Genomic DNA, 72,089 nt, shown 5'->3' with positions numbered 1-72,089 from the left:
CCTTGTGGAGCTTAGCTAGATGTGAGGAAACGGAAGTCAGGTAAATTAATTCAAGGGATTTACTATTACAGTAAAACACACGTTACAGAAGGACGTTCCATAGAACAGGAGACCCTAGTGGTTTAGAATAGCTGGGGAAGACTTCTCACCATTCCTTTGAAGTGAAAGAGTTCTGCCTAACTGTAGTAGAGGAGAGCCTGCCAGGAACCAGACCTGGGCAGGACAGGACCATTCAAAAGCTGCCCTGCAGAGGAGCCAGGATCGTTTCTGTAGGTGTGCCTGGTTCCCTGCTGTACCCACGTTTTCACCCTGTCTGTTGGTTGCTAGGATTTATGTGCGTGTTTGTGTGACAACGACAGACTGAGACAGAAAGAGAAAGAAAAGGGTTACTTCTGATCCCACTGTTTTTTGTTTGTTTGTTTGTTTGTTTGTTTGTTTTTGTCTAGTTTTGTGGGAAGCTGTATCTGTTTTCATTTGAGATACTTTTCACAAACAATCATGGCATTTGAGGCAGCACATTGGCAGACAATCGTTAGTGGTATGCAAGAACTTTTAAACTCCCTTTTTGTGTGGCCCATCAAGATCAGAAAGGCACAATAAAATCTAATGACGTCTTCTGATGTTCTAACAGGGAAAACTGAGTGTGTGGGTGGCAGTCCACACTGACTGCACTGTTTATAGTGGTAAATATAAATAAAATATAAGGGGTCACCATGCCATGTTACCACTGGCTACTCTCTTGGCCCCAGCGGTCTCTCTGCCTCTACGGCTAGCCCCATGGTGACTCGTTGCCATGCTAGCGCCGAGTAACAACCGTGCATCTCGAAGTTCTCTTGCTGCAGACTCTGCTCAGTCCCAATTCCCAGGAACCCGGAAACATCAAAACTCTAGAAGCTTGTAATTTATCAGTTTTATACCGGCAAATTCTCACCCCACAAAACCTCCACACAATAAACTCAGAGCTGATTGATACTGATATAAACTGCCCACCTAGATAAGACAAATGGTCATGCAATAATCCACATCTTATAAGATATTTATAGCTACCTGTGGCTATTTAAAACCACACAGATCTGGATCGTTCTTCTCTTCCTCCATCTTGTGTTTCTTCTCCTCTCTTCTCCTATCTCTCCAGCCTCTCAAAAACTCTGCGCCCACCTTTCTTTTTCACTGCCCAATCACAGCCTTGCCTTATCTTGTGCCTGTCCTCCCCGAATATAGACATCAACCCACAGTTGGCAGTCTACATTGACTGCACTGTTTAATCACTGTTCACAAGCTGACTCAGACTTTAAGGAAAAGAAAGGGAAACAGCAGGATGATTGATCTGAAGACCCACAGTCTTTTAGAAAAGGAGTCAGGCCTGGGCTGGACTCTGGTTTTATGGGAGTTAAGTAAATTTTATGGTAGAGATGGAAGAGGACAGAAAAATTAATTTGAAAAATTTCCACACCAACTAGGCATTGTGTGCCAAGGTGTGCCAACCTCAGGAGTTGGCTCCTTTCCAGGAGCCAAGAGGAAGTCTCTAAAAACTAGCAGGAGAAGGTGTTTTTCTTTCCACTGAGCCAGCTCTGGTGACATTTTGTGAGTATCATCTGTTCCTCCCTCCATAAAAGAACGAAGCGCTCTGTGGGCTGACAAGATACGTAACAAAGTAAAGCAAAATAATGGAAATTTGCAAAACTCGATTAAAAATATTATCAAACTGTTCAGTCCCCTGGAGCATAGCTGCAGAAGAGGCACACACTCTCCTTGGCATCTTTGGCTTTCTTTGCCTGGTCTGTTTTGACATCCCTGTTGCCTACAGGGTTACCCAAATCCTTGCCAACATCAACTTTGCCTTTTGCCCAGTGGATACTCTCTCCTTTCTTTGCAGGGCCTTCTATAGGCTTAGGAGAAGACTGGTTAGCAGACAACCTCGCTCGTACTGTACCTCGTTCTTCTCTTATGCTCTACTGCCTTTAGCATGCCCTTCAGACTTCCTCCTGGGCACGGCAGCAGAACGGGGAGGGAGAGTGGGAACAGGCGCACAGAACCATTCAATTCATTTTGATTCTCACTTGTTTTTGTTATTTTTGTTTCTTATTTTGTTACAACCTTTAAACCTAGAATCCAAACCTACTACATGGGAGGTAAAGGCAGGAGGATCACTGAGTTGAGGCGGGCGGAGACACTTAGCATTCCCAGGTTGGCTTGGGCTATGGAATGAGACACTGTATCAAAACTGCACAGGGATCTGAATTCTCCAGACACGCACTAATCTTTCTTTTGTGCTCACCTGTTTCTTGTTGGTCCCTGAGTCTGCTCAGTGTTTGAAGACTGAGGACACAAACTCCGAGGTAAATGTATTAGTCAAGGTTGTTTAAAGAAACAGGACACTGACAGACATAGATATATTTATGTGTATAGCTATAGGTATAGATATATGTATATATCAATGTACCATCAGGCTCTGCTTTCCCTGAGGAAGTGTGAGTCAGGATACCCATGGTCAAAAGAGACCTTAGGCAGCTGTGAGAACAGACTCTCAGGAGACAGCTTCAGTGAGTCAGCTGGTTTAATGAGGGAGGGACAAAGCTACTTAAAGCTTTGGAGGGTGAGTAGGGGCTTTTGGGGTAAGTGTACATCACTAACCAGGGTGATCAGGATGCCTCATTTGCATCAGGAGAAATTCCAGCTGCTGCTGGACATGACCTTATAAAGGGAGAAGAAGTTTAACGTGGCTACCGGGCTATGTGATCTCCTCTGACCGGCAAAAGTGAAAAGTTTTCCAGGGTTTGGACATGCCTCGACCCCACTATTGTTCCGGCCTGTCCTTGTCCCCAGTCCCATAGCTCCCTGGATATCACATATATATATATATGTATATATATATATATATATATATATATATATATATGTATATATATTCACACACACATACATATACACACACTCACCCATATACACATATATGTAACACATATATAACATATACATAACATATATATCACATATATTATATGGGTGTGTGTGTGTGTTGGGGAGTTAGCTGTTGGTTTACAGGATGCAGTCTGGGTATCTCACACTGGAGAGACTGAAATTCCAATGCTCAGTCTAAGAGGCTGATTTCTTAGCAGTCCCAATCTGGCCCAGGGGGACTGAGGACTTCTGGAGAGCTGCTGCTCTTCAGTCTTGGTTGGAAAGAAGTAGGTGCCAGGACTTCTGGAGAGCTGCTGCTCTTCAGTCTTCGTTGGAAAGAAGTATCTGTGAAGGAATGGCTCAGCATCAGGCTGGATGGTCCTGCCAGTGAGAGAGAGGACAAGCAGGCACAAAGCATTTTCCTTTCTCTGTGATCTCTCATCTGCGTTGTTACCAGAAGGGGTGGCCCACATTCAGGATGGCTCTTCCTGCTTCAAACAGTCGGAAGAGGACAGTCCCTCAGGAGTGTCCTGAAGCTTGTGTTTTAGATGGAGTCAAGTTGACAACCACGATTGTCCACCACAGTCACCTAATCCTAGATTCCATTCCTACCATCCCTAATTATGATCTGTGTGTGACTTTAGGTAAATTCCCTGATGTTTTTCTTAGCTTCACTTTTCCAGTTATAAGATGGAGGCTGATAACGGGACTTGCCACTTCCGGCGTTTGTGAGGCTAAAGCGAGATGTGCCGCTATAAATGGAAGCTCCGATGATTAGCTACTCTTCCCCCTTTCACACTGTGCACCTGACAAGAAAATCTCACTCCGAATTTAACACCCATCATACACTGTCCCGCAGAGTAGTGACTCTCAGGTCGCTCACGGCCGCGGCATCCACACTCACACTGTCTGTGATGATCACCAACGTTCATCCACCCGTGATCTCCTCTCATCCGCTTCTTTATCCCTCTCCCTCTCTTTCTATAAATAGCTCCTAAAAGGAATTAAACGTTTTTTGTAGACTTTTTTTTTTTTTTTTTTTGTATTTTTTGGAACAAGTTTATATGACTGCTTTAGAACTTCAGTTATATGAATGTAACACTGCACATTTCTGTCTCTGGAAGGAATACAGAGAAAGATAGCAAGTTGCTTTGTAATTTTTTTTTTTTTTTTTTTTTATGGTTTGGTGACCTAGATGTGAAATGTTTTACTTGCTTAGAATAACATGTCTTTTGAGGTTCTTCCAGAGATACAAAAAACAAGCTTACTGACAAAATAGTGACTTGTAATCTCACAAGATTTGCCAGTTACCTTTACAGGTTCTGTTGATAGTTTCCAGATGGGAGCCCAAGGCTGATGGTCAACAAAAATGGGCACAATGGTCTCTATTTCTGTGTTCTGATTTTTAGAGTTTATTTGTACTAGGTTTTCTTTTAATTTTTAATCTTTTTAAAACTTAGCTTCTGGATCCAAAAATAAGGCTCTTAATTAGACATAATATTTTATTGGGACACTGAAGGCATTTTATTTTAGTTGCTTCGTCTTCTTCTTATTTTGAGACAAGGTCTTACTATATATCCATGGTTGGCATGGGGCTTGTTTTCTAGACCAGTTTGGCCTCAGACTCTTTGGCTTTGTCTCCCAAATGCTGGAACTGCAGATGTATGCCATTACACTCAGCCTTCTGATGGCATTTTAACACAACATCTTTATAACTTGATTTTGAAACTATTTTTAGATATGCAGACAAATTGCAAAGGCATTACAGAGATGTCTTACACCCTTCACCTGGCTTCTGGTGATGTTAATGGTACCAGAAGTTGACATTTGCACCTGGCTGTTAACTAAAACATACACTATTCAAATTTTTCATTTTTCCACTTGCATTTTTTCTTTTGACTCCAGGACTCAGAGGAATACTATATCCATCCGGTCCTCATGATGACATATTCTCCTCCAAACTGCAACTATTTCTCAGGCTCATTTGTCTTTTCATTAACTTAACACTGCTAAAAAGGCATTAATCAGAGGTTTCATAGGAAAATCTCTCAGTTTGTGTTTACATGATATTTTCTTGTGATTTAACTGGAGTTAGGGGATTTTTCAGAATGGCACAGAGGGGAAGAACCCTTTTCATTGTAAGGTGATACATGATAACAATTTGTAGCCATCAAGTTATTTCCAGAAATAACATCTTGATCACTTGGTTAAAGTGGTGGCTGCCAGATACCTCAGCAGCAAAATGAGTACATTGTCTTTTTTCCTACTTTGTATTCATTAGAAATGAGTTACTAAGTTTAGTTAACATTCCAGCTCTGGGTTGTGTTTTCTGTATGAAAGTATCACACAGAAAAACCTAATGTTGAAACTTGGTTCTCAGGTAGTGGTACCCTTAAGAGGTGACTAGATAAGGGTGGTACATTCATTAGAAGGTTAATCCATCGATGAATTCACAGCTGAAGGAACTCTAAGAGGGAGGGCTGACTCAGGGGAAGTCTGAGTCTGAAGGAGACATTTTTGTCCCCAGACCCTTTCTTTTTGGCTACTTCTTTGCTTTCCATGAAGTGATCAACTTTCTCAGCATGCCTTTCATCCAGGTTAGGAGCCAGATAACCATGGATCACAACCTGTGAGCCAAAGTAAATCTTGCATCCTGGACTGTTGTTTGAAAATTTCTCTCAGAGTGACAAAATGTGATGAACAGAAACTGTTTTACCACCTGATGGGAAGGTATCAAAGAGTGTGTGGACCTGTGTTAAAATAAGCAAAACTTTTAATATAAACTTTGAGATGACCTATGCAACTATTTAATTCCATGCTAACGTTTGACTCACTAATTTTAGCATTTATTCTTGTCTTGTCCTTAATAATTAATAAGCACCAATATGTTCCAATGCTGGTTTTCTATTGCTCTAGTTAGTTAACTCTAAATTTATCAGCTGATGCTCTTGAACTTTTCTGTGACAATGAATTTCCCTTTGTCTCTATTTGTTTGTTCCATCATGCTACTGTTACTTATGTGTATGTTCATAACAGTGTGGGTCGATGGATATTTACTTTATTCCTTGTGTTTAATCCAATTCTAAGCTTGCTAATTTTGTTGCAGGTTGGGTAATGAAGGCACATTTAATTTCTGTATTGTCTATCAGTTAATACAGACTCCATTGACTCAGTTCTAGCCCTGCAGGGCTCTTTTACCTTCTTGCTGACTGATAACTCATTTTCTCTAACAATGAGAAACCTGACTTCTATGACGGTTTTTTTTTTTAAATGTGTTCAGTCCTAACACATTTGTAGAAACACATTGACATTTAATTGCCAACTGTATTCATATGTGAAACTCAAGTAGGATACAAATATTTTCTACAGTTCTTTTTTCTTTAGCCTTTAAATTAAAAAAAAATAGGCAAAACCACACCCTTTTTAAGAATTATGTGTCAGGTTTTCTCTTACCCTAAGACGTTGTCTGTCCTGTTAGGATTTATTTATATAGTTTATTCCATCCTGAGAGTTTTAACAGCCTGCTTTACTTTTTAAATTTGTTCATGGTAAATTTTACTGCATGTGGTAAAACAATCAGTACATTCTTTTAATGTTTCATATTTTGGACCATGACTTTTCTTTCTTTCTATTCATTCATTCATTCATTTATTATTGATTATTTTATTTATTTACATTTCAAATGTTTTTCCTCTGCGAACTCCCTATCCCATCATCTTCCCCTCTGCTTCTATGAGGATGCTCCTCCACTCACTCCCCCACTTCCACCTCACTGCCCTAACATTCCCCTACACTAGGGCATTGAGTCTCCCTACGACCAAGGGCTTCTTCTCCCATTGATGACAGATAAAGCAATTTTCTGCTACACATGCAGCTGGAACTATGCACCCCACCATGTGTACTCTTTGGATGGTGGTTTAGTCCCTGGAAGAATTGAACCAAGGTATATAGCAGTGGGAAATGAGGAACTGGGGATAGCCACTAGAAAATTCCAGATGCCAGGAAAGCAAGAGGCTTCCAGGATTCTCTTGAAATACCCAACAGAGAGGAGAGAGAACCTGTATAGATCTTATCCAAAAGTTAGTCATGGCCCCTGGTTGAGGAATGGGGCTACCCACCCTTCTCAAAAATAGTACATTTTAAAAATGAAGGATAACAATCATTCTTTCACCGCTGTAATACCAAACAGAGCAGTACCATCTTCCTATGGTTCCTAGTCACCTTGTTTTATTACTGTGAAGAGATACCATAACCACTGCAACTCTTATAAAGCAAAGCATTTAACTGGGACTTGCTTGCAGTTTCATAGGTTTAGATCATTATCATCTTGGCAGGAAACATGATGGCATGAAAGCAGAGATGGTGCTGGAGAAGGAACTAGGAGTTTCACATCTAGATTGATCAGTTACAGAGAAGGGAGGAGGTACACAGGTTTGACTTGAACACTTAAAACCCTAAAACTCACTCTTAGTGACACACTTCATCAAATAAAGTCACACCTTCTCCAGCAAAGTCACACCTCCTAATCCTTCTCAAGTAGTGCCACCTACTGATGACCAAGAATTCAAATATATGAGCCTATGGGGGCCATTCTTATTTTCACAACCGCACCAGTGCAGCTCCTTTGGAGTGAATTCTTTCCGTTAACCCCAAAGTTTATGAGAACAATTTCAAGCAATAAAGAACATTAGGAATCAACTTATCTAGCATGCTCATGTTTTATAATTTTTAAAATCGCATATAAGTAGTGCACACTTTTTGTTTAATGGCAGGGAAATGTATGGTGTGGAATATGAACCTTCCTAGGTGGTATTTGCATATGAATATGTGAGCACTTATCTATTTTGATACACTGGTAGATTATTGTGCCTACTCTTGGGCACATGAGATTTTTTACAGTAACCAAAGATTCTAAGGCTAACTCTGTGAAGTGACCAAAAATGAGTACTTTCGATCATACATCGAGTACGTTCTGACCTGGTACTGCTCAGAGCCAAAAAGTAAGATCATACACTTTCCCGAAAAGCTGGATGTGGAACTCAGGATTTTCCAGGCACTTGATTCTTCCTACTTTGATGATGTAGGGCCTGCATTCAGCTCAATCTGCAGGGAAGCTATGGGTGGGTATGGAACCTACAGAACACCTCTGAGCTGGTGTCTTATTTAGGGTTTTTATTGCTGTGACAAAACACCATGATCCAAAAGCAAATTGGTGAGAAAAAGAGTTTATTTGGCTTACACTTTCAGATAATAATCCATCATTGGGAGAAGTCAGGACAGGAACTCAAGCAGGGATCAAACCTGGAGGCAGGAGCTGAAGCAGAGACCATGGAGGTGTGCTTCCCCTGGCTTGCTCAGTCTATCTTGTTATAGAACCCAGGACTTTCAGCCTAGGAATGGCACCACTCACAGTGGGCTGGGCTCTCCCCCATTGATCACTATTGAGAAAATGCTCCACAGCTGGATTTCATGCTTGTGTTGAGTTGATATACAAAACCAGTCAGTACAGTTGTTAATTGCCATAGGGTTATCTCAGCTGCTATAGCTACAGAAGAGCACTTATGTGTTGGGCGGAGATCTCAATCCAGATGTTTTTACTGCCCATGTTATATCACAGAAAGCTTTAAAACCAATGAGCAAGAAAGCACATAAACAAAACAAAAGTCCCAAACAAAGACAACCCCAAGTCCTGATACAAATAAACAAACAAAACCCCTTTCTAGTTGGGCTGCAGTAGAAATTTAGTATGGGCTAACAAGGATCCTAGCAGTCAGAAGGCTACAGCAAAGATTTTCTTATGAAATTTCTAGATTTTCTTATGAAATTCACAGCTTTACAAAGATTTGAGCACTAGTTAAACAAACAAACATCCCAAACAAACAAACAACCAAAAAAAAAAAAAAGCAAACAAAAACCAAAAACCATCATTCTAAAACCATAAATGAAAGATGAGGGTTTGGAGAGAAAACTCGGAGGCAGAGTGCACTGGCTGCTCTTGCGGCAGAGGTTCAAGCCCCAGCGCCCTGTATCTCCAGCTCCAGGGGATCTGACTCCCTTTCTGGCCTCTGAAGGCACTAGGTGCCTTTACATGCAGGAAAAATATGTATACACATAAAAGTAAATGTGATTGATAAGAAGACTGGCCATAGGGAGGAACTCCTGGACTTGTTTAGTAATTGTGACAACAAAAGGTGGAACTCCCACTGCATTAGGCAAGATAGCAACCAGGTCCTGTCAGTTTTCAGCTTCTCAGCATCAAGGGGTGGGCCTACTACTATCTATCAAGTTAGCCTATGGAGATGACCAAGGGTACTTTGAAATATAGCATAGATAATTTTTCTTAAAAGATTGTTGTCAACCATCATGTGGGTGTTGGGAACTGAACCTAGGCCCTCTAAAAGACCACAGACCTGTTAAGTTCCTAGTCATTTCTCAAGCCACAACAGCCCAGACTGTAAACACACTCTGTCACTATGCAGTTTTGTTTCTCTAAGTAAACCTTTTATTGTTCAAGCAGAACAAACTCATTTCTGTACTGTTAAGGAGCCATACTTGAATGGAGTGGAACTTGCTAACATGTATAGTCAGAGCCCTGATGTCCATCGTGGGCTGGCTCAGACAGCACGCTCAGCACACTGTGGTGCCCAAACAGGCCCCAGTTTTCACTCCTTATGCATAAAGCAAAAACCCTGATTGTAGGCATCTTTTTGGATTTGAAGTGTTTTAACATTAACCATACACCCCACAGGGCATTCTTAACTATTGTTAAGGTTGCTCTAAGTACATTAGAGGTAGATTGCTTTTCGTCTCATGTTTTCTTAAGATAATCATTTCTCTTCCGTAGTTGTAAAAGTGTTGTGTTTTATAATAATAAAGAGAGAGAGAAGGAATATGTTTGGTGGTTGTGTAGTCAGGTGTGGGGGAAGGAGGTACGGCTGAGGCATCCCTTCCCCCTGAGGGACCAGCCACAGGATGGGGTAATATAGGATAGTTTATTCAGGGCATAGGGAAGGTAGTTGAGAAGGCAGTAGAGTCAGAGAAAGATGTGTGTGTGTGTGTGTGTGTGTGTGTGTGTGTGAGAGAGAGAGGGGGGGGGAGGGAGAAGAGGAGTAGAGGCCAGTTATGAGCACGTGGAGAGATGGAGAGGGGAATGGGGAGAGGGGGGAGCAGGACAAGAGCACAGAGCAAGAGTCAGAAAGCAAGAGAGAGGGGGGCGGGGAGCAGCCCCTCTTACAGTGAGTCAGGAACGCCTGAGTGTTTCCAGGCAACTGTAGGGCGGAGCCTAGACAAAAGGCTGACAGCAAATCCTCCAGGTGTTTCACAGAGCATGAACATATCAGCAGATGGGCACAGATTTTACGGGTGTTTAAATGGATACAATGTGCTGTGTATTCTTTATTTACTCTAAGCTTTTCTTCTTTTAGAAAACATGACTAGTAAGCTGGAGATCAAGTTTCATGGTAGGTCACTTAGCTAACATGTTTGAGGCCTTAGCTTCAATCCCCAGCATTTTAATAGATTGATAGATAAGCTATGAATTATTAGCAAAAAGAATGGCTTGGGGTTGGGGGAGACCATAGTCAACTTGATTATTCATTTATTACTTAGATAAAATTAGAGTTTATGTACCATAAAAGACAGATCTTAGGTGCTCAATTTGATGATTTTGGGCATTTATAAGAAACTATCCTCCCCATGTAAAAAATACTAGAAAACATTACCATCACTCCAGAAAGTTCTGCCATGCTGCTTCTCAGAGGACCTTACCCATTGCCCACAGAAAGCACTTTCTGACTTATACCATGCACTGGTTTTGGGAGGTCTTGCTGTTCATAGTCACTGAGTTGTTCTGTAATTGTATAAACGTACTGTAAAGTCCTTGCTCCCTTTATAATGGACCCCGGGAATGTTTGTCATTTTACACTGTTTTAAATAAAACTGCTGTGAGGGCTAATCCTAGTTGTCAAGTTGACTGGATCTGGGATTAATTAAGAGGTACACCTTCACTGGATGAGTCCATGATGGTTTCCTTGGAAGGACTGGCCAAAGAGGAAGATCCACCTTCAGAGTATGCGGCACCTTCCACAGGCAATGCAGATCCAAAGAGGTCTGTTGGAAAAACAATACTGATGTTTCTTGAGATTGTATTAGAGAGTGGTTGGCTACCATCAAGGTGTGAATGTGCGAGTATGCATGCTTGCACTACTTCCTAACCCCTAGGGTTATTGTGCCTTGCTTGTGGTTAATGTGGTTTATAGGTGTCATAGCTGAGTAGGACTGCTGGTGTGTCCCTCCTTTGGAAGCTTGAATGGCTCCTTGTGACATCATGAAAGCTAGTCCTCAGAGAGGGGAAACCCAGGTCAGTTCCAGCTCAGGGGTCTATGGACCCTGTTTCTGAGGTGTATGGTGTCAATCAGTAATAGGAACTTACTTTTCACCTCTGGGAGAGGGGAACCAAGGGCAACCTCAATATAAACTTCCTGCTTTTGCTTCTTGCTGGTAAGTGTATCTACTTTGTTACTATCATTTGTAACACTGGACCCAGTTCCTTAAGATGTTCAGTGTGGACTGATGACCTCTGGCTTTTGGGCCTACTACAGGCCTTTGGTGCCAGGTAGACACTGCGAGGCCTCCAGACTTCTGGACTTTGTAGTTGCTGAGTTCTGAGCTTCCTCAGTGGGTAGACTCTATATACATACATACATACATACATACATACATACATACACACATACATACATTTCATTCAGCGGGTTCTGTTTCTCTAGAGAACTCTGATTCATACAGCTGCTAAGGATATTCATCAATAACTCAAATACCTCTCTCTTTAACAAAATCTTTCTATTTTGAAATTATTTATGATTTGCTGAATTCCAAAGAAACTAAAATAGCATGAAACATATACTCTTGGTTAAATGATAGCATTGCTTTGTCGTGTGTGTGTGTGTCTTCTTTTTATACGTGTGTGTTCGTGTTCCCTGAACTATTTGAGTACCTTTACTCTTAAATTATGGCCCCTTTATACTTGGATAGTTCAGTGTATGTTTAATTAAAATATGAATATCTTAAAATACAATTAAAGTATATACCAATTTTAGTAAATTTAATGCAGACATAATACTCTGATCTACCAGTAGTATTTCAATTTTGTTGTCATTGATGTCAATAACGTCCCCATGATCATGTCAAATCAAACTCTAGTATCAAGTCAACTATTACTTGGACTGTCACCTCTCTTTGGTTCATCTTAACCTGAAACACTTCCATAGCGTTTCTCTGTCTTTTATGATATTGGCAGTTTTAACACACACAGCATCCTCTCCTCTTTCAACTGCGTATTCCTCATTTTTAGTTATCTTTACTTACTGTCAGAATAAATAGTTCAGGAAACACAAGCACACGTGTATAAAAAGAAGACATACACACAAACAACAAAGCAATGCCATCGGTTACCCAAGAGTATATGTCTCAGGTCAGGGCCCAAGAGAGCCCTACACAGGCGATGCTCATTTGATGATGTTTAAGTGTAATGGCTAATATGTTTTTGAATTTTTGCCAATGTTGTGTGTACAAAATGAAGTGCAGTATAGGTTGGCTTTATTTTTTTTTACATATTTTGTGTAGTTTACAGTTCTTTATCACGAGTGAAGTTGAATATCTTTCAGCATGTATAAAGATCATTTTAATACTTTTGGGTTTTTTTTTTTTTGTAAATTGTTCTTGTTATTTGACCCGTTTTTTCTGTAAAAAAAATTGTCTTTTTACTTAAGTTTAAAGTTCTTTTAAAATCAGAGATGTTAAGGGCTGGAGAGATGGCTCAGTGGTTAAGAGCGCCGGCTGCTCTTCCAGAGACCCAGCACCCACATCGCAGCTCACAATTGTCTGTAACTCATGTTCTAGGACATCTGACCCCCTCACACCGACATACATGCGGTTAAATTACCAATGTATATAAAATAAGAATAAGTTATAATAAAAATTAGGGACGTTAGCCTTTTATCTACAATGTAGTAAGGAATAGATTTTTTTTCTTTTCAAATGGTTACTCAGTTGTGTCAAAGACAACAAACAGGCAATTATCTTTGCTTAAATTATAAGTCATATGCACAACTTAACATACATTAAATATTTGTATGCATTTTACTGCATTTTCAGTTTTTCTATTCTAGGCCACTGGGCAGCTGTCTATTCTTATTCCAGAACAAAGTTCTTCACTGTGTTTTACTGCGAGAACTAATTCTTCCCTTTATAAGTATTCTGGAATGTTCTTTTCCTATGTGGGCCTCATGCTCTACTTTTTTTTTTTCACGTACATTAAATTGAGGTGTGTGTGTGTGTGTGTGTGTGTTGGAACTGAGTCAGGGTCTTGGGTAGCTCAATCTGGCCTCAAACTAATTTGGTAGTGAAGGGATAGACTTGGACTTTTGACACTCTTGCTTAGAAATTCTCATATTCTAAGATTCAAGATATGTGCCACCACATTCGGCAGCTTACTGAATTTCTTCCAAAAATCACTTTAACTTTATAAATTAACATTGGAAGCATAATACTGAAATATCCCAGCTAGGGACAAAAACAGCTTGCTTTTGTGTCTTTTTGAACATTTGTTTTCAGTTTTTGAAAAAACTTGTTATTGAAAATGGAGATTTGCTATCTGTTAGACTTTTAATATATATATTATAATATATATTTAATATATGTGTATATATCTTTTTTTGCACATTCATTTTATATTCTACTAGTTTTCATAACTCTTTGGTTAGTTTAGGTGATGTTATCATTGATTTTTTTAGGGCAGAGGTTAGCAAATGTTTTATATAAAGGGTTTATAATAAGTCAGCATTTCCCAGACAAACAAAACCAGGAAAATATAAATCTGAAACTATGCATATGTAACATGTGTCAATCTCTCTCTTAAACACTTTACAAATATTAACTCATTCAGTTCCCAAGGCATGAGCAGATGAACACATTTGAAGCAGTAGGAAGAGAAAGCATGCCAATAAGAAAGCCAGTGAGAGGTTCGTGGCACCAGACTAGGAAAGCCCTTGAGGGCTTAGTAAGGAGCTGAACTTTAGTCTAATTCAGGGTGGTGGTTTGAAATGCTTGGCCCAGGGTGTGACACTATTAGGAGGTGTGGCCTTGTTGGAGTAGGTGTGGCCTTGTTGGAAGAAGTGTATCACTGTGTGGGTGGGCTTTAAGACCTTCCTTCTAGCTGCCTGGAAGACAGTAGTCTTCTCCTAGCTGCCTTCTGATCAAGATGTAGAATTCTCAGCTCCTTCTCCTGTACCATGCCTCCCTGGATACTGCCATGCTTCCCACCTTGATGATACTGGACTGAACATCTAAAGCTATAAGCCATCCTCAATTAAATGTTGTCCTTTATAAGAGTTACCTTGCTCATGGTGTCTCTTTATAGCAATGGAAACCCTAACTAAGACAACCATAGAAAGGGTTTGAGTAGAAAATATATGATCTGATTCATGCTTTGTGAATCTCACTCTTCTGATAGTAAGATTTAGACAGCAGATCTGAGAGAAAGACCTTGCAGGCGTGGCTAGTCACATGAGTAAAGACATAAAATGGTGTGGACTATTTGAAGTATGAGTCTGTTTGAAACAGAAAGTACCCAGTGAGATGTACTTTCTGAGGGGCAGGAAGGGTGGCCAGGTTAGATCAGTGGGCTGGAAAGATGGGAATCCAGGATAACATTGCAAACAATATAAGGAAATGAAAGAAGCTAGTATTTTGAAAATTAGTATAAAATCGGGTTGCATTAAAGATTAGTTATTTTTCATGACTCTAAATGTATTCTTATTTGGTTCTTACTCATCTTACATAGTTTTAAGTGTGTTTTTAAAATTTTTTTATTTTTGCCTGCATGTTTGTATGTGCACCACCTGTGTGTAGTGCCAATAGAGGCCAGAAGAGGGCATCAGATTCCTGGAATTGGAGTTGCAGCTGGTCTGGGAAGTGAATTTGGTCCTTTGTATAAACAGCAAGTGCTTTTTAACCACTAAGCCACCTCTCCAGCCATCCCTCATTCTTTTTGCCTTCAGTTATCTTTTGTGTGTGTGTGTGTGTGTGTGTGTGTTTTCTCTTAAGCAATTGCTTATTGGACAATTCCTCTCAACACTTTATGATATATAGGAGTACACTGAGTTACTAACCTGGGGCAAGGAATTATCAAAGCATTAATGACAACTGCTGTAATTTATAGGGTTTCTGTGTGCTATTCACTGTTCACCTGTCATACAGACTAAAACATTTAATCCTGGAAACAACCCTCTGAAGTGGGCAGTAATTTGCTGATGAGGAAACAAGCAGAGAGTTATCTAGTCTGTAAAAGTAACTCATAGCGAAGCTGAAAACTAAAGAAATCTAGGTCAATGGTTGCTCCTGACAGCCAGTTCCTTCCTATTCAGTTCATTCATGTCCCTAATGAAACAGCAAATTACTGCTGTTCGGCCAAATCTGGCCTCACTTCCTGTGTTTACACAGCCTGTAAGCTAAGAATCATTTTGCAGTTTTTCCTCCTCCCTCCTCCCCTCCCATTTCTGAGAAAGGGTCTCGTATTCCAAGTGGGTTTTGAACTAGCTATGGCCTTGAATGTATTATTGTTGTATATGTAGCTAAGGCTGGCCATGAACTCTTGACCCTCCTGCCACCACCTCCTGAGGGGACCACCATATCCTGCTCGTACTTTTTGCATAACAGCAGCAATTGGAAAACAGTCTTTCATCATACATGAAAACTGTCATTGAGTTCAAAGTTTTCTTGTTATCGAATTGCCTGCTAACACAGCCTGTTCGAGTATGTCATTGCCCATGCTTACTTTCATTGTTCACTGAAAGAGCTGAGAAGCTGACACCCTGGTGTATAATCAACTACTCGTCCCTCTGTAGGAAAAAAAAAAAGAACTTGCAGCCCATTTCCTAAAGGAATTCACTATTTGAAGGAGACAAAGGTCAAGGAAATATGTGAGTACTGTACGAATACTTAGTGCTCATAGTCATACAAGAGCTATCTATAATGGCTTTGTAGAGGAGTTATCCACCTTGGATATCCACCTTGATTTGAGGATAGGAAAAGACAGAGAAAACACCCAGAACATGGAAAGACAAACAGTATTGGGATGGGACAGAAGATTAAGTTTGAAGCTTTTGGGTCAGAATTCAAAGGCTGGCAGAGCATGGGCTCCTGAGTAAGAAACCAGCGTGGCTGGAAAGAAGGAGGAGGTCAATGGTTAGATTAAACAAATATTTGTACGGGCTGGGCTTGTTGCTCAGTGGCTAAGACGTTTGCATTTTCTTCTTTCTGTTTGTTTTTGTTTTTCGATGAAAGTCACACTGTTTTGCCTGGGCTGGCCAGATTCCTGGGCTCAGGCCATTCTATTGCCTCATCCCACTGAGTAGCTAGACACAGGCCTGAACCACCTTACCTGGGTGTATTTCTTCTTCCTTTTAAAAATCTTTATGTGTGTGTATGTGTGAGAGAATATTTGCTTGCCATGGCATGCATGTGGAGGTTAGAGGTATTGGGTATTGGTCCCTGCCTTCTACCTAGTGTGAGGCAGGCTATGTACATGTATGTGTATATATATGTATATGATGTATGTATAATAATAATTATTATTTCCCCCCTTTTCTGTTCCTACTGTCTGTCAGGCTAGCTGGCGTGTGGGCTTCTGGATTTCTCCCGTCTCTGTCTTCCATCCTGAAGCAGGAGTGCCAGGGTTACAGGCTTGCTACTGTGAGCTGCTTTACATGGGTCTGGGCGTTCAAACTCAGATCTTCATACTTGTACAGCAAGCATGTTACACACTGAGCCATCTTCCCAGCCTTGCATCTTCATCTCCTCTTCCTCTTCCTCCTTCTCCTCCTTCCTTCTTCTCTTATGAACATGAGTGATCTGCTTTCACATATACCTAGAAGAGGGCATCAGATCCTATTTTAGATAGTTACGAGGTAAAGTGATTTCTTTTCTTGTTTTTAATTGTAGAATTTTTTTTTTAGATTTTTATTGGATATTTTCTGCATTTACATTTCAGATGTTATCCCCTTTCCCACAACCCCACCTCTCCTCCCCCTCCCATTGCCTCCATGAAGGTGCTCCTTCTCCCAACTACCCTTTCCCACCTCAGAGCCTAGGCATTCCCCTACACTGGGAAAACGAGCCTTTGCCAGGACCAAAGGCCTCTCCTCCTATTGATACAGAAAATGCTATCCTCTGCTGCATATGCACCTGGGGCCATGGGTCTCTCCATGCAAACTCATTGGTTGGTGTTTTAGTCCCTGGGAGCTGTGGTGGGTTTGGTTAGTTGATAATTTTGTTCTTCCCATGAGGTTGCAGACCCTTTCAGCTCCTTTAGTCCTTTCTCTAGCTCCTTCATTGGGGTCCTCGTATTCAGTTTGGTTAGCTGCAAGCATCCTCCTCTGTATCAGTATGGCTCTGGTAGAACCTCTAAGGAGGCATCCATATCATGTTCCTGCCAGTAAGTGCTACTTGGCATCTGCAATAGTGCTTGGGTTTAGTGTCTGCATATGGGGTGGATCCCCAGGTGAGGAAGTTTCTGGATGATCTTTTCTCCAATCCCTGCTCCTTTATTTGTCTCTTTATTTCCTCCCATGAGCATTTTGTTCTCCCTTCTAAGAAGGACTGAAGCATCCACCATCTGGCATTCCTTTTCTTTGAGCTTCTGTATGACAAGAACTTCAAGTCTCTGAAGAAGGAAATTGAAGAAGACCTGAGAAGGTGGAAAGATCTCCCATGCTCATGGATTGGAAGGATCTACATAGTAAAAATGACCATCTTGCCTAAGGCAATCTACAGATTCAATGCAATCTCCATCAAAATTCCAACTCAATTCTTCATAGAGTTAGAAAGAGCAATTTGCAAATTTATTTGGAATAATAAAAAACCCAGGATAACAAAAGCTATTCTCAACAATAAAAAAACTTCTGGGGGAATCACCATCCCTGACCTCAAGCTGTATTACAGATCAACTGTGACAAAACTGCATGGTATTGGTACAGAGACAGGCAGGTAAATCATTGGACTAGAATTGAAGACCCAGAAATGAACCCTCACACCTATGGTCATTTGATCTTTGATAAAGGAGCTAAAAACATTGAATGGAAAAAGGACAGCCTCTTCAACAAATGGTGCTGGTTCAACTGGCAGTGATTTCTTCCCAAATCAGAATATAACAAGACTCCGAGATTGCCTGCTACTATGCTCATCCTCAGATGTTCTATGCCCTCTTCACCTGCTGAGTTCTGTCTTTTCTCCTAACGACAGTAACCACTAATAGGCCTTTAACACATTTTATGACCTACACAAAGCGGATAGTTCAGTATGAGTTAATGTACTGGCAGGAACATGTCATCTTTATATGTTTATCTCAGAATGTATCACTATGAAATGAAGTTATATTAGCAAAACTGTGGTTTTGTAGCTTTAAAAATAATATAAAGTGAAAATAATAAAGAGTTCATTGAACATTGTATAAATTTCACTTTAAAACCACCTGACAGCCCCCCTCCGCATCCCCGAGGCTGGAGATATAGCTCAGGGCATGCCTCTGGTTTAATCCTCAGCACTACATTAGCTGAGCTTGGTGGTGCAAGCCTGTGTTCCAGTACTTAGAAGCAGGAGGATCAGAGGGTGAAGGTCCTCTCCAGCTACACAGTAAGTTAAAGGCCCGCCTGGCATATATGAGGCTATTTTTAATTATGCAGTTTCCATGCTGGTGGGTGGTGGTGGAGAATGTGGGAGCCAGATAGTGGACCTGTGTCTTACAAAGAGTGTGGAGCAGGACTTCAGCCTGAGGAGGGTACTGTGTGAAGTTCCGTGTCTAGGAAGGAGCTCTAACATAGCTCAGTGAAGAATCCAATCACAGGTGGTTCGCTGCAGCAGTTGGGTCCCTCAAAAGATAACCCTGATACTGAACTGAACAACTAGTCAAGCAGAACATCACTGAGGTTTTGAAGGAGTATTTGGTTGGATCTCACAGAGAGATTACTGGGCATTGAGTTGCTGATGTCATTTTGATCAAGACTGATGTCATTTTGCTCTGTACCTGACTGAGCTCACAAACAAAAACAACTATGCACGCAAGAGCAGGCATGGCGAAGTGAAATCAATGGGAAGATTACAGTAACCATCTGGCAGCATACACTGCTTTCCTGGCAAGCCCCTAGCTCTGATTAGTTTTTCCTTCTTGCAGATTCATATATAATTTTGACTATATTCCCAGCACAGCTTTTATGGCATTTCCCTTTTCATTGTCTTTGTTCACGTTGCTAATCACAAGAGAGCAGGGCTGTTTTATTTACATGTAGGTGTGTTTTCAATGGGTGGCTTCTTGAGATATCAATTAGACATTTTCTTCTTCCTTTTTCTTCTATGTGGAGAACAGGTTGCATACATCGCTGCCTTCACTGGGGGAGGGCTTCACAGCCTTTGTCAAAACTCAAAGTTTGAGATGACATAAAGGATCCTACCGCAGTCTGGAAACGAGAGCTGTATCTTGTAGAGTGTGCACTGAGTTAGAAACAGGAATGCTAGGGTAGAGAGTGCCTGGTAATCTGAGGCAGAAAGAAGGATACATTCCAGGGAGGAAAGACTGGAGTGTCCCCTTAGTTCCTGGGGTGGGAGGTTTGGAAAGGCAGTCAGGGCTGCTGTCGAAACCAGGCTTCTTGTGGATGTGGAGAATCCTGGAGTTTATCTTAATGCTGAGAAAACGGTAAGGGATTTGCTCATTTGCATCTCATTATCCTTCATAACAACTATGCACCACGTCTGTGTCATAGGCTTTGGGTAAATATTATTATCCTCTCAGACAGCCAGGATAAGGCACAGTCAATTTAAGTTTTCTTCCTACTAATTAACAATATCACCTACCCCCTATACTAATTAAATCCACTCTTGCTTGGTGCTTGGTATTTGCTTGATGCTGCCTCGTCTCCATTCTATTACCTTTTACCTAGATATTTCACACAAGTGTGTAAAGTGGATAAAGTCAGCTTTGTATTCCTTCCTTCTGTCTACCCTTCCTGTTCCCTAAGCATGTTCTACCCTAAATCAAAGCTTATGCATGACGCAGCTAATACTTATCCTTGCATGCAGAATAAATCACACCTTGTTAACTTGGTGCTTTCTGCCTTCCATAAGTTGATACATGTGTTAGTTAGGGTTTTTGTTGCTGTCAAGAGACACCATGACCAAGGCAACTCCTATAAAATACAACATTTAATTGGGGTTCAGTGCACTATCATCACGGTGGGAAGCATAGCAGTGCCCAGGCAGGCAAAGCCTGGGGAAGCTGAATTCCACATCTTGTTCCAATGGCAAACAGGAGAAGACTGTCTCCCATATGGCTAGGAGAAGGGTCTCAAAGCCCACCCCCACAGAGATACACTTCCTCCAACAAGGCCATGCCTCCTAATAGTGCCCCTCCCTGGACCAAGCGAATTCAAACCACCACATACCACCACATTTCAACATTCTTTCTCATTCCAACTCCTCTAACCTCAGCCTTAGCCACCTTCGTCAATCTAATTTATTTTGTTTCCCACCATTTCCTCTAAATCTCCTATGTCCCAATTTTTTCTTTTTAATAGGGTTGACCTACATCAAGAAATTGCAAAAAGATCACACTCCAAATTTAGTGTCTTAACACAGTAACCATGTATTATTTCCATACCACCTGTGAGTCAGGAGTTTCAGAGCATCTCAGTTGAGTTGTATGGGATCATTCATGAGATTGTAGTCTTTTGAAGGTGTCAACACAGAGAGAAGTCTGTTTCTCAAGTGACTGCCAGTCTGGTGTCTGCATCTCTGGGGCTTCCAGAACATTCTCCATGATAACTGGCTTTCTTTAATAGAAAGCAGTCCAGGGGGTCATGGCCAATGTCATACTATTAGGGTCTCAGTCAAGAGTCACATATTATCAGATTACTTTTTGTACCAGCTCTGAAATAAAGGAGAGAGACAAAGACAGGCACAGCAGGAGGCAAAGCTCAGGAGAATAATCATGAGAGTTGGCTGCCACATTTTTTCCTGATTCTTTCTTCAATCTCCAACTCCATATGTCCCCTAATTCCCCTGTTCTCAGTAGCTCAGATTTTTTAAATGTCCAACAGCCTGAATGACATAGAGCTGAAGAACTTTTGTCCCTTCGAAAATCCTAAACCTTATTGCTCTGAGATTGTATCATGAAGAAGAGATGATCCCCTTCTTGTTTGGAGGATTTGGACATCCTGAGTTTGACTTAGAGAAGTGGCCTTGAGCTGGATAGTTTTATGTCAGTTTGACACAAGCTAGAGTCATCTGAGAGGAGGGAATCTCAATCAAATGCTCCCATAAGATCCTTAAGTCCAGGCCTATGGGGCATTTTCTTAATTAGTGGTTTAGGGGAGGGCGCAGCCCACTGTGGATAGGGTTATTTCTGGGCTGGTGGTCCTGGGTTCTACAAGAAAGCAGGCTGAGAGCCAGTAAGCAGCCCTTCTCCATGGTTTCTGCATCAGCTCCCAATTCCAGGTTCCTTTTCTGTTTGAGTGTCTGTCCTGGCTTCCTTCAGTGATGAACAGTTGATGTGGAAGTATAACCAAATAAACTCTTTCTTCCCCAGCTTGCCTTTCAGTCATGGTGTTCCTCCACAGGAACTGAAACTCTAACTACCACGGGCCTCAATTTAGAGACCGGGCTTTATAGACACAAATTTCTGCACTGATTTAAGTTTATGTTTCCAAAGAAATAGAACCTGGAGTCTATTTTTCAACTCAGGGTTAATATCAGAAGTAGATCTGATTTGCTTTGAGTCTCTCAAGCACTACTTCATTTAGGTTTTATACTTCTTCATCCTTTCTTGGTGATGAGGGCCCCAGTCCTTCTGTGTGCTGTCCCTTTATGTATCAGCTTGCTAAAGCTAATGTTAGACTAATCCTTAGTGGTTTTTATCAGATAGGCATATCTACAACTAGAAAACATTGCAGCTTGTATAATCTACCTACCTACCTTCCTTCCTTCCTCTTCTGCCCCTTAGAATCTTCTATACTTCTTGAGTAAGGGTATTTTGTAGAATAATGTGTTAGTGAATTATTTCTTGCCTTTCCCCCCTCTGAATGTTTTGAAATCTATTTTCTTATATATTTCTATATTTCTATGTTTTCAATCAGTTTTAGAAACTTTTCTTTCATTATTACAAACTCCTCTCCTCCAAGTTTCCAACACTTTTATACTATTCTGCAATTCACTATTGAACTAGTGCCCACTCAACTCCTCTCTACAAGGAGACTCCTTTGGCCTGAGGGTATATAGCTTTGGAAGCATCCTATTTGTAATATGCTAATGACAAGTTCTAGCAAAAGTCTAAATTCTCTTATTGGTATTCTCATAGCACCTACTTCATTTCTCTAAGCGGATACTTAACTCATCCATATTTTCCTTCATGTTTTTCTTCTGTACCAGCCTCTGGAGAATAAGAGATTGTTCATTCTTGTATTCTCCGTGCCAGGCATACCTAATTACCTAAATGATTCCCAGGGGAATGGGAAGATACACGAATGGCATATGGAGGACTTGGTACAGGCTCTACTTTTTCATAATCCAGACTTCTGACTGATTGTTGAGCACCTGTGCACAGCACACACCACAGAGTCTGGTCTTTGCCATTCTCTCAACCGTTTAACCATTCACACAGAGAAAACACCTAGGGCACCACTGTTTCATTGGTTACATTTATGGGTAAGTAACGTTTATGCATCGCGTGAGGTTTTATAAGCTTCCTTCCTGACACTTGCTTCTCTACAGTTTCTTAAACTGAAAACTCCCATTAAGTTATTGTGCATGGGCTAGACTAAATGCTAGGGATAACAATTTCTGCATGATAGGGGTGGGACAGGAGAAGAATGCTGTAATCTGTAAAGCCCGTCTGCTTCTGGGAGTAAGGCCAGCATTAATACAACGCACGATTGTTATTTCTGAATGTCCCTTTGCAAAGAACAGCGTTTCTCAAACTTTCTTTGACTAGACCTAACATAAAGAAATACATTTTTTATCACCATCCCTGTACATAGCTACAAAAAGAATAAGTTTTTCTTAAAACTCTTTTTTTTGGTCACGCACTCTGAGCTTTTTCCCATTACATTATTCTTAGTAAAAAAAAAATTAATAGTGGTGGACTAGTCCTCCCAAACCGAGTTTACACAACTCCTAGAGATCAAAATCCACAGCGATTGAAATAAAGATTGCAGTATTTCTTTTCCTGGTCTCCCTTCACTCTAAGTTGCAAATGTTGACCTTACTAGTACTCTGTGATGGGCCCGTACCCCTCCTCCCCCGGGCTTCTTTAAGAGGGTGGTACTCCATTCAGGGGATGGCGGAGGGGCAGGGCCCACGGAGTCCGCCGCGCAGGCCTAGCCCGCTCTTCCAGTTCTTGTGAAAGCTAGGGTGTGTGCAAGCGGAGCCCACAAGGCCAAAGCGGGGGCAGCTCCGGACCGGCGCCGAGGACGCGCACTGTCCGCCCGCCGCGTTTCCGGCGAATCCGCGGGGGTCCGCGCGTGCGCAGAGCGTACCCCCCGGGGAGGAACCTTTGGATCGCCCCGCGCCCGCGCGCGCGCCCGGGAAGCCAAAGTCCACGGTGGGCTCGGCGCGTCGGCGCGCGCCAGGGGGCGTTCCCGCGCGGCCGGCCCCGCCCTCTCTCGGCGCCAGGCTATCCTCCCAGTTTCCCCCGCGGTTCCTGCACTGAGGTTGTCGCCGGCGCGTCCCCTATCCCGCGGCTCGCTCGCCCTGCCGGTGCCATGGCGGCCTTCAGCAAGTACTTGACTGCGCGGAACTCCTCGCTGGCGGGGGCCGCGTTCCTGCTGCTCTGCCTGCTCCACAAGCGGCGTCGCGCCCTCGGCCTGCACGGGTGAGGCTCGCGGCCGCGCTGCCTTCCCGGGCCCGAGCGGGGTGCCCCGGGCGCGCGCCTTGCCCTTCTCTCCTGGTCCCGAGCTGCGCGGGTGCCCGCGGAACCGGGCCAGCGGTCCCGGAGCCCCGCGGCCCTCGGCCTGGCGGCCACCGCGCTATCCCCAGACTGCGGGAGGGAGGAGGGCGCGCCGCGTCCCTGCGCCCCCTCACCACCTCCCCCTGTATGTCAACTTTATGGGTGCGTTCTGTTTTGCCATCTCATGGCCACTGAGCACTAGGGTTTGCGTTCGGGATGGGCATTTTACTCGCCAGCTTGACTCCAGGAGTAGTGGCGGTGGGTAGTGGCCAGGGGCGTTCCTGGGGGGTGGGGGTTTCTGGGTCCAGTGGGCAGGATTTTCTTCTAAAGCGGAAGAAATTCTTTTCCGGAATTGGCCAGCTAATGCCCTGACATCTCATTTGGAAAGGTTGAATTGGCTCAGTGGTGTGTGGAGGACAAAGTTTCCTGCGTCGGCTTTATAGGTGAAAGGTGAAAGTGTGTTTTAGGTGAAGATCACTTGTTAACTGCACCTTACAGCTTCCTGCCCAGAGAGCATGTTAAAGTTAACTTTAAACTTTTGGGGAGATTAGGAAAGAAGAGAGAGTTGAGTTCTGGTCTTGGAATTACAGGCACGATTTTATTTCTTGTCGCACATTTGATTTCAGCGAGCGAAAGAGAAAAGGTTACTTCCTAAGTATTCTTGCTAGTCTTTGGATACTTAATATTCAGTCTTAAAAATGATGCTTCCATGCCTTTTATTTCATCAACCCTCTGGACAGGTACTATTGTCTCCTGCTTTTGATTTGCCTGACCTGTCTTATTAGAATTTGGCCTAAATTACTAGCAGAGAGCTCCAAGTACCCTTTCACAAAGTATTTTGTCCTATCGACTGCAGCATTGGCCCTTTTCTTCCTAAGTCAACTTTACAAAATAATGATATGTATCACCTTCACACACTAACTGTCTTTTCAAAAAAAGAGTTCTTGTGGCAGGGGCGCTATTAATTCTAAATATTTTTCTGTTAGATCGAGTCCTTTCTAAACTCTCATTTGGAATTAGAAGTTGTCAGTTATTTGGAATATGCCGATAGAACATATTAAATCCTTTATCTTGAATTACTGTCTTTGTAGGGAAGCGTTTCAGTGCATAGAATAGGCATTTTAACAGGGAGGGAACTTGACTGCTAACAGCTCTGACTGATGTAAAAACAGTTTTCCTTACTAGAATACAGTATACATACAGAAAACAATACACAGCATAAATCTCAGGCACAAGAGATTTTTGCAAGTAAAGGACACCCGTGTAATCAGTGCTCAGATCAAGAAGCAGAATATCAGCACCGAGAAACCCCCTTCTGTCCCTTTCCAGTCACAGTCGAAGCCAAGGGCTCCACTGTGTCATATAGTACAGCAGATGATTGAGTATAGGGAGTTCTAAACGTAATCTACTGGGAAATAATAGCAATAGAGGCGACATAGTATAATGTAATTTATCTTCCCAAATAATTGAAGTTGTTTATCCACCATTCCAAACATCTTTTTGGGAAACTTTGTGAACTTTCTGAATATAGAATTATGCAACAGGTAGTTTATGAACAAAGTAGAGTTGCTAATCTTTCATATTGGGATGAGTAGCAAAATCTTTTAGGCGTTTAATATTTTGAGGGGTGAGGATGCAAATTATGAGCAGATAAATGTGACATAAATTACTGATATAAAATGATTGAATCTACATAATCACTGATATAACTATATATAATATAGGCATATATTTAATAATATTCAAATATATATTCTATATAAATATATAGAATATAGAATGAATATATATATGTATATATATATATATATATATATATATATATATATATATATATATATACACACACACACACACACACACATACTATGTTCATGGTCTTTCAATCCTTGTCTTTGGTCTCACAGTCTGGAGGTTATAAAATTCGACCTTTTATTTTACTGGCCCTTGGGTATGTTTGGTAACAGGGCTAATTAATTTTAATGTCTGATACTTAACTAAGGGATAAGTGGTTGCTTGTCTTCTGTTCATCTTGTGAACAGTAAGTTTGTCTTAGAATATATACTCTCTTGGAATTGGATAGCTAACAACTAGTAAAAGCACTTTGTAAGTTATGTTGCAACATTACTCTAAATATTAGAGTGGATAAAATTCTGTTACTTTAAAATTTTATTAGTGTAATTTTTATCACTCTATTAAATCACACACACACACTTATTATGGAATATTTTACATATATATGAAATAAGTAGAATAATAATTTCCTATTCACTTTATCTGTATTGTTTTCATCCATCTGTTTGATTCCCTCCTCCTTTTTTACAGGTAAAACTTATATTTATTGAAATGTGCAGTTTTTAGTTACACTTGTCAAACAAATCTACACAGTTGTATTAGATCCCTGTCTTATAAATCTTGACATTTTCGTCTCCCCAGAAAGTTTCTTTGTATTTCTTTCTAATCATTTTCTACCACTGTTGTGCTGAGTTTTCCCACTTTATTCTCCTTAAGCGATGGACTCTTAATTCATGGGCAAAAGTCACTTAATCACTAAAAGAAATTGTTTGTTTAGGATATGCTATTTCTGTGCTGTATTCTGTAGGAGACAGATGCATGTGACATTTAAAAAATAAGCCATCTTAAAGAGCTTGTGAGGGAAAGAGACTTAAACATGAAATGTTAAAAGTGAAGCTGGTGCAGTGGAGTGTACAGACACTTTAATACTAGCTTACCTGTGTTAGTGGTTTGGGCCTTGCTTGAGTTTTGTACTTCTTCAGCCATGTGTGGTTAACTTGCAGTCTGTTGAGTGCACTAGGCTGGCTGGCTTTCTTTGGGGTCTGATTTCGTTTTGTGCCAGCTCAACCCCTTCTCCCCACTGTTATTTTTTTCTTTGAGACTTAGCTCAGCAAGAGCTTTCTGATATGTGTTTTCCACTGTTTCTAACTCCAGACTGATGTATCTCCCTTTGCTTTTCTGACACTTAGATTCCTCTTCTCTAGCACTCACTACTTAGTTTTGTACAGGTTTCTTTTCTTGGCTTCTCCTTACACCAGAATCTAAATTTCTTGAGGCTTTGGTCTGAGTCATGCTTATTTTTCCAGTTTACTTAACTTTTATTTTTTGCTGTACTGGGATCATACCTACTAGGCCTTGTCCATGCTAGACAAGTAATTTACCACTGAGTTAGGGAGCCCTCCAGTGATACTTGAACCCCTCAGTTGGATATGTCCCAGGGTAGAGGACAAATGTCACAGAGGAGATAAGTGATGCAGAGCTGTGGAAGAACTTTTTAAAGAACAGTTGGCAGAAGCTGAAGAAGCAGAAAGAGGCTTGTCTTCATAGAAGTCATGAGTGTACCCAAGAGTCTGTAATATGATCTGAAGAATGGGAAATCAGTAAGGCTAGCCAGAATACAAGGGAAGGAACCAGTCTACATTGCTACAGAATTTTACTATGCTAAATAAGTAAGCCATGAAAGACTGAAGACCGAAGAAAGCAGTTTCCCTTCCCATCAGTGCTTCTGAAACAAAGTTCAGATTTCTCACCTAGGTTTCAGAGCTCTCCTCCATCTGGGCTCGTCTTACCTGGCTAATCTTACTGTGGTCTTGCCTGCCAGTTGGCACTGTGTTCTAAATAGTCCAGTTTCTACACTGTTCTCTGAGCGGGCGATCCTCATTCCTGGCTTTGGAGCTTTATCCATGTGATCAGCCTTATCTGTAATTTCTGTCTCCTTTGTTCTCCAGTTCTTTAACATTCTTAAAGGGCCATTGAAGGTCCACCCTGCCATGAAGTATTTAGCTGCTCTTGATGATCTAAGGGATGATCACGATGCTTTTAGCACGAGTGCTTTGCCTGCTGTACTCTGCTTCCCTGGCTACCATCTAGCTGGGTGTGTCAAGTACACCTTCATCTTTTGTCCCTTTAAAGCCTTAGTCTGTAAATGGTGGGGCACAGTTTCCTCCCCACATATTTCTGCAGTTTCAGAAATTTATTACTCACATCTTTGCTCCTGATTTATTTTAGGTCCCACTCACTTCTTGTCTTTTGAGCCTGTCTCATATCTGTGTTGCTTTTTCTGCATCTAAGCATGATACCCAAAATAGATATTATAGAAAAGTTCTGTTAGAAAATTAGTAGAATTAGTAGCAAATATCTCAGCTTAGAAAATACTTTAATATTCTTTTACTTGGACATTTCTTATATATTCCCACTACTGAAAACTTCTTTGCCATTTCCCCAACATGATTTAGGGGCCTGTTGCTAGGCTCTGCTTTAGTGTCTGCATGTCCTCCAGTCTAGCAGTTACTTCTTGCATCTGCTTCCCACTAACACTTGGTAACTTCCCTGCAAACTAAAATTTCCTTTCCTTATTTCAGTGGGGGCTGGCTTCACCTTTCTTCTGTAGGTTCACTGAGGGTTTTGTGTAAGTATAAACCCTGTGAGGGACTGGGTCTGAATGACACCCTTAGAATGAACAGTGGAGTAGAGTAATGGCTGTCATTACTTGGGTTTCTAGAATAAAAGGAGATGCTTATGGGACGCATACATTAAAAAAGCATTAAAGAGTGTGTCAGCAGCAGTGGTGGTGGCAGTGTTGTGTAGATCAGGTGAGGGTCATGAGAAGTGTGTCTGGTGAAAGAGGTCCAGTTAGTTACGATTCTCAGGTTTTGGTACATTAGCCTCTGTGGGTGGCCCCTCTGTTTCAGTGCATTTGTATGTGCCATTCCCTCTTGGAATGTTGTTTCCATGGCTGTCACATTGCTTACTCCTCCCCTCTTTCAGTCATTAATCAGATAGATCACAATTAGACCTGTTGCCATTCAGTTTAAATAACGTTCTTTGTGTCTCTTCCTGGCTATACTTTTCTCCTTAGCACTATTACCAAGTGTGCTGTTCGTTGGAAGTATATATCTTGTTTACTGCATGTCTGTGCTGCTGGGATGTAATTAAGCTCCACAAAGGAAGACATTTTTGTCTGCTTATTTCATTGGTAGAGCCCTAGTGTGTGGAATTGGGTTTGGCAAGTTGTATTCAGAAAATCCTGTTCAGTGATTGTACCAGTGAGATGCTGATCTCTTAGGGCATGGTTACTATAATTTAAACAGCAGCTTTCTTGTTATAACTCTAATCCTAGCGCCCATCCTAGCCTTCTGGGTCTAGACCTCTTACGTCTTCTATTTGTTAAGTTCAGAAACAATATAAATGATAGCATTAATGTATGATTTTTAAAAAATAAACTTTTGACAGTTAAGCAGTAGGAATTAATATTAAAAATAAATAAACTAAAAATTACTGCTATGACCACAGCTATAATAAATGTGGCTTTATTTTTGCTTCCTCTGTATTTATATGCCCTTCACAGTTATAACTGCATGCTTGCTGTTTTCATTTAAGGCGTAAATTGTGTTTTTCTTTATGGCCTTTATGATTATAGTTTTATGGCTTTATCATATTTTACCCTTTCTTGTTGCGTATTTTCACGTTTTTCTTTGTAGTGCTGGAAATGGACAGGTGCTAACGGGTTTCTACAACTGATCCGTACAACATGGATATGCCTGTGAATTTTTACAGCTAGTACTGCATATTTTTGTTTCTTTGGACTAACTTGTGGACATAGGATTAATAAATGCAAGTCTGTGGACATTCTAAATTGTACAAATTGACGTGACTTTTTAAAATGAGTCATGCAAAATGGTAATGCTATGAATGGGTATTAGTATAATTTGCCATTATTAAGAGTTCTTTTTCTCTTTTAGAGGAACAAAACAATATTTAAAAGTTAGTTTACATGTGTTTTATAGATGAGCAAGGATGAGGTTTTGTTTATGTTCATTCAGCATCAGCACCTTGATCATGAAGTCACTTGGCAAAAAAGAACGTAGTCTTTGAGGTTGGGTAAGGGTTCAGAGGTTTAGTTAGCTATACTGTAGATCTATGACTTCTCATCAGTTTCCACGTCTTCTCTGAGCCTCAGAGGAATAGGGATAATAGTATTTATTTAAGCTATCAGTTATGTGAAGATTGAATAAGAAAATACCTTAATCCAGTGCTCAACTCAGAAGTCATCGTTATTCCTACCAAAAGAAAACTAAAAAGACAACAAAATACCCCTTTGTTATCTTCTCAGAAATTATTGAGGCTTCCTAAAAATTCTTCTCAAATGTATCAATGAAAATGTCCTTAAATAGTTTTAAAGTTGGTAAATCCATTTACTTTTAGGGCATTACACCGGTTTTAGAGACATAGTTTCAGGCCTTACATGTTTCCAAATGGCACCTGGTAAATAGGATACTCTGTATCTCCTACCTTATGAAGAGGTGGTCTAAACTCATAGTATTCAAAGTGTGGCCTTGTGATGCAAAATACAATCGTGACCTACTTTGTAGACTATACACTTTTGTTAAAATAGCATGAAGTTGCATTCATTTTTATGACAACCAAATACTTTTCACTGACTTCCCTTTTCAAATTGTTCCTTTGTTGTCATTGCTGTTTTTGAAACCCTTAATATTGGTTGGTGATGCATATCCTCTTTGGTGTATCACATCATCTAAAATTTCTTATCCTTTAATTAGCATTTTTTCTGTATATTTTCCTCATAAATTAAAAATATCAGATTAGAGTAAGTATAGGTAAGGTATAACCTTTTTGCTAATAGATATCCTTTGAGAATTGTTTTGGATCTTACCTGTGGCTTACCAGCACTTTCTGGTGACAGACCTGTTATTTCCTTCTCTTTCTTACTGGGCAGAGTCTCTTTTAGAATAATTCTATTAGAACTGGAGGGAAGGGTCTTTCTATTTGGGCTATGGAGCTGTTAGGATGAGGCCATAGAGCCATAGGTTTCTTTTACTTAGAAACAGGAAAAAACTCCTTGTCTAGTCTAACATTTAGTGCTTAGAGTTGCCACCATCTCTTTAGAGACGAGATTGATTTTAGTCTGACAGGTAAACTCATGTTTAATGCTAACATTTACTATAATAAGTTCTCAGGCCATACTATATCTTTAGAGAAATACAACTATGACCTACTTTGCAATACTTTCTCAGGATCCACTCATCTAGGACCTGACAAGTATTTTCCACCTCTAATCTTTTGGAGTAGAATGCATACTATAGTCATGTGGAAGAAAAAAAATTACATTTTTTTGAGTTATATATAGCAAATTAAATTCAAATTTATGCAAAATGTTATTTCTGTATTCCTTTTGCAAAGTTTTAAGGAATGTTAGAAGTTGTTTAGAATGGAATTTGTAATATGTACCAGGGCATTGGGCCCTTGATTAAGAAAAATCAAGACATTCTTACTGGAGTCACTTTGGTTGTAGTCATCTGTGTCAGTAGTTAAGCATAAGGACACAGCATTGGACTGCTGGCTGTGTTCTTCAGTGGAAACTCTAACACATATGGTATTTGGTTAGGAACAACTAGGCATGGTGTTTTGTTTGTTTGTTTTGTTTTGTTTTGCTAACTTTTTGAGACAGGGTCTCATGTAGCCCAAGTTGGCTTTGAACTCTAGGTAGCTGAGAATGACCTTGAACTTCTGAGCCTCTTGTCTGTCTCCTAAATTTTGGCATAACTGGCATATGTTACTAAGGTTTTATATTTTTTTAAATAATGTTTCTTATCCTTTTTCTAGTATAGCAAATCAGTGAATTCTACTGAATACATATAAATGGGCAGCAGCTCATCAGAGCACCATCAGCTAGCATGGCGCCTTTAAATAGGTACACAGCCTCAGCACAGTGCTGCTAGCACAGGGCAGACATCAAAGTGGATGATTGATGACATCCTCATTTCATTTTTAAGCCATGCATAATGCTTTTTTTCAGACCACAATTTAATATACTTATTTACTATTTATTCACACATTTTGAGACAAAATCTTAGGGAACCCAGATTTGCTTAGAATTCAGCTGTGCATCTAAAGATGACCTTAATTCTTGAGCCTTCTGCCTCCCCATGTCTCAGGTGTTGAGATTGCAGGCATGACTATCACAGTATGTCATACCTGTTGGCATTAACGAATTAATGTGGAAAGGAGCCGCTCCTTCGGCATGTGATATTGTAGCTACTGTCTTGTGTTTATATGCCACCCATTGTATGTTCTCAGTTTAAAATATTTATGACACTTAAGCCCGTGAATTAAAGGAAGTGATTATTTTAATGTAGTACATAAATAGCACTAGACTAGACCTAAGAAATATTTTTTAAATTATTCTTTTAATGCTTCATTATAGTAATCATTTTATTAAAACTAAAAGTTTTAATACACCTTAAGTTTGAACACTAAAGGAAAAAACACATCATTTATCTGTTAGGTTATATTTCATTGATCCTAAGACTACTTTGTTTTTCACATTATAGCAAAAGTACTGTGTATCAGCTGGTATGGGGGACTCTACATTCAGTGTTACTACTGTTCTCCACTAAGCTTAGGACAACTAGAACTTGTAAGAGAATCTTGCATTTTCATCATTCCAGACCAAGGGTTGGAGGAAGTAGACTGACCTGTGATCAGTAGGTGATCCAGAGAGCCTCTTCTGAGAATTGAGAGCTATGGGCCTACTCTGAACCTCAACGTAGGAGAATACAGTGATCAAGGAGGACACTGACACTAATCCCGGCTCTCACATGCACCAGCATACCACTGCACCCGCACACTAACACCCATGTAAATGTATCACACATGTACACATGCAAAAGAAAAAATACCTTTGAAAAAAGCCATGCAATATAACATTTCAATACCACGTTTCTAGTTCAATCTCAAGCACTCCTACTAAAAGTCCTCCGCTAGTAGTACGATATTTAGAATGCCATTCTCTGTTTACCTGTGTACAGAATTATAATGCATTAAGAAATAGATTTAAGGTATTTTCAGTTGTAGGATTCCTTTGACCTTTTTCTACCAGTTGTGCCCAAGATAGGCAGGCTGTTTAAAGAGAGAGATCAAGGTGGGAGAAGCCAGTGTAGGATAAATGTAGCATCCAGTTTTGTATTTGGCATGGGTTCAACAAAAATAGCTATCTCCCTTGGAGAAAGTGGGATCAGTCTGGGGTAAGATGTAAAACTTACCCAGTGCATTTGGTTGAGTGTTGTTTCTTAATAGGCTAGACAGTGAGCTTGGCACTTTGAACGATTATTTCTAAGACGAATCTTGTGGAAGTACAAATAATAGAAAATTCATATAACCTAAGAATTCCAGATCTGTGTTAGGAATCTAGTCTTTTGGGAGAGAACATGAGTTAGGAAGATTTAATTAATATACTTGTTAATATGGGTAGATTTTACCTTTGAGCCCAATCTTAATTTCTTTTACTTGACGGGTCAAAGGTATTCCATGGACGGAGAACAGCTTGAACAAAGACAATGAGAAGAGTAAGCAGAGGCATGAAAATTGGAGATCGTACTATAAACTGTTTAATGGATTTCTAATTTTATATTTTAGATATATTTTACATTTATTGTTTACATCAGTTGTTTGGGATAGTTTTATTATTTATCCTTTGTGAGCAAGGAATCAAAGAGGTTTTAAAACATTAGGTGTGCGGGTCCTTAAGTTTGAATTGGTCAGGGGTAGAGATCTGGCTGAGCATTAAGAGCTTCTATTGCTCTTGCAGAGGACCACCCACACGGTGACTCCCAGCCATCTCTAGCTCCAGTTCCAAGACATCTGCTACCTTCTGACCTCAGTGGGCACCAGCCACTTAAGCGGTCCAAGATGTGCAGGCAGAACTCTCATATACATATAAAACCTTAATTCTACAAACAATTAAGATTGAATTAATCATGTAGATTGTAAGGAATAAATATTTTTACTCAATTTTTTTAAATGAACTTTGATTCAGAAGAATGGTGAAGACTTATTCATAGGCTAAAAAAAGATTTTATATTAAACACAAAACAAAGTTACATTTATTATTAAAATGTAATTTTGAATTACTTAACTCTCTCTCTGTGTGTGTGTGTGTGTGTGTGTCTGTGTGTCTGTGTGGGTTTGTGAACATGAGTGTGGGTGCCTGTGGAGGCCAAAGATGTCTGATGCTCTGTAGTTGGAATTACAGGGAGTTGTGAACCAAGTGATCTGAGTGGTCCAAACTTGCCTCTTCTGGTATGTGCTCTTAACTGCAGAACATTTCTTTGGTTCTGCTTTGTAAATTTTTCTTCAACTGTGTGACAAGTGTTAATCCTATTGATGAATATTTTTTGTTGTACATTTTATTTCCTTAATTTTTATTTAGTTCTTTCAGGTCAGGTACTACTTTCATATTTTTTTCTTAGTGGAAAACATTGTATTTAGAAAAGGTATGGGACTGGAGAGATGGATCTACAGTTACGAGCACTTGCTGCCCTTCCAGAGGACCAGAGTTTGGTCCCAGTACCCACATGGCTGCTCACAGTCATTATAGTTCCAGGGGATCAATACCTTTTTCTGGCCTACAGGTACCAGGTACCCATGTGCTTCACAGACATGGATTCAGGGAAGACACATAAATAAAAGTGCATTTACAGAGTCTTTAAAAATAATACTCTGTATATTGCTTTAAAGCCATTTCTGGAAACGTAAACATTTGAAATCTGTGGTCTGTGTTGTCTGTAATGTCTGTTGGTCTTGGTTAGTGTGTAGTTGTGCTTGATCATCGTGCTTTCGTCTTGACATTTGATCTAAAATTAACTTTCAGAATTATTTTGGAGCTTGTAGCCAATGTCATTTTTTTAAAGAGCACTTGACTTTAGATTACCTAGGTGGAATGTCAGTTTACATCTTAATAAACAAAAACAGGATTCATATTTCAGAATTCATGCTTTAGTTATATCATTGTAATAGTAAATCTCTGTCATGTTGAATTAACGTCTCCACTTATGAACTTTGAATCTAAACATTCCTTTGTCTTTTGAATGGTTTCCATATAGTTCTCTTCTTGGAATATAGACACAAAACGATGATTGCTTTACAGAATTCTTTCTTTACTATTATTCTTTATTATGGCTAAGGACTTGCTGCCCTCCACTCTTCCCAGGGGCACTCTGGGAAAGGAAAATGTTTCCTTTTGCTGGGCATTAGTTTGGAACTGATGGTCTCTAATACTTCCTTGCCTTTACATATTTTTGAGTGTGTGCCCCTTTCTCCCTCTCTTTCCCCTGTTTGAGTTCATTCTCAACCCTAATATGTTCCAGCTATCATTTCTAATAATTTCCTTGGCTGTTCTTCCTACTTGTGTAGCTACTGTCTTTGTTAGGTGTTTATTAGTCCGGACACAGGATAATTTATAGACACTAGTATGTTCTTACTGAGGGCAGAAATTTTCTCAAGTATCATCCCCACTTCTAAGTATAACTACCAGCTTTTTATAACTACATAGCTCTAATATCTGAATTTTCACAATGTGTTAGGGTCTATCATAAACACAGTGTGTATCTTAGCTGATGGAAACTGCAGAGATATTGTAACTGGTGGTGGTATTATTTCCATTTTGTAGATAGGAAAACAAGGTTCAGAGCAATTATATAAGTTGCCAAAGTCAAACAGTTAGCACACAGTGTCATTAGAATGTTAATCCAGAATTCCCTCTAGTGCTCTAACTGTGATTATAGCTAGAACAGTAATTTGTCTTTGTCTTTAAGATAAATGTATTTTGTTGTTATTTCACCAGAAAGAGCTGCTTCCTTTCTTTGGTGTATCCTACCCCCTTATAAATTGTTTCGCTTACGGTGTTCATGATACTATCCACATTCACACTTAATCTGTTAAGTTTTAAGTCTCAGTTTAGGTTTTACATGAGTAAAGGCTTAGGTTAACCTTAGCTCAACTTTTCTTTGCGTTTCAAAGCACTTTGCTTAGATCTAGCACATATCTGATTTTATAGTTCTATCTGTATTTACTCTAGCTAGATTGTAACCTCTTTGAAGGCAAGACATCCTGTTAACCTACGAGCCTGTAGTATGGTGTAGTTTTATTATTACGTAGTTCTATTGCTCAAAGCTTATAAAATGTTTGTTTTCAATTTTAATTGCTTATCATATATTTCCTTAATTTTAAATTTGTATTTCTTTTAGAAATAATTTTGTTTTATTTATGTATGTTGTGGATACACTCATGTGCCATGTGTGGAGTTCAGAGGACATCTTTTGGGAATCGGTTCTCTTTCCACTGTAGATTCTAAGGATTGAACTTAAGTACTTTTACCCACTAAGCTGACCCTAAATTGGTAGTTCTTCAATTTAAAAACTTACTCTTCCGTATGAAAGTGTAACGGCCTCTTTGTATATGTCTGCCCATTGCTGAGCTTTCTCATTCCCACTCTCCTCTCCGTGGTCTGTTGCTTTCCTTTCTTTTCTCCAGCCTTTCACAAAATTTTAAGAACAGATTTTGAGACCAGTGGATTCAAAGTCAATGTTTTACAGTAATTTACAGTCTCCTAATCTTATGGCATGGTTTTAATTCCCTTTAGATCTTAGAAAACAGGAATCATGCCTCCAAGATGACAGAATTGCCTCTCTTAGTATTGGAAGAATAGAATGCAATTTGTGAATTCCATAAGGAAAAGCATGTTTTTGTGTTAGATTCTTTCTCGTAAATAAATGAGTCTTCAAGTCTCTATTTACTGACTTAAATATGGGTGTGTACTGTTTGCTTTATAGGAATAATATATTATTAGAAAATTTGGTGTCAGTGTTATGAAATGTAGCTATTGTTGGTAGCGTTCAGCTTTTTAGGTTTTATGTTTTTGGCCTCAGTTGTTTTCTAGATCTTAGAAGTCAGACAATGTTAATGAAGAGAAAAGCTTGAGAATTTTATTATTGAATTGATTTGTGTATTGAGTGTATATTTTTAAGCACTTTAGCCTTCAGTGAAAGTAGTTTGTGTTCATGTAGAATTCTGACCTTATTCATAATGAAATACAGTTAGTGGAACTACTTGGGAAAATGCTAGGTGGTTCTCTTCTGACCCCCAAGCCTGGGAAGCCTAAAATAATGAGCCCCTGTCCCCCCACATGTGTCTCTTCTGCCTAGCTATTTGCTGACAGCATCTTTATTTACCAAACAGAAATAACTTGGGGCAGAGTTAGATAGCTCACTTGGGTCTCCTGCAGACTCTCATCTTGGGGGAACGGCTGCAGTTGGCATTAACTTACACAGTAAAAGACCAAACCTCAACTCTTGAGTCTTTCCTCCCACCTCCAAGGCATTTTAATGCAGCTCAGCGTCACCTTGTTAAATTCCATTGGCTAACAGTTAGTGTGGGCAAGCTTTGATTCAAGAATGGACAGGTAGATTTTCACCATTCTGTAGGAAGACTTACAGAAAAAAGTATACATGATATGTGGGAGTTAACATACACACACATGCCATCTGTTCATAATACTTAATCTAACATTTAATGATTCCTTTCTCTAAATACTACTTAGTACAAATTAAACATGTCTGCCCTGAAATTATCTGAAGTAATGAAACCTTGAGCACCCTGGGTTTTTGCATCTGGTAAAATGGATGTAGCAGATATTCCAAATTTTTAAAAATTATGAAGTCTGAAACACTTCTGGGCCCAAGCATTTCATACCACGGGCACACAAATGTAAAGAGGCATATGAACTATTCTTAATGAGTGAAGTTTGCCTCTTGGTTATGAAAAAGGAAAATGACCATTTGGAGAATATTATACTTTTGACATCTTAGAATAATTTTAATTATGGAAGCATATAACAAAGTAAAGCTCTTTCATTTTTTTTCTTTGCAGTAAGAAAAGTGGAAAACCACCATTACAGAATAATGAGGTAAAATTTTTAAATGACCTACTTTTGGGGGGTGGTTTGCATTATTTAATCTATTTTGTTGGGTAAAACAGAATTTTAGAATTAGAATACAAGTTTTTACAATCTCACTTGCATTTGACTACATATAAGATTTTATTACAGGAATTCTTTTTAAGAGTCTTGCCTAGTGTGTTTTAGTATTACTGTGTCTGTTCATTGAAAACACTCTTCTAAGGAGACAGTTATTAGATTTAGCCATAATGACTTGGTGCTCATGTAGCTTTGTTTTTTCCCCTTTTATTGAGACAGGATCTCACTGTATTTATAGTTTAAGATGGCCTTAAACCCTTTATCCTCCTGCCTCAGCCCCTTTAGTGCAGGGTTTAGAATGTACCACTATGATTAGAAATTTTTTCTTTAAATATTTATTATATCACATCATTCTTATTTTTTAAAAATTCTGTATACATGCCTCTGGACCTATCCTAGAATTTCATTAGACATTGTTGTTAAAATAGAGTGTAGATAGCCGAAGGATGTTTTAACTAGCATGAAATACATCAACACTGTTAAATTACTTGAAGTGAGCTCCATATTGCTAATATTCAGCCTAACATTGATATTATTAATTTAGTTATAACTGTTGTTCACATTAAGTTATTGGTAACTTATAATCTGTAGGTATCTTTTGATCTTTCTGATAACAGATCCTCTAATTCTGTTTCACCAATTGATTTTTTAAATAGCTTTATTTACACTCCTTATTTTAATAGTCATCATTCAAGTCCAATAGTTATTCATATAGTTATCATAGAATTGAATGGTTGTTACCACTTTCCTTAACTTATTGCTGGTACCGAGTGAGTCCCGAGGTGCATCTCCACAGTTCCCCAGTTCCGGTCTAAGTTCTGCTGCCACGCCACGTGCCTTAGCTCTAACTCAGCTTGCCAGTTGAGTGGATCGCAGCTGCTACATTTGCTGCTGGGACAGCTACACCTGGTTACTTGGCTTACAGAAAGTTCTACACTAAAGATCATTACACTAAAGCTGTGGTAAACCTCCAGATTCAGAAAGATAATCCCGAGGTTGAATGTTCCTTCAAAATGGAGGGTCTTGGAGATAACAGCCGTGTTCTGAAGCTGCTGGAGGTCTGAGCTCCCCTTTCTGTCATGAAACTCACATAAACACAATGAAAAGACAAGAGACAGCGTGGTATCTCTGACCATCCAAATAGAAACTTAATGGAGTCTCAGTGCTCCACCCCACTGTGTTGTGATGTTACCCGATCATGTAATTGGGACAGTGACCACTCTGGTTGGTCCCCACAGGTTCTAGATGTAGTACCTTGCAAATAGCAGCTTTCATATTCACACCATCATCCTTGCCATTGAAACATCATGGTGAACATTTGTTCAAGAAGGAGAGTACTAGAGTGTGATGAGCTTGCATTGACTTATTACAGCATAGGAATAACAGGCCATGACCTTGACCGTCCTTGTGGCTGAGATGATGACCTGGGTTCAGCTTGTGTGTTTCAGTGCTTCAGTCAGAAGTAAAGGACTGTTGTTCTCCTTAAACCAGCCAGATAAGATCAACAGTAAAAGAAGCAACAACTTAAAAAGAATTTTAAGTTCACTCTCTCCCCTTAAATCTCATGCCTAGTAGCACTCACTCCTTGTTACCATCATTTCCTGACCCCTGGCAACCACTCATCTACTGTTTGTTGATTTCCCTGCTCTGGAGCACTTAATATTAGTAGAATCATTCAATATGTGTGGTCCTGTAGGCCTTTCACTTAGCATGAGGCTTTCAAGGTCTCTTCATGTTACTATAACCATATTTTTATTCCATTTTTATGCTGAATGGTATTCTGTTGTGTGGGTTATATCACGAGGCAGGGGATTTTTACATTGTTAACATAAACATAAGGTTTATGAGTCATGCAGCTGTGAAGAGACCAGTTTTGAGGTGGGTTTATTGGATGGTCTATAATTTAGTATGGAATTTGGGGTTATGTAGTAACTAAGTTGACTTTTTTCCCCAAATAAGTGGTATTTATTCCTGTGTCAATTTATTGGCTTTAATATCTGTACTATTAGTATCGTTTTGAATATAATTCTTATGACTAATATGCATTACCTTATAGGCTATTACATACAAGTGTAATTTGCTTTCTTTTTCTTCCTTAAAATTATTTCTAGAATTGACTAATAAGCGACAAAGTGATTGTTGCCCTGTTACATCACTTAAGCCCCACTCCCTTCTCTCTGTCTTGGTCTGTCTGTCTCTTTGTCCACTGTGACTATCCAATTGTGGCAATATTTCTCCATTAAAGCCACTCTCCCCTACTCCCCTCCCCCTTCTCCCACCCCGGGTTTTTATTTGAGACAAGGTCTCACTTTGTAGTCTTGGCTGGTCTGGAACTTGTATAGACCAGGCTGACATTAAACTCACAGAGATGTGTCTACCTGTCTAACTCCTGGGTGTTGGGTTTAGAGGCCTGCACCACTATGCCTGACCTACTAGTAATGTTTTAAGAAAGGGATGGAGTTAGAAGTACAGCTTGAGGGAGATAGTTCTCTTCTTTCACCCATGGTTGACTGGGCATCTGGAAAGGGCTGGGGAGGATGTGTTCTGGGGTAGCCTATAGTTTTTGGTTTCTCTTTTCTAGTCTCCCAGTCTAAGGATAGTAAAGGAAATACTCCTACCAAAAGCCCTGATGCCACTTTGTCCTCATCTTTGTAGAAGGTTATAGTTCAGTTTTCTTGCACCTTTGAAAACAACTCTCTAAGGGAGAAGCCATTATCTTTTTCAAATCTCTGTCCTGACAACAAAACCATGGTCCTTCTATGTCCTTTAGGCCCAGTCCTTTGTAGGCACCCCTACCTTTTGTCATTTGTGTTCTTTCTCCAGCGTCTTTTAAAAATATTTATTTATTCATTTTATGCATGAGTACACTGTGGCTGTCTTCAGACACACCAGAAGAGGGCATCAGATTCCATTACAGATGGTTGTGAGCCACCATGTGGTTGCGGGGTACTCGGGACCTCAGCTTAGCCACTGAGCCATCTCTCCAGCCCCCTTTCTCTAGCATCTTGATGCCAAGTCTATACTCCAGTAGTACAATCTAATAGTTGTCAGCAGTTACATGAAATGTGCCCGTCTGATCACTGCGAATCTGTTGCAGTGATCGAAATGTGGCTCTGTAATCATTTATTGTTGCAGCTGTCTGAAACGTGGCTCTTTTTACACTGCATTTGTTGCAGCTACCAGCCTAAATTTTTTTTTTCCTCTCTACATTAGAAAGAAGGAAAGAAAGAGCGAGCTGTGGTGGACAAAGTGTTTTTATCAAGGCTCTCACAAATCCTAAAAATTATGGTCCCTAGAACATTTTGTAAAGAGGTAAGTCTTCAGAAATTATAATACCAAATGTTCAACTTTCCATACTAATGGCTATTTAGAACAATCAGTCATAGCAATTCAGGTAAGGTGTTTTTTGTGCAGGTAAAGAAGACGATTAAATATGTCTCTAAATTATCACCAGTGTTGATGATGTAATATCCCATACTCATCACTTTTTAGCACCATTTTACCTAGTAGAAGTATATGATAATTATTTACCATATGGACCTGCTGGATCAGCACCTGCCTGCTTCCTGTGTTTTAATCCTCTTCCCCTTGGTTTGTTTACTGTGTTCTCAGGCCACAGCTGCATCTGCTAGTGTAGACATTCCCTTCCTTTATTCCACAGAGCTCTGCTTAAATTTGTTTCTTTTCTTGTATAACCTTTGCCTTAAAAGCTCAAGTTGGAAGCCCTGAGAAAATCCAGACAGTATTAGAGACGTTTTGTTTAGCAAGTTGAACCTCATTTACTCAGTCTGTACAAAACGTTAAGCTCCATTGTTTGCTGATTAGTTAATTCAGTAATTGTTACCAGTGTTCTGTATTAAAGTAGCACATTAAAAGTAAATAAGAAAATCACAGTGCACCGAGCCAGAGATCCTAAGTTACCTGTCTAGTTTTTACCATTAACTGTGAATTACTTGATCTGCCTTTGACTTCTAAATGAGATCATTAGTTAAATGCTCTATAAGACCTTTAACATATATGTCATAATCCTAAGTTCCCTTTAAGCTCTGATAAAATATACATATGTAAATGACACTGAAATTTGACAAAAAACCTGAAGTTACTGTTTCTTTTAACATTCTGCAATGCACTTAGTTTACTCTACCTGGTTTATTTTAGACAGGCTACTTGGTACTTATTGCTGTTATGCTGGTATCTCGAACATACTGTGATGTTTGGATGATTCAAAATGGGACACTGATTGAAAGGTACTTGCTCATTCTTTTTGTTTTCCTTGTGTGAAATGGTAGTTTGCCTTGTATTTAAACATTGTTGTTATAAGCAAAACAAAACAAAATAAAACAGGGGAGGGTGGGTAAAACATACTGAAGTCCAGTTGTGTGTTGTTCATCTATATGAACAGTTGGGAGGTATTTTCTTGTGTCAGGCACTATGATGGGAGGGATCTATACCAGTGAACAGGGGACATTCTATATCTGGCTTTGCTGAGCTGACATTGTGTAAAGGGGAAAAGGCAAGTATCCCAAAAATTAAAGTGTAGTGTAACAGGTTAATAAGATACTTTGGAGGAAAATATCAAAACATTTGGTGAGTCATATGGAGTGTGCCATGTTAAAAGGAAAAAAAACCCAGACTTTTCTGATTCTAAGGTTTTTTCTTGGTTTTTATTATATTTCCAACACTGTCTTAATCACTACAATTGAGAATTTTGGATTTAAAATTGAAAAATGGCAGTTGGAATATTTAAGATTGTTGTAACACTCATTTGTCTGTTAATGAATTTACTATCATTGTAATAGGAATGATAAGGTGAAAGTTTCATAGAATGCAGTGTTTTATCACATATGTCTTAAATAATCTAAGGTAACTTTTTGGATAATGTACCCACACTTTGAAATCTTTTAAAATAATATTCTTCATTTATATATCCTTGATCTGGAGGAAGCATGCTTTATGCCCATGATTTCTGCCTCATTTGCGTAGGAAAGTGAAAAAGGATGTTTGCCTAAGATAAAGCTCGTGTAAACATGTATGGGTAAATTATGTAGGCTTTTAAACTTAACACACATCTCTCTGAGCAGATTTGCATCTTTTTTGAGGGCTCTGGCTTTTGAGTGGGTTGGTTCCCTGCTTTGGGAGGAGAGAAGCTGTTTGTGCTTGTCTCCTTGGTGACTGACATTCTACAGTGTTTGGTGGTCAGGATTTATTGGTTATGTGATACTGTGAATTGTTAGAGCTAAGCTACAGGCTGGGCTTTGTGTTGCTCTGTGTACAGCTTCTTGCTTGTTCTGCCATTTATTAATTACAGGTCTTTGTTTGCCCACTGTTCCGACTCAGCTCCAGGTTTTTCACAGTGCTGTAAAATCTCCACAGTATATATAATGTATTGCTGAGCATACACTTGCACATATCTGACACTTTAATCTAATACCTAGAAATTTTCTCCACACTTTGCAGAGAATTTTTGATATAACTTTATTTCCAAGAACCATCTTTTCTAGGGATCTTTATTTTTTATAGTAGTCATACTTTCAGTTAAGGATTTTTTAAATTTCTGAAGCCATTCTTTTTTTTTTTTTTTTTTTTTTTTTAGTTATTTTGTTTTGTCATTTAGTGCCCAGTATTATTTCTTTGTCCTTAACAGTCCTTCTTCATGTTAAAAGATTTTCTTAAAAAGTTTGAGACACTTGGCTGTAAACTCACACACTTAAAATTGAAGACTTTAAAAACCACTTAAGGCTTGTTGGCCTCTATTCTGAGGTTTCTGTTGAAGGATATAGGAGTCCTCAGTGTATGCATATGTGTGCATGTGCAGTAATTTCTGGTCATGCTCTGTTTATGTAAGTTATAAACCCAAGTAATCTGAGGCCTTAGTATGATAGATAACCAGAAGACATTTCTAACCTTCATATGATTTGTAAAGCTTCGTGTTTTTTTCCTTGATAATTTTATCTGTAATTTTAGGTGTCTCTCTAATTATTATAGTTTTCACAAATGATACTGTATTTGTGTGTAGTAAAAATTTACAGTTTATGCCCACTACAAATATGTTATTTGGATAGAATCACATAAAGAATGGTATAGAATTGAATATTACTTTAGCTCTTAAAGAATAGAATGAAAAAATATATTCTTAAAGTTTTTTCCATTCAGATATTATAAATTCAGTAATTTTATGTACTAGGTATTCCTATTTTTTATTGAATTGGTTTTCTTACATACGTAGTATCATAGAAAATGCATTGCTAAGACTAGGTGGTTTGTAATTTAGTTGATGATGATGGACATAAGCCAATTTATAATTCTGTTACACTAGTATTCAGTTTTAAGTTTTAATTTTGAAAAAAAATTCCTTTCCACAAATTTTCTTGGAGTTTTATTTAAAACAGTTGTTTTGGAGTTGATGTGATGTGTGATGTCATATACCTGTAACTCCAGCTTTATGGAGTCTCAAGCAGGAGGATTGCACAGTTGGGGCCAGCCTGCACTCTGCTGCAAGGCCCTGTCTAACATAAAATAAAGTTTAATGAGTTTTCACTGAGAGTAGGCTTTGAGGTTTTGGTAGCCTTTGCCATTTTCCCTCTCTGGTTATGGCATCTCTCCGTTCCACTAGAAAGTAACTAAACCAACTTCCTGTGCACTACAGGTTTTGAGCTTCAGTCATATGTGGGACTAGATGATGCTTGGCTAGATACAAATACTTGTTAGTCACTTAGTTTAAAAAAGTTTAAATATTGCAGAACAATAATGGAGGACAATTTTATTTGAAAAATTAACACTCTTGTCTCTAATATTAAAGTTACACTGTGAATGAATTTGTCTTTTCCTTTTTGGCTTTTCGAAGTAGGCTTAGTGTTCCCAGAGGTTTGTTAGTGATGTAACTGCATTTTACTTTCCATGGTTAAGGCTTATTTGTTAGTAATGGTGGAGAAGTATGTAGAGTGGACCAGTTCATCTGTAGGGAGGGAACTAGGGATGCCACAGTGTGGACGAGGGTCCTTCCTGTGTTTGTCATCTACATTGTTACAGGCATTGCTTTATAGTACCAAACCATCTTTCATAAACGTCCTTGAATCTCTGGGAGTAGCAGTGACTTGATTATTATGTCCTAACTGTTTTCTTTTGCAGTGGAATAATACGCAGAAGTGTGGCTTTATTCAAGGAGTCATTTTTTAAGTTTATAGCAGCGACTCCATTGGTAAACAGGACGGATGGATGGCATGCGCAGTGCCACACGCTCTGTAGTTCAGGTGTCTCACAGCTTGGGCAACGCTAACACTCATTGGTGTTCTGTAGTTTGGTTCAATCTTAACTAAAACTTACAAGTGCTTTTTGTTTTTCTGGCAGTGTCCTAATTATTACTTCTTGTTTAAAGTAGAATCATCACTATAAACAATATCTTTGTACTGTTCCTTTATTCCCCTGTAGTTCAGCTTTCTAAAGACCAGTATTTCTTTTTAATCAAGAATTGAAGAAAAAAATGTATATTTTATTTGTTTCTATTAGTATAAGGAAACAATTCCTGAAAGTTTTGTCAAGTAAATAGAGCATGCTGTAAAGCCCTTTTTGATTTTTATATATTAAAATATTTGAAAAGCTCTTTGGTAAAGATGTTTGATAGCTTTATTTAATCCAGATTTCCCCAAATTTATTCACTTCCTCCCTCATAAAAAATAGTTTCCTTATCATAATCCAGTGAACTATTTGGGAGAACTAGGCAAGTTGTTTACTGAAGTGTTTCTCAATATAAATATTATGATGTTCTCATTATATAGATATTTGTAATATATCTATATATAGTTATAAAATTACATTTGAGAATGTTAATAAAAATTCTCTGAAAAGAAAATTTTGTCACCTGCATTACAAAGATCTCTTTAACAAATATATACACACAGTGTACTCATCATAATGGCTTTCAAAGTCTTATTAGAATTTATTTTTGTTTTATGTATGTGGGTTTTGCTTGCATGAGTGTGTGTGCACCATATGCATGTCTAGTACTTGCAGAGGTTAGAAGACAGTTCCACAGTTGTGAGCTGCTGTGTGGGTGCTGGACTAAACCCAAGTCCTCTGCAAGAACAGCAAGTGCTCTTTATGGCTGAGCCACCTCTCCAGCCCCAACTTTCAAACCCTTAAATAAAGTAGTGGAACCCTATTTTAGATTTTTTAATATGCATTTTAAAATCAGGTAAATGCAAAAACAAACAAAAAGCAGATAAGAGAGGAACTGCTTTTGTTGAGCTGTGTCGAGGGACCTGAAGGTGTTACAGACTGATTCTGATATTTTTCTCATGTGCCAGCCAGCCTCAGGATTGGCCAGCCAGGACCAGTTAGGTCTCATTACTTACCTTAATTTTTTTTTTTTTTCCTTTTTAGATAGGCTCTCAGTAGGCCAGCCTGGCCTCAAACTCACAGAATCTGCCTGCCTCTGAGGGCTAGGATTAAAGGTGTGCATACACCATACTTTTTTTTTTTTTTTTAAATAAAGACAAAGCTTTATTAGAGTCTAATCAGGCTGTCTTGGTTACTTAGACTCCATTGGTGAAAGCCTTGAGTAGTTGCAAGAAGAACTTGGACCCACAAAGCTTACACTGCTTACTTTCTGCCCTTTCTAGCTGGCTGAGGTAGGCTTTCTACCATCACTAATTAGTTTATTCATTGAGAGTCAAGGACGCTAAAATAGCTAAGACAAACCATCTGTAATTTCCCAGAATTCCTGGGTATTGTAACCCAGAATCTGCCACATGCTAACCAAGCAGACTCTACATCTGCAGTTCTCCCCAGGCGCATCTGTGGCCCTTGGTTACTTTTTGCTTCATCTTGTCATCCGAAGCCAAGTTCAAGCAAGTTGTTAAAATGTTTCAAAGCTTGTAAACATGTTTTAAAGATTTCTTTTCATTTTTTTCTTATTGCTTAAGTCAGCAGAAACCCTCAAGAATGGTTTTAGAGCTCTGGGTTTTCTAGTGTTGCGTTTGGCTTCTTTGGCAACTAATGCATTGCATGTGGTGGTTTGCAGTGGCATCATTGGTCGTAGCAGTAAAGACTTCAAGAGATACTTATTCAACTTCATCGCTGCCATGCCTCTTGTAAGTGCACTTCTTCAACTCTTCCTTGAGAGGACTTTACACCTCACTAAATCTTGAATTTGTACTAGATTTGTGATACTAAATTCTAAGTTTGTGTTTAATTTTGTAGTTTAGCTTCTAATTTTTTCAGTGTAAAACTTTACACTTAATAGAGCATTTCAAAATTTTGTCTGTCTTGGTTTTATGTTAGTATGTTGTTTTTCTTTCTCTTTCCCCCCAACCCCCGCTTTCCTCCCATTTCCTCCTTCTCTTCCTTTCTCTCTCCTTTGTTTTTTTTAAAACTCTCTCCTGACCAGGTTTCTCCAGTTGACCGAATTCTGTTACCTGTTAAATAGCAATAGTGCCTCTCCCTCTGGGACAACTGGAAACTTTTCTATAGATTGTGAAATTGGGAGTAAGATGGGCAGATCCTCCAGGAACTATTGATTAAAAACATAAACAATTGTAATATGAACCACTGTTAGACTAGAGTCTATTTCTGATTAACTTAGAAATTAGTATAGCTTAAAACCCGAGTGGTTTTTTTTACCTTGGTCTTTATTTTTATTTTCTTGGGCCTGTAAGACTTTTAATGTTCAGATTTGGGAGGAGAAAAGAAAAGTTTCCTTGAGAAACCTAATTAATTCTAGTTTAATAAAGCTCGAGGATGGGCATATATATTTTTTAGACCTTTCAAATATGAAATTAATGTGTGTCAGGAATCAAAGTTGGAAACACTATATAAGAACATCTTTAATAAGTTAGTTTAAACAAAACTGGAAGAATTGCTGTAATTGTGAGATAGACAAGTAAAGTGGTTCTAGAAGAATCTGGAAAGTAGAATATAAAACTCACACTTTAAAACCACACGGATTGTGACTGGAAGCCTCTGTCTAGGCTGTAGTGTTACAGAAGAGCAGAGGGTAGAAACGTTAGTGTGTGAGCTTGTACAGTCTGTGAGGTAGACCCAGAAAGGGTCTCAGAATAATAGTTTAAGATTAAGCTCCAAGTCAGAGGCCAAATAGAGGTAATTAAGTACATGTGGCTTAGCTTGTTATTTTTACAGTTATAAAATCTAAATAAAACAGAACTGGATTGCAGTGTGACCTGAATTATGAAAATCAGAATTTGTAGAGACAGAGGCTGATAGATAAATACATGACAGTTTAGTAAGTAGAGGTTGAAGCAAAACCAATAATACTTGCTTGTTTGTTTTAGATCTCTCTGGTTAATAACTTCTTGAAGTATGGGTTAAATGAGCTCAAACTGTGCTTCCGTGTAAGGCTCACTAGATACCTCTATGAGCAGTATCTCCAGTAAGTGAAACTCTATTTTTAAATTAGAAATATTTAAATTGGGCAGCAATGTTTATGATATTGGACTTTTTCTTGTTTATTGGATTGTTTTCAAGAAAATGGCTCTTACATTAGGAATACATAGGAAGTGACCTGTTAGTGGTGGGCTCTAGTCCTAGCGCTCCCATTAGCCACCAATCAGCCTTCTGTGGGCTGCTTCCCCATAGCTGACATAACTTAGGACGGTCCTTAGAATGTCTAGACTGGCCTGTGTGTATGCTCCGGGTGGTACATGAATATGCATGGCTTCTGTACTCACCTTCTAACTCCTGTTTCAGAGCCTTTACCTATTATAAGATGGGCAACCTGGATAACAGAATAGCAAACCCAGACCAGCTGCTTACCCAAGATGTAGAAAAATTTTGTAACAGTGTTGTTGATCTGTATTCAAATCTTAGTAAGGTAAGTTTACCTACTTAAAAAAATCTGTTAGATTGTTGAATTTTGAATCTGAGCAAATTTATATAGAGTTGATTGGGTGAAAAAGAGTAGCATGTGAAGAATGTTTTCAATAGAAAAGTAGGATAGCTATAATCATTTTAATTATACAATTAATTTAAAATCTTATTTTTGTCAGGTGTTTGGCTTAGAATTGAAATTAGTGTCTTACAAAAGTTTTATAAGAATTGTGTGGACTGATTTCAGACAAGTAGTGTTCTTGTCTGTTTACTTCTAGCACAAACACTTTACCCACTGAGTCAGTTCCTTGTGCCTCTCTCTTCAGGATCACTAATAGATCTATGAAGCTAATTTAGAGGGAAACTGTTCCATAGCCTTTCCTCCTGGCACTTGGACACGTGTAGCTCACGAAGTGTCACACCCACAATAGAGAAATATTCTGCATTTATTATAATCTTTCTGTGCACTATAGCGCATTCTCTTTTAAACTCTAGTTTAATTCCTGACTTAAACTATAAATATTATTTTTGGCCAGTAACCTTTACATATATTTGAATTGAAATTTTTTTATTTGTTTGTTTGGTTTTTGTTTTGTTTTTCAAGACAGTCTCTCTGTCTTGGCCTTGGCAGTCTGGGAACTGACTGTATAGACCAGGCTGGCCTCAAACTCAGATCAGCCTCTCCCTCCTGAGTGCTGGAATTAAAGGTGTGCACCACCACCTGGCAGAATATTAAAGGATTTTGTTTCTTAATATGCAAGAGAAAGGGAAATGTACATCTTGGTATGAGCCAGTTCATAAAGCCAGACATTTTTATTAGTACTCATCTATGTGACCTCAAATAAACCCAGTTTGGTTCCTTGAAAAAGGTTAAAGTATGTGCTGCTCTTGAAACCCTGGTTGAATTGGTTCTTGGTGTGCATCAGTACTGAAACGTATAGAAACCTTGGTGATTTAGCATCAGTTGTTGGGGAGACCCTTTCATTTTACAGATGTTTTATCAAAACAGAAAAATGGAAGCAGATTTGGATTCGTAACTCAAGTCATTTTGTTTAGCATATTTATATTATGGTCTTAGTGAGTAATTATCCTGATAGAGCTGTCTTAGAGCTGAGGAGAAGTATCTTCATACTTGATAGCTAATAGTCCTCATTTGGGATAGCTCCATTTCAAGTTTCTTAAGAACTTTATTTTTGTATATTCATTGATCTAAGCACCGTTACAGCCTAATTATTATATATAGTGGGAGTTTCACATATTATATATTAAATATCGAATTGCATTTTACATTTAACATCTTGTATTAATTGTCAGTCTAGGCAAGCTAGTTCTTGGATCTAATTCTATATATTCTAATGTTTATTTTACAGCCATTTTTAGATATAGTTTTGTATATTTTCAAGTTAACAAGTGCAATTGGAGCTCAGGTGAGTCCATTTTTGTTGTTTTTTTGTGTATTTGCGTGTATGCATGTGCGTGCACACACGAATGTGTGTGGATGTTAAAGGACAACTTGTAGAAGTTTATATTCTTTCACCATGTAGGGTCCTAGGGATTGAAGTCAACATTGGCAAAAGTGTCATTACCCAGTGAGACATCTTGCTGCCCCTGTTCCATATTTTAAAACCTACTGTGTTTTGATCAGTGTGAGGATCTAAGAATTTTTTTAACTTTGGAAACATCTTCATATTATAAATAATATGATCTGATTATAACATATTATACTGGAGGCTCTAAAATAAGTATCCTAGTTTGGCTTTTTAAAAATTCATCAATCTTTTTTCTAGCAATAATAACCAAAACTATTTAAACGTGCATTTAATATATTGAACACACATATGCTTATTGTTGCAAAGTAACATTAACAAGAAATTTGGCAGCAACTAATTTTAATAACAAATTAGAATAATATCAGCAGTATACTCAGAATGAAATACTAGTTTTAGAAGTATTTTATAATGACAAATTGTTAGCTGGCCCATGAGCCTTATTTCCTTTTCTCTGATATATGTGGCAACAAAAACTTTTTTTAAGTCTCATTGACATCTAACCTGAATCATTTTAATGTTATTCTTAAGTAATTATAGTAATCCATGTAACAATGTGTTTTTCTTATGTGCCTATATATATGTTTATGTGTGTGTGTTTCTGTTCATTTTGTGGTTGGTTAATAATTTATCCAGGTGGGTTTTTTGTTTGTTTTTTTGTGTGTTTTTTTTTTTTTTTTTTTCTTTTTTTTTTTTTTTTTTTTTTTGCTTTCTTTTGTTTGAATTTCCTGTTTTTCTCTTTACTACCATGTGATGAGGTGTAATTATTGTGTAATTGACTGCACCATAAGAGACGGAACAGACCTAATGTTTTAGTCTTCAAACTATAATTTATATTTCTGGTATTTTTTATATTTATATGTATAATTCTGCATTGACATTTAAAAAATACAGTTAGCACCTCCATCTGACTTGCTGTAGTTACTGAAATGTGTTGAATCAGTCTAATACAATTTTGAAAAATATTAGCGCATATATTCATATACATTGTACTAGCCATAAAAGGTGAGTCAGTTCCTGCAGAAGATTTTAGTCTATTAAAGGAAGTAGTTATTCTGGTAGTGATAATGAAAAGAATTTAGTGCCTGGAAGAATTGAAGCTGACTGAACTGTTTTGAGGAGATTCTTAGATGTCCATTAGATGTTAAACTTGTGAGATGTAAGAATAGCCCCATTGAATGGCATGTTGAGGAAAACAGTTTTGATTGGGGCCAAATATGATAGGTATGTAGAAATTAAGGGTATTTTTAAGGGTATTTGGGGACTCATTGAAGCTTCTTCTTCTTCTTCTTCTTCTTCTTCTTTTTTTTAAGATTTATTTATTACATATAAGTACACTGTAGCTGTCTTCAGACACACCAGAAGAGGACATCAGATCCCATTATAGATTGTTGTGAGCTGCCATGTGGTTGCTGGGAATTGAACTCAGGACGTCTGGAAGAGCAGTCAGTGTTCTTAACCATCGAGCCAGATGGCGAGTGGCTGTGGGGTCATTTATAGAGTTATAATGTATAGAAGACAGAAGCATAGTTTACAACAGGGAAAGGTTGATAGCCTGTTTAAAGATTGCCCTTGAGACACCTATAGATGTTGGGATGAGGATACATGGTATATACATGGCAGTATCTTGTATCCAAAACTGATGGACTACAAATGTACGTTTAGAATGAGATGAGAGCTAAGGAAGGCACCTAAAGGACTGCTAACATTCAAGTAGAATATAAACAGCTGTGAGAATGGCTGTGGAATCTTGAGAGGACAGGAATTTGGGTTCCAGCAGAAGAGTGTTAGGTGACAGAAGAAGGTAAGCCCATGAGAGTTTTTAGGTGATCAGTACAAGTGGAGAGACTAAGATGTGATTTTCCAGGAAAGGAGAAAAAAGGAAAAGAGAGAATAAGCAAAGGCGCAGCTTCTACACGGGGGCTTTATTACCGTATCCTTGAGTGTTATACATCATTGTCCTTCACTAACCACAGGGCCCAGCAAGCATGATGGCCTACTTGCTTGTTTCTGGGCTGTTCCTAACTCGACTCAGAAGACCCATCGGTAAGATGACAATTATGGAGCAGAAGTATGAAGGAGAATATAGATACGTTAATTCACGGCTCATCACTAATAGGTAAGAGAAACATTTTGGAACAATAATGAAATCTTATTTTTGTGGATATTGATGCCATTTATGTTGACTTGAAATTCTGACAATATAGGTACTGGATCAGTGTGGGGTTTTTTACTTGTTTTGAAAATAAGCGTTATGACAAATATTAGTTTATAAAATAGAAATCCTGAATGTTTCATTTACTCTTTATTAGCTGTTTAGTTTCCTTCATTTACCTCTTCATGTTTTTTATTGACTGATTTTCTGTGAATTCTATTTTAAAATTTAGTCATGATAGTAGTCAAATTTTTATATTTACTCAATGAAACTTCTGTCTTAACTTATCCACAGATATGTTAAAGTTGTGACAGTTTTGCTGTGTTTAGTAATTCTGTTTTTCCAGATAGATTTTTTTGTGAGGAAAAAGATTACTGGGCGTTGAGCCTCTAATCTCTTGAATGCAGGCTACAACTGCATTCTGGACAGTTTTGAGATTTAAAGTAGGAAGAAAAAAAAAATGTAGCCATTGAAATCATGCATTGTAGTTTTTATTTCTACCCATTAATTATAAACTATGTGATTTTAGGAAGTTATTTGTAGCTTCTTTTTTTTATAGATGGATAATGAGTTCTTATGGCGATTAATGCTATACATGCTTCTGGCTCAGGTTTTCATCAGGAGCTAAGGTGCTCTGTAAATTTTCTTGTACCTATCTACCCAGTTTAAGTCAATTTTGAGGGTTCTAGTATTTATGTAATACTATGTAGGCTACTCTATGGGAAGCCACAGAATTACTTAGGAGATTACTCTCTTAATAGTTCCTCTTCCCTTTCTTATCTTGGTTTTATTTGTAGAGTTTCATTCTCTAGGGAGGCATGTGGGTGTAATTAATGAAGAGGTGTCTGGGGTGTGCTTTTACTAGAACAAACAGTACCATAGCAGAGGCCTTGGTTGTCTCATGTAAGGACCCTTAGGATAGCACAGTTGGGCACTGCAGGGTTGGAGCTGTGGCTCTTACTGGTATTCTCTTGGCTCTGCCCTGTGTTGTAACCATCCTTTTCCTCTGGTTTACTCTTGTGATCACAGAATGGCAAAGCCAAGCTGCAAGCACCAGAAACAAAAAGAAAAACTGTTTCTTGCTGTTTCTTTAATCGACCCTCCCCCCTTCCCTCTTCTCTTTTCCCACCATCTTATTCTTTCTTGGGTCTTACTTTTCTTTCTTTGTCTTACTATGTCACCCAGGCTGACTTTGAACTGCTTTAGAGTACTGAATACAAAGTTTTTACATATGCACTTTGATTGTATACCATGTGCACGGGTGTGTAATGGGGCCCGTGTGGGAGTCTCAGTTCTCTCCTGCCACCTTGTGGCATTCTGGGATGGAGTTGAATTTGTCAGGCCTGCATTCCAGTGCTGCCATTTATCCCCCCCCACCCCCCAACACTTAATGCATCTGAGCTGTGGTATTTAGGCGTCTATGTAGAAGTTTATGTTCTGGTGCTATAAGAAGCACCTTGTAGAGGCTAGAAAGATGGCTCTGCAGTTCAGAGCATGTATGACTTTTGCAGAGGATCTGGATCCAGTTCGTAGTAACTACATGGTGGCTACAACCATCTGTTGCTATAAGTACTGTGTTTGGGCAGTTTTCTTCATACTTATGGGACAGAAAGACTATAAGCTTTAGGTTAAACAGAAGCAATAATTGTGGCTTCTGAACTAAGCTTGTTATGTGAATATAAAGAATTTATCTAAGTTACATTTGAGCTTTCTTCATGTGTATGGTACTGATTTTCCCACTGATGATCTCCTGCTCTTGGGGGTGAGGGGGATGGGTTATGAGGAATGCTGTGGTACAGGAAGGAACGGCTTAGGTGCTTTTAGACCTCCTGGTGGCACCGCAGCACTGCCAGCAGCTTTAGCAAAGCATGACTGCTTGTATTTTTCTGTTTTTAAGGCATCTCCCTCTTCTGCCTTATTTGCAGTTTGTAAGCATATGCTCACTGATCTTTAGCAGCCAGGTTCTGCACAGGTAGGTTGTGCTCCAGTTTGATCCAGTCAGCTGTATGCCGTTGTTTTCCTATAAGCTTACTTAGCTAGGAACCGGATCTCAGTTACACTCAGCCTGGCCTATGCCAGATGTTCTCTTAGTGACAAGATGCCTATTTATCATTATCTCTGTTCTTTTTTAATTATTATTGAGGAGGGGCCTGTGCTGAGGGCTTTTGGTGGTCAGAGGACAGATTGCAGGCTTGCATTTTATCCTGAGCCCAGAGGCGAAGATGCCCACTCACATACAGGAGTCCACTCACTGAACACTGCATTTCAGCTACATGTCAGGGTGAGGCGACACTGGCATTAATTACTACATTATTTTCTTTAATAGTGAAGAAATTGCCTTTTACAATGGGAATAAACGAGAAAAGCAGACAATCCACTCAGTCTTCCGAAAACTGGTAAGATGAACATTTAACCATCACATGGTTTTCCTATGCCTTTTCATAGGTATAAATAAATGTTAAAGATATATTTTAAAAGCAAGTTTTTTTTACTGTGTTTTAAATTAAAAATGAGTTTAAAAACTATTGTATCAACATTAAGTTCTAAATTAATTAAATTCAAAAATTAAATAAAAAAATCTTGTTCATTTTTTGTAATGTTTGCTATAGAACTCCCATTGCATGATTAATTTAATGATTCTTACAGATCACTGGAGACTTTTGTAGTGTAAGATTAGCAAGCTTTTTCTTTAAAGGATGGGATAAGTTTCCTGACCATATTCTCTCTGTTGGACATAGAATACATGCATGAGTGGCTGTGGCTGTGCTGAACAACTTAATTGCAACAAAATCTAACATGAGTGGCATGTTAGATTTTTGTTGGTCATAGTCTGTTGACTTTTGATTTTGAATATAAATATTTTCTAAAAGCTGTTTCTTTTTGGTGCTATTTTGAGCTCAAATAGTTATACTCATTCAGAAAACACTCAGTGACAGGTAGGCTGCTTAAATGCTAACGAGAATTAGGTGGTAAGCATGCTGCGTGGAACCTTGCCTCCAGGGAGCTAATATTTTAGTGGAAATTTGTGATATTGAATATAAAATTTAAGAATACTAAAAACATTGTCCTAGGCTATTTCAGAAATGATATTTTTGCCATCTAACATGACTAGAATTTGTAGAGTGCATCTAAAGCGCCTGTTCACACAGCAGCTTTTCAAAACACTTTTCTCAGCCTCTGGGTCTTTAGTCACACACTCACAACTTAGTACAGTTTTACCTTCTTTGACAAGTGTATTTGAAATGGCTTCTCGTGCTTCCTTTTTGCTTTGGTGATTGATGAGTTTGTGTATGTAGGTGTCTGGTAGTATTGGAAACAGCATTATACTATTACGTGGAAACAATGTTGTTAAATAAACACCATTTGAAGAGGTGTGTTTGGCATCTGTGCACTGTTCAGCTTTGTGCTCAGATTGTGTGGTGTATAACAGAGTCAGGAATCATAGCTATTCAGTATGCTTGTGAATTAATAATGCTTTATTCTTAGGAAAAATCAGTTTTTCAGGAAAAACCCATGGCTTTGCTTGTTTCCTCTCAGGTGGAACACCTACATAATTTCATTTTCTTCCGGTTTTCTATGGGCTTCATTGATAGCATCATTGCCAAATGTAAGTATGTTTTAAAAGAGATGGTGCAATGTGACTTGTGGGGAAAGTAAAATAACAGTATTTAAAACCTTAACCATTGTGTTCTAGATGTTGCCACTGTCGTTGGGTACTTGGTTGTCAGTCGCCCGTTCCTAGATCTGGCGCATCCCCGACACCTTCATAGCACACATTCAGAGCTGCTAGAGGTAAAGTACCACACCAGTGAGTGAAAAATCAAAATTAGGGCTTTGTTTCTATTTTAGAAATGTGAGCAAAATCTAATACTCAATTTGTCTTTAAGGATTACTACCAAAGTGGAAGAATGCTTTTGAGAATGTCTCAAGCTTTGGGTCGGATAGTTTTGGCTGGGCGTGAAATGACTAGACTGGCTGGGTAAGATCTGTACTAATGTGCAATTGCATAGAGTCATTTTTAAACATATATTGTTCTTACAATGCTGGGACCCAGTTGATACTAGAATTATGGGAGGTATTGACCGTGTCTACTCCAGGAAGCTGGTTTTGATAGAAAGTTGAGGAAGACTTCTCTCAGTGCGCTCTTCATGCCTCCGTGAAGAGCTGTGTGAGTCTTCACTAGAGTAGTGTCACGTTCGTTGTCTTCCAGGACACTGGCCTGGATAAGTTGGGGAAATGCTGAGACTCAACAGCCTTCTTTTTTACAGAAATTTAAGTTAGTAGAAGTTTTACATTTGAATATTTTTGTTCTCAACTATAGATTTTTATCCCTTAAGGATTTATATTGGCAAATATTTTTTTTTCTTTCTCCCACCCCCAAAAGCATTTTATTAAGGAGCGATTGGTATGTTAAAAAATTATACTTAATGCATACAGAATTCATGACTTTAGGGACAATGTGCTTCTGTGAAACTGTCAACACCGAGTATAAATGCAGCGCTCATCCCCACAGGTTTCCTCTGGGAGATTTCTGTTTGTTATTTATACCCAACGAGCAAACACATAAATACCCCTTTGCTTCTCTGATGAGCAACCTTCTCTTCTCATACCTTCATGCCCTTCTTATACTCCCCAACTTCTTATCACTGGGCTGCTTCCTGATTTTCTTTATCATTTCCCTTCTTCAGAATATGAGAGCAGAGATGTCCTCAGTTTCCCCTTTGTAGAGAAGCAGTAAGCATCAGTGGGTACAAGGGCCAGTCTTCCATGTGACAGTAGGTTGGTCACTCCAGCAGCTCAGAACCCAGCCTTTCTGTGTTGGCAGTGTGTACTAAAAAGAATACGTGTTAGTGACCAAGGGAAATACTTGTCTTGCTTCTGAATGGGATGTTGTTGAGACAAGGATCATATGAAACCTCTTTCCATCTCCCTGAAGTAAATGTAGGACATGTGTGTTAGTAATAGTTTATGCTGATGAGACTTCCTTTAGGTTATGTCTCTTAGACTAAGCTACAATTTTAGACATTTCAGTTTATATACAAGATGTAATAGCCTAGACTTTTGATTATGGTTTCTATTAAATTTTAGTTTTACGGCTCGGATTACAGAATTAATGCAAGTACTAAAGGATTTAAATCATGGCAAATATGAACGTACAATGGTGTCACAACAGGAGAAGGGTAAATATATACATCATAGCTTGCAGTCATGATTTAAGTTTTTTCTAATATATAAGATCTTAATCATTATTTTCCATTAGGTATTGAAGGAGCACAAGCTGTTTCCTTGGTACCTGGTGCTGGAGAAATCATCAACACAGACAACATTATAAAGTATGTACTAGAAAAAGGCTGTGCACTCTCCACATCTATTACATTTCATGGCAGCCTCTCTCTTCAGCTTGTAGTTTCATGTGAGATTTAAAATTGACCTCTAAAAAACTTAAACTTTAAATAGCTTTGGTATACCATTGACTTAAAAGTTTTGAATACGATATATATAATACACACACACACACATGTACACACACATATATACATACATTTACATATGTGTGATTTGATGTTTTGATATTATATATTGTAAAATAATGTCCCTTTTTCAGCTAATTATTATATCTTTTATTTCTAATAAAATGTGTATATGTGCATGTCTGTCATTTTATGTGTGCAGAGTATATTTTTAACTGCTGTTCCTGTGCTGCTGGTTAGACCCTAGAACCATCTTTCTTTATGAACCTTAAGTGATACCACCTTCATTTCCCTTTCCCTCAACCCCTAGCAACTACTACCACATTCTACATATAAGTTATATATGAACTATGCTTCTTTTTCTCTCTCATTTTTCCTGCCATAATGCTTCCTGTCATAAAAGAGATAAACAATTCATTTCTTTTAAAATCATGTTTATGGTTTGAAGAGTTTAAAATAGATGTTTACTTATGTGCTTGTGTGTGTTCCTGCTTCTATGTATTTGCACCATGTGTGTGCAGTGCATGTGGAGGCAGAGAAGGGCATTGAGTCCCCTGCGGCTGGAGTTATAAATGGTTCTGAGCTACTGATGGGTGCTGGGAACCAAATTTGGGCCCTCTGCAGCAGCAGCAGGCGCCCCTACCCTCAGAGCCATCTCTTCAGCACTCCTTTGTGAGAGTGTGTACTTACACATACAATATATTCTTAGTCTCTTTATCAGTTGAGAGACATTAAGGGAGTCCCCAGTTGGCTTGTTGAATAAGCTGCAAGGTGTAGAGTACAGGTAGCTCTCTGCGGCAGTTCCTTTATTTCCTATGGAAATAAAGCCACCAGCAATTAGGAGTGCTGTCTGAAGCAGGAAACTTGGAGCAGTTAAGCGGGGAACCTCCATATCGTTTCTGCCGTTGCTGTTTAGTCCTATTCTTAGCAGCGTGGTTAAGGACCCTCTTCCTCTGCATCTTCCCTGCACTCACCTTTGTCTTTATTACTGCCGTCCTTAATAAGGGATGCTCATTGCAGTTTTCATTTGCATTTCTGTGGTGGTTAGATCTTGAGAACCTTTTCAATTGCAAGTTGTCCTGGATGTATTCTCTTATGAAGTGCGTGAATGGTCTCTAGCTGTATTAGGTTATTTCTTTTTGGTGTATTGAGTTATTTAAGTTCCTTACATGTTTTAATTTTCCTCTTTCTATTAATGTCCTTTTTAGGTTTGACCATGTTCCTTTAGCAACACCAAATGGAGATGTCTTGATCCAGGACCTTAGTTTTGAAGTAAGTTTTAAAATTTTTATATGAGTTTAAATCATCTTCAAAATGTAAATTTAATATTGAAATTTTAAATGAACTTTAAAGTTTTAGTTGTCTCTTTAGAAATTCCTACAATCACTTTTGAGACTATCTTTGAACCATCTAGAAATCTCATTTTTCTCAAAATAGACTGACTTTAAAGTCTTAGTGATTACTACTACGTCGTTTATTTTGCTGGCAATATGGCTCAGAAGTTAGGAGAAGTCACAGAGGAACCGGCTTTTGTTCCCAGCACCCACATGGTGGTTGTCTATAACTCTAGTTCTCAGAGGTCTGACATCCTCTTCTGTTTCTGCAGGCTCCTACACACACAGTGCACATAAGCTTGTACAGCATGCACACACAAATAAAAACCATTGTAATATTTTTTGCAAATAAAGTTCATGATAAAATACATCTAATCAGAATATCCATGAATGTTGAACATTTAAATATACAAACAGACTTTATCTCCTTAAATAAAAAAATCTAAAACAAAGTCTATTTTGGTTGTGCAAAATATGATTTATATCCATATAAACAATATAAAGTCATTCTCTCTCTCATCCTCTTTCTCTTTACATCTTATTTATATATTTTGTGTGTTGTGTTTTGGGGGTGAAGCTTGTGCCATATTGAGAATGTCAGAGTCAGAACACAATTTGAGTGAGTTGGGTCTACTGTGTGAGCTCCAGGGGTTAAGCTCAGGTCATTAGGCTTGGCAGGGAGTGTCTACCTACTGACCCATGTCACTAGCCCCTGGAAAATTCTCAGCACAGGTGCAGCTAGTAGGTTATCAGCCAGATAAACAGTGATTCTGGTTCAGTATGTTTTCCTAACTAAACTGGTGACATGATAGGCCATGCTAAAATGACAAGGCAATCTGTGACTATTTTTTCTGTAATTTGTATCTTGAATTTTGAGGATTACTGTTTAAGTTATTTGTGTCCAGTGGCACACTTCTGAAAATCAGGATTTCTTTCCTTTGGAAAGTCATCAGAAGACAGAGTGGCCATCAGAAAGCAAGTCTCTGACTTGCTTGTCTGTTACATTATATTATAGCTAAACAAAAGGGCTTTCTGCAAGTTAAGAGTTCTCCCTCATCCTTTGTAAGCTCTCAGTGCAGGCATCTTTATCCCTCTGTAAGTTGAGTCGTATTTGTTGTGTGCGCTCACTGCATTCTCTTCGTCTGCCTGGGCTGTTTCTGCCTTTGGCTATTTAAACACTGCAATGATTGTATTCTCACAGTAGCAGCTCCGCTGGCTTGGAGTGCTTTGACTTGTGCTCCTTTTTAGTATTTACTGACCACGTCCTCTCCCTCTCTCGAATGTCTCTGAGCCCAGTAACTGTGCTGTTCCTCTTGCTGTCCTTCCAGCAGAGCCAGTCTGTCTGTCTGAGACAAGGCCCATTCCTGTCTCGGTGTCCTCACGCCTGTTTGCTGCCGAGGACAAATAATCTTCCAGTTCTCTGTATCTGGGTCCTTCTTGCCCATTCTTTATGTCTGTAGTGCATACTCCATATGTACTACACACTACACTATATGAATAGTATGAATATACCATAATTTATCCAAACATTCCCCAGGGTTTCCTCGTGATGAGCTCCTAACATGTCTAAGAGTACTTTGACCTCTGTCTGAGGCATCTGTGCCTGCTCCTGTTTCTTTTTTCTACTGAGTTTTCCCCACAGTACTTAGTCTTTGGTACACAATTTAATTTACTTTGTTATTGTGCATATTTTTTGCTGACACAAAAGTTAAACAGTGTTATTTAAAAGATCAAAATAAAAGATGATGTACATATCATTGGGGGATGTTTGGATAAATTATGGTATATTCATACTGTTCATATAGTGTAGTGTGTATTACATACGAAGTATGCACTACAGACATAAAAGAACGGGCAAGAAGGACCCAAATACAGAGAACTGGAAGATTATTTGTGACATATTGTTAAGTAAATTCAGTCCTCTAAGTGAAAGAGTCTGTCCTACAGTTAAGGTAATAATATGTTAATAAACATAATATATACAATTATTATTTTCAAGAATCCTCAGATTTTTAAATCTTTCACACTTTACATCTGATAAGACTACATTAAACAGTCTGAGAAGGAAACAGCAAACTTGAAAGTGAGCAGAAGTAAAAGGTCTCTCATTGTACACTTTGTAGTTGTGCCCAACACCACATTTACAAGTAAAATTAGAAGCTAAGACTTAGCAAAGAGCTCTTTGACTCTAAGGAAATACCACATATACAACTAATTCAATAATTGTCTTTCAGGTTCGATCTGGGGCCAATGTTCTCATTTGTGGTCCAAATGGCTGTGGAAAAAGCTCCCTCTTCCGTGTTCTTGGTGAAGTATGTACAAGCTGGCTTCCAGGGCTCGTTGTCTTATTTGTGATACTGTTAGGTTATGAATTTCACAGTCACTTATGTTCTCCCTTTGCTTTTATAGTTATGGCCTCTTTTTGGAGGTCGTCTTACTAAACCTGAGAGAGGAAAGTTATTTTATGTTCCTCAGGTAAGACTTTGTTTGAACTGGTTTGTAACCTTTAAGATTTTAATACTTTAAAACATATGCTTAATAACTCTTGCTGTGTCACTTGTAGCGACCCTATATGACCCTGGGAACACTGAGAGACCAAGTAATATATCCAGATGGAAAAGAAGATCAGAAGAAGAAGGGGATATCTGACCAAGTAAGGGGTGTTTATATCCTATGTGCACCAAGCATGCCCTGCTTTCTTTGTCATTTTAAACATCATATCGTGTGGCCCAATCTGTAAAGTCTTCCAAGCCACTGTTAGACCTCTCCAAGAGGTGGTGACAGCTGCTGTGCTTAAGGATTGTCGTGGTGTGCTTTAACCACAGTGACAGTGCTGTATTCTTACTGTCCCATCCTTTGGTTGTATGCCATTGTACTCTCATTAAGCTACTAGACATTTTGTCAAGGGTACTATGGCTAGGGCCTGGTAGTTCAGGTCAGCTTTGTCCCATTCTCTCCTGAAGAGCACCTAGCTGTCCAAGGGCTGGCTATGGAGTTACTGAGCTGGTCTAAACAAATAAGGTGAGACAGGACAAGGCATTAGCTTCTAATGCAGTTTTTTTGGTCTTTCATTTTTGCATAAAGGTGCTGAAGGAATACTTGGATAATGTGCAGTTGGGTCATATCCTTGAGCGAGAAGGAGGCTGGGACAGTACTCAGGACTGGATGGATGTACTCAGCGGAGGAGAGAAACAGCGAATGGCGGTCAGTGTCCTCTGAAACTAGGACCAAATGCTTGCTTAGATTAGTCACTGTCAGAGTCCAGAATTGACTAATCCAGACACGGGGCTTTGTCTTGTACTCAACAAATATTATGGTGTGTATTAGTTTAAATTAGAATAAAAGTGCTAGAAAATGTTTCACTTCATATAAATTTGAAATTCTGAAAACTGTGTTAGTAATGCTGTTGTTCTGTGAAAGGGAAAGCTACAGATGTGTCATATGTAGGGTTAAGGAGGCTACTTTCTAGACAGTGGTCCTTGAGGAAGGAGCATGGGTTACAGCATCTTTCAGGAACCTTTCCCTAAATGTTGCTTTTTGGTCTCACTCAGGCTGCTCTCCCTGAACAGCGGGAAGTATTGGAAACTGCAGTTCTCCATGCTGCTTTCTGTGCTTGTTCTCCCTGCACGGTCACTTGTAACCTTGTTCCTTCTGTCACTAACCTACTCCCAACGTTACTTAGAATTTTTTAAAACTTTCCTAGTATAGAGAAGAATTGGAAACACTTTACATTTTATAATATCAAAGTTATCTGGAAAAAAGATAGCATTTACTCTCCTGTATGCCAGCTCTGAGTTTTAAATGTTTTCATTGCCCTTCCAAACAGCATGGTCAGGTTCATTGCAGCAAGATCCCTCTACTGTCTGGTGCCAGTTTCAGTGATAAACCAATTTGAAAGGAGAACGTCTATTTTAGCTTTTGTGTTATAGTTCATTATCTAGTGAAGTCAGGGCAGGAACTCAGGGTAAGAACTTGAAGTGGAAACCATAAAGAAATGTTGCTGACTGCCTGGTTTCCGGGGTCACATTCAGTTACCCTTTTTATTTGCTCAGAGGTGGGACTGCCCAGGTGAGCTGGGCCTTCCTACATCAAATAGTAATCAAGAAAATAGGCTAGAGGGATGGCTTAGTATTAAAGAATACTGTTTGCTCTTCCAGAGTTTCTGGGGTTGATGCCTAGTCCCCACATAGCATCTCACAGCCATTGGTGACTACAGAGGTCTTCATCAGATGTCTTGTGGATTTACTTTTTGAGACAGGGTCTGTCATTGACTCTGGATTATCAGCTGGCCAGGCTGGCTGGCCAGCAAGCCCACAAGATCCTTTGTCTCTGCCTTCCAGCTCTGGATTATAGTTGATGTCACCATGCCTGACTGTTTTTATATGGGTGCTGGGGAATTGGACTCAGGTCTTTGCGCTTGTACAACAGGCACTTTATTCACTGAGCTGTCTTCCCAGCCCCCATTTTCAGTTTTGTACCTCACTCCTGTACTGCTCAGCAGAATTTACTTTATATTTGAATAAGAGCTATGGTTCAGGTCAAGGACAGCTAATTTTTGAGTGCTTAGATTATAGTTAATATGCCAAGAAGATTAGACTAGCACATTATATCTTTTAAAACAGTCCTATGAAATTATTATTGTGAATATCCCTGTCACCAAGGAAACTGCACTTCGATAGTTTAAGGCTTGCCAAGCAGACAGTTCATGTTAGAACTGGTGAAGGATTGCTTACCAACCTCAGTTCAGACAGAATATTGGTTTAAATACTTGCTTTACAATTCCCTTGTTTTGTGGAGTCAAACAGCTGACAGCATGGAGAGAGATGGAGACACACGCACACATGCTGAGAGTAGTTTCACGGAGCAGAGAGGCATCTGTGAAATACCATCAATGCCCGTCTGTGATAATGTCTGCTGCTTCCTCACTTCATGCACATAGGTGTAAACCTCGGAAAAGCAGTCCTTTTTAGTTACCACTTGCTGTATACTTGAATGGAACAGCTGAATTAAGTGTCAGGTATATTGTAGTAGTAATGGTTTCTGCTTTAGTGAATCTACAGCTTAGGCAACCACACAAAGAAAGATAAGCTCAAGTTTGCCATATACAGCAATTCCATAAAGGGCCCACTTGGATTGAGAGAGTGACTTAAGCAGACATGAAAGATGTCTGGATCAGAGTCAGATATTAGGACTTAAGGAAGAATAAGCTTGTGATAACACAAGTATGTTTCAAGCATTCTGGAGTCAGAGGCAGGAGGATTGCCATGGGTTTAGGCCAGCCTGGGCTAATCAGAGTGAGAGCCTCTCCCAAACAGAAATAAACAACACAACAGCAAAACGAGAAGGAAAGAAGAGAAAGGAAAGTGACAGGGCAGCCCCTAAGGCCTGGGCATCTTACTCCTAGTGGTTGATGGGGAAGAGGCAGTGCTGGCTGGATGCTGAGGTCAGAGCATGGTAGGAGGAAGGGATAGGACCTTGGAGATGAGAGAGGAAAAGCTGTGGAGAATGTTTTAAGTCAAGTGGGGTTCTTTGAGTTACATATGTAGTAGATGCTCTCTGGTTACATAGAGAATAGTGAGAAGCAGAGGGGAAGGATGGTGTGTCATGCAGGCAGAAAGTGCGTGTTCTCTGAGATGCAGGCATGGCAGAGACGAAAAGTGTGTGTACTCTAAGCTCCATGAGACTGTAAAAGAGAGTGGATGAGAGAGGGGGTAGGAAAGGGGTCAGAACGATTCAGCTCTGAGGACCCCTATGTATGCACACTGAATGGGCAGGTGGGAAAGTACTAGAGAGGAAGGAGGACCCCAGTGCCCTCACTGTACTCAGGGAAGGAGTGCTTTGAGGAGGGTGTTTCTTAGAAGATAGGAGGGTTAGGGTTAGAAACATGTCTTTTGGGTTTGCAACATGAAGGAAGATCTCCTTTGGGGACAATGACAGAACATTTCCAGAAAATACAGTACATTTGGAATATAAGTGAGGAAAAATTTTCACATTCCTGCTAATGGAAGAAGTGTCACATTAGCACTCCTGAGCTCATCTCTCAGATCAGCAGCTTTCAGAAACAGTACATTTCCAGACCAACAAGTCAGAGCTGGCAGGTGCACCAGATTGTGATGGGGGATTCTGTGCATCTGAGCCATCTGGAGTCCGAATTCTAAGGCTTGGCTAAAACACAAAAGTTGTTTTTCTGTTGAATGTTTATCTTAAAACTCAGTTCCATCTCAAACCAATTTTTGCTTTTTCTTAGCAATACATATTTCTCATACTTTGTATTTTTCCTTTTGTTTAAGATGACAGTAAAAATAATTCATTTTATTTATATTGTTTCTTTCTCTGGGGGTAATGTTTTTTTAGTTAGGAATAACTTTCATATTTTAGCTCTATAAGACTCCAAAAAGCATATTTACTGAAGTTTATCTTTTTTTATTAGTTTTTTCTTTAGGCCAACCTCTATTTATATAGATTATTTCCTTTTATGCTTTAGATGGCAAGATTGTTTTATCATAAACCGCAGTTTGCCATTTTGGATGAATGTACAAGTGCAGTTAGTGTGGATGTGGAGGACTACATTTACAGCCACTGTCGAAAGGTAAGTGTCACACACAGGTGCCGTGCTGGAATGCCTGTGTCCCGAGTCCACAGCAAGCTTGCACCAATAGAAATTCCAAGCTACGAGATTGCTACCAAACAGTAGTGCCTTTATTACTGAAAGGTAATAGTCTCTAAACTGGTAACTAATGTATATAACAGAGTGAAGGAGTTACAGTGTATTCTAAATACAACTTCATAGATAAGAACAGATACAAGGAATTATCCGTGCATTCTAAATGTAACTCTTTAGCAATTTCTTCCTCATGGTACAATGCTTAAATCTCTTCTCTTTTCCATCAACACTTACAACCCCCATCCAAAAACAAAAAAGCCTCTGATATTTCTTTTGTTTCATTAACTTTACCTATATATCAAGTTTTAAAATTAAGCAAAATCAACAGTAACCATATAGAAATTTACATTTTTTCACCTTCTAATTTTATGTAGGCATGTGTTATGGCTGTTGTGCTTACATGTGTTTGCATGAACAAGGTGTTCATGCATGAGCATATATGGAGGAAACAGGTTGATTTTTGGGTGTCTTTTATCTCATTCTACATCGTTTGATGAGTCAGCTGTAGTTTGTTAGTTCAGCTAGTTCAGCCAGCTGTCTACCCTCTGCATTCTGAACACAGGTTTACAGGCTGTCCACCATGCCCACCAGCCAGACTCCAGTACTCCAGGACAGCAAGTGCTCTACCTGCAGAGCCATCTCTCCACCCCTTTACTCATTAGTTTTTAATTTATCTGGTTTATTTTATTTGGATAATATTATCTAAAACATGCTTCTTTTGGTTGATAAATAGGAGCAGACTGTGCTGCTAATATTTAAATACTTGTTCACAAGTGCTGACGTGCTCTTGTTAGATCTGAAAACAGTGTGTTCTATTATTCTGTGTAAATAAAGAACTTACAGAAGTATCTTAACAGCTTATGGATATTTGGGGAGTTTACAATGTCATGTTGTACCTGCGCACACACTTGCATGTACACACACACACACTCACACACACACACTTCCTGCCATTTGGAGGATAGCCTTGGACTAGCAGCATTAGCAGTACCTGGAAGTTGTTAGAAATATGGAGTCTCCAACTTTGCATAGTAGAACAGCGTAGTAACAGACTGTCACATGACTCAGGTGTGTGTAAGGATGAAGTGTGGTGTGCTTCGAGAGGGTCTTCAGCAGTCTTCTCCATTGGAAGACTGAACTGTTGATTGTTTTTCTTTAATGGCTTACTTCTCTTCTTGAATCCTCTTGAGGATTTGTATGTGGTTTTCAGTGATATTTGTAGTGTTTTCATGCATAAGACCATAGACAGTATTTGACTTGAAGGCTTTTCCCTGACAATTCGATATTGTTGCCTCTTTTGATTTTGAAATGTATAGATCTGTAAAATACATTTGATTTGAGGGAAGAAAAGCTACTTGAGGTTTCAATGATAATTTAACATTGTACTGGTTATGAAGAAGCAGAAAATGAGGGACTGGATCCTTGATTTGGTTTATGTGTGCATGCGTGGTACTCAGGTGGGTCAGAGGACAACTGTAGGAGTCAGTTCTCTCTCACCATGTCAGTGATTCAGGTTGATTCAGATTGTCACGCTTGGTGGCAAGTGTCTTTACCCAGTAAGGCCTCTTGAAAGCCAGATGAAATAAAGCAACACTTAAGCTCAATGCTGAATGTTTGATATTAAAGAGAACCGTGGTGTGTCTTTGCCGAATCTAAGCCATGAGCATGAGATTTAATTTTGGAAAGGTAGCATCTGGTGTTCAGATCTTACCATTTAAATTTTACTTTTGTATTTTGACTTAAGTAATTCTAATACACATTACCCTAATCAAGGTCTTATCCAATTACAAAATCAAAAATTAAAAAAATATTTCAATAGGCTTTTGATACGGTTGAAATGTATGTTTAGCAAGGCAGGTAGTATGCGTTGTGTCTTCCTGTGCAGGCCCTAACTAACTTGCACATTGGAAGCCACACTTGTGACACAGGTGGTAGGCCTACATACACACAGGCTAAACAGTCACACACATAAAATACAAATAAATAATCTCTTTTTAAAAATAAAATAAAACTAAAATATTATGGTGAAGGTTTGCTGGTTCTCCCAAACTTGACGTGTGTATTGAGAATCTGCCCTAAGGCAGTGTTTCTCCCCCTCATCTATATTGGCCTAGGCAATGGAGGGGGATGGTCCTGGGCCTTCAGTCTGCGTTTAGCAGAACTTTTGGTGTCTGTCCCTCCAGTAGATGGCAGTATTGTTCTCAGCATACCAAAAAAAGTCTTCAGTCATTATCAGAAATGTCTGAGAGAGAGGAAGGTGGGTGGGGAGGGAGAGGGAAAGAGAGGGAGGGGGGGAGGGAGGGAGGAAGGGAGGGAGGGAGGGAATGAGAGAGAATATTGCCCTTTAGTTGAGAACCACTGATCCAGAACAACTACAGCGATGTTTCTCCAAAAAATCTGAAGTGTGTTAGAAATCCTGGGCCAAGACTGAAACATCTTTATTATATTTTATAGCAAACTTACTCGGTAGCAAAACCTAATCCAAACTTCAATGTTTTTTTAAATGTTTTGTCTCATTTATGTCAGTATTTGTACACATTATTACAGACAAGTGCAGAATTCTGTCTTAGAACGTTTTAGAAGCAATGGAATAATAACTCCCAAATCTGAGCTCTAAGACTCACTTCGGGCTGAGACTCTGCAGTAGGATTTCACATTTGAAGCACTGGCTGCAGTTGGCTGTGCAGGTTTTTCCTGATTTTAGCCTTTGCTGTCCTCATCGCACTGTTTCATAGTAAACCAAACGTAGGGGTATATATTATCACCAGTTCTTAACTGTAGCCACTGACCATGGTAGCTAATGACTTAGAAATGCATGTGTATTTGTGGCTTGCCTATACTGATGTAAACATAAACCCTTTCTTTGAATTAGGTTGGCATCACCCTATTCACCGTTTCACACAGAAAATCCCTTTGGAAACACCACGAGGTTTGTAGTTCTTTTCTTGTATGGAATGACGAATGTTTCATCTTATGTAAATATGTGAATTTTGTTGACTGATTTTAAATTTCATGGTCATGTCACTGTGTAAGCATACATTTTAAGGAAAAACGTGATTTGAGTTTTATAGTATACTGTGGAACTTTATTCGGTATTATTGATGTCAGTTTTGAAAGCTAGAATGTATATAGACAATCTCTAGCTCTACAGAGATTTCAGAGCAGTTAGGTCTCCAGTGTTATAAGTGACTGGTGTGTAATGACTGTGGGTGAATGAGCTGCGTTGTTATCATTCAGGTTTGACAGAAAAGGAGAAAGTCCTAAAAATTAGATGGCAACATTTTACTAGCATTTTCAGTAGAGGTCAGGGCTATAAGGGAAAGATAGCATAGTGCCAGCCCTGTCTGTAGTAATAAAACAGGATCTGTCAGATAATCTCAGCCACTACTTACTAGATACTGTATTGAAGTGTGCAATGGTTCAGGAAGCACTATAGATTCTGGTTAGTGTTCGTAAGGTTAGTGAGGTAATGTCACACAGCTCCTTTCCTCTAATTCTCTTATCTTTCCCTTCTCACACTTTGCTATTCTCTCCTTTCCTCCTCTCCTCTTTCCCTGTATTATATCCAGCCCTAGGCCTTCTGCATGTTAGTTAAGAACAACCATCATGTGAGGAAAGGGAACACAAATCAGCTAAGAAATAGCAATACAGAAAATAAACAGAAGGAAACATCTATATAGAGACGCTCACTAACTAAAGTGCTGTCTTCAGAAGGCACGTGTGTAACTCCTTTCCTTCTCTACTGACTCTAAACAAAGTCTTTGGAGCAGAGAGTGGTAGCTGAGCGGCAAAGTGGTCAGCGCTGCACTGATGAGCACCCAGGCCCTGCTACGGGTCATCCTGGTAGCTCTGAGCTGTGGTTTATCTCTTGTGGGATGCCTGTGCACTAAGAAACATGCAAAAGTCTGTGTTAGTTCTCCAAAATGGGAGAACATACCTGTTCTTAGTTCTAACTCCTCTTTTCTCCCACAGTACTACCTGCATATGGATGGTAGAGGTAATTATGAATTCAAAAAGATCACAGAAGATACAGTTGAGTTCGGATCATAAAGACCATCTCCAGAACTTCACCTGCTTCAAAACAAGATAATGAACAGAATGCATTTGTAAATGCAGCGTGCATTGTAAAATAAACTTAAGCTTGTTTTTTTAAAAAAAAAAAACAAAGCAACAAATTGACTAGATATAGGATAATTGAAACATGTTAAACATTTAATATTGTATAGGATATTGCTAATTGTGTATATGTTGGTTTAATTATTAATTATGTACTAAGAATGTCCTTATTCTTGTGGTTAAAAAACCTGCCTGAATTCAATTGGGCTTAAATCAGTGTAACCTGATTCATCCTGGGATGTAAACCATTTGAAGTCAGCTAATTTGACTTTTATGGCTCTGTCTTTTTCTTTAATGAAAAACCCTATTTAAAACGGGGGTCATTCATTGTTCTATTCTAACAAAGTAGTCTTGAGTTTCATTTCTTTTTTTTTTTTTTTTTTTTTTTTGTGCCCCATGGTAGTGGGAACCAAACTAATCACAGTGTTTTATTGAAACATATTCCATCATTACAAGATAGCATTTATTACGCAGTGGCAGATTTCTCTCACTGCTCCATTTATTCTCATTCCTCATACATGCCTTGAGGTGCATTTGACTCCAGGAGAGCCATTTGGGCTTTCTTTACGAGGGTCTCAGTCTTTTGGACTGTCGTTTTGAAGGTTCTTGTGTACAGCAGAGCATGCGGTCACACCCAGTGTAGCCCTCTGTGGGAAGAGAATTGGACAGGTCCACAGAGTGTGGCTGATGGTGAGCACATGACTGTAGAGGCACTACATGAAGTCACGCACGGAGCACGCAGCGCTGCTGCTGTCCTTGACTGTGGTTTTAGTTCTTAAAAATGCTGAGCATGATGCACATGGGCGAATGACGTTTCCTAGGAACTGTCTCTGACTCCTGTACTGCTGCTTCTGTATCAGCTCTGGCTCCCCAGAGCCGTTAGTGACTAACTGTTGTTTGCACAAAGGAGGGCTGAGACTGGACGGATCAGCAAGTCTTTGTGAAATCAGCTGGATCGAGTGGGCTCTGAAAGGGGCATTATCATGATGGTCTTATTTCTTCATAACTCACAATCACTGGCTACCAAGATAACCTGATGGATTGATCCCATAAATGCATCACATTCAATCTTACCATGTCTCCCTAGCAAACTTGTGTACTTATTTTTTGTTCAGATTAAAAAAAAAAGAATAACCTACACAGCCTTTGCTTGTCCTCTGATTCCTGTGTCTGAACGCTGACATTCAAAAAGGGCTTTTAGTACCAGACGGTCTTCTTACAGTACTTCATTAAGTGAGCTTTAACATTTTTTAAATCTTTTTTTATTGGATATTCTCTGTATTTGCATTTCAAATGTTATCCCCTTCCTCCATTCCCCCCTCCCCTTCCATTGTCCCCACAAAGGTGCACCCTATCACAATCACCTTCTCCACCTCAGTGCCTTGGCATTCACCTACTTTGGGAGAACACACCGTCACTGGACCAAAGGCCTCTTCTCCCATTGATGCCGGACAATGCTGTCCTCTGCTACATATGCAACTGGAGCCATGGGCCTCTCCATGTGTGCTCAGTGGTTGGTGTTTAGTTCATGGGAGCTGTGGAGGGTTGGTTGGTTCATAATGTTGTTCTTCCCATGAGGTTGCAAACCCTTTCAGATCCTTCAGCCCTTTCTCTAGCACCTTCATTTGGGTCTGATGGTTAGCTGCAAACATCTTCCTCTAAATTTGTATGACTCTGGCAGAGCCTCTGAGGAGGCATCCATATCTGGTTCCTGCCAGTAAGTACTTCTTGGTATCAGCATTAGTGCTTGGGTTTGGTGGCTGCATACAGGGTGGGTCCCAAGGTAAGACAGCCTTTGAATGATCTTTTCTTTAATCCCTCATTTTTTGTTCTATATTTTTAGACAGAGACTCACTATGTTGCTCTGGCTGGCCTGGAACTCACTGTGTCAAGTGGGCTGACCTTGAACTCACAGAGATCCACCTACCTCTTCCTCCTGAGTGCTGGGATTAACATACACTTTTAAATGCACATTCTTAGAAAATCCTCACTGAATGTTTATACCTCACAGTGCTCACTGCTACCCAGGAGACCCTCAAGGCCAGTGTGTCCTGGGAAAGGCTTTATGGCACAGGGAAGGTAGAAGTTTTCAGATTTCTAGGCCACCTTGGTGCTTTCTAGGGTGCCTCTTGTCTCCTTGCCTCCTGATTATTTTCTTGTTTTAAAGTGCCTATCCATTTGAGGCAGAGAGGCAAGCCTTCCAGGGGAATCCCAGTGTATTCTAATGTGGTGATGGTGCCTCAGC

At 39.1% G+C, this 72,089-nt stretch overlaps 1 protein-coding gene across 4 annotated transcripts; it reads left to right on the top strand.

The window, feature by feature from the left end:
• Positions 1-23,435: 23,435 nt before the first annotated feature.
• On the top strand, positions 23,436-70,961 carry ABCD3 (ATP binding cassette subfamily D member 3). 4 transcript variants are annotated; one of them, XM_080916533.1, is made up of 24 exons: positions 23,436-23,815; positions 37,631-37,667; positions 40,950-41,048; positions 41,895-41,983; positions 44,865-44,934; positions 46,658-46,825; positions 48,023-48,120; positions 48,438-48,561; positions 49,928-49,984; positions 52,081-52,223; positions 54,586-54,655; positions 55,797-55,866; positions 55,954-56,051; positions 56,147-56,238; positions 57,348-57,439; positions 57,520-57,592; positions 58,939-59,002; positions 61,299-61,376; positions 61,474-61,539; positions 61,628-61,717; positions 62,149-62,268; positions 65,549-65,653; positions 68,601-68,657; positions 69,701-70,961. In XM_080916533.1, the coding sequence occupies exons 1-24, from the start codon at positions 23,706-23,708 to the stop codon at positions 69,776-69,778; spliced, it is 2,148 nt and encodes a 715-aa protein (XP_080772659.1). In that variant the 5' UTR covers positions 23,436-23,705; the 3' UTR covers positions 69,779-70,961. The 4 variants fall into 4 exon arrangements, with proteins under 4 accessions (XP_080772659.1, XP_080772660.1, XP_080772661.1 ...); XM_080916536.1 differs by lacking the exon at positions 23,436-23,815 and adding an exon at positions 23,870-24,052; XM_080916534.1 differs by lacking the exon at positions 44,865-44,934 and having other exon boundaries at positions 23,439-23,815; positions 46,756-46,825.
• Positions 70,962-72,089: the final 1,128 nt, after the last annotated feature.

The sequence above is a fragment of the Micromys minutus genome (genome assembly GCF_963924665.1).
Source record: "Micromys minutus genome assembly, chromosome: 4".
Lineage (NCBI taxonomy): Eukaryota > Metazoa > Chordata > Mammalia > Rodentia > Muridae > Micromys > Micromys minutus.
This window is presented reverse-complemented; position numbering and strand designations above follow the sequence as displayed.

Coding starts and splice junctions, on each gene's coding strand:
- ABCD3 (XM_080916533.1), top strand. CDS start 23,706: ATGGCGGCCTTCAGCAAGTACTTGACTGCGCGGAACTCCTCGCTGGCG. Junction 37,668..40,949: donor CACCATTACAGAATAATGAG/GTAAAATTTTTA, acceptor TCTCTACATTAG/AAAGAAGGAAAGAAAGAGCG. Junction 61,718..62,148: donor AGAAGGGGATATCTGACCAA/GTAAGGGGTGTT, acceptor TTTTGCATAAAG/GTGCTGAAGGAATACTTGGA.